The sequence below is a fragment of the Triturus cristatus genome, chromosome 3_2 (assembly GCF_964204655.1).
Source record: "Triturus cristatus chromosome 3_2, aTriCri1.1, whole genome shotgun sequence".
NCBI classification, from domain to species: domain Eukaryota; kingdom Metazoa; phylum Chordata; class Amphibia; order Caudata; family Salamandridae; genus Triturus; species Triturus cristatus.
This window is the reverse complement of record NC_140584.1, coordinates 481,468,688-481,540,776: the sequence shown is the minus strand read 5'-3', so window position 1 is coordinate 481,540,776 and position 72,089 is coordinate 481,468,688.

The following is a 72,089-nucleotide window of genomic DNA, read 5'->3' as shown; positions in this document are numbered from 1 at the left end:
ATTATACTCTTATACTGAGTGAATGTGGCCAGTTATCCAATTAAGTACCATTCATTCCAGAACAAAGCCCTAATACAAACATTAGAGAAAAACATGTAGGTGCTCTGCTTAACAAACCAAGGACACATTACAAAAGAATTTCACTGACCACTTACAGTTTAAATAAAAATGAAAAAATAAAAAAACTAGAATGAAACTAAAGTAAAATGGATGGGCAGTTCAGGAGCTATAGCATTCCATGACATAACTCTTATACCATTCAAAGATGGATTCCTAAATTGCAAAGTCAATTTTAATAGTCGAGGATTGTGACAAAATCCCTTTTGCTGCTACAATATTACATCTGTTTAATTTGTTGGTACATCAACTCCTTCCCCAGTCCCTTTCCACTCTCCAACAGTCAAGTTCCCAGAAGGGACAACTCTCTATCCCCCATCAATTCAAGCAGAACCTCCATTCCCAAAGTGGAGCACTCCCGAGCCATCATATAGGGAAAAAAATAATCTGACAGATGGTGGTTGAGAGAAGGCTAGTCATCCTAGTACTGGGATGACAAAATGGTGAAAGTGAGCAAGCAGCAAATGCTGGTGTGCAGGAAATGGATTGGTGGGGAAAAGCCAACAGAGGAGTTGAGGAGATTTAGCCCCAACTGTTGCTCTTCATGTTTGAATTGTGAACAGCTAGGCCATTGGTAACTGGATAGCCACAACTTTTCCCCGAGCCCCAGTCACTAACCCAAACAAACTGAATTGATACAGATTCTCAAAATCAATACCACACCTTCAATGCAAACTTAAAAGGTGCTGATTGTGCTGTAAAAGCTCTTGGGTCTAGTCACAAATTGCAATTTGCAGAACTTTTAATATTACTCGTAACAATCCCTTTAGTGCATCTATGTACACAAACAGGCACGGATTCCGTTAAATATACGGTGCAGAGTTATTTCTTTATTGATTGAAACGTGTTGCACATGACATGTTTCGGCCACGTCCAGTAGACTTGATCACATGATCGCGCTTTAATATTACTACTACCTGTGTGTGGAAGTCAACATTTCTTCTTCTCCTATCTATTGTGTGCAGAGACCTCTACCCCAACTGCAGAGATCTCTGCACACATAAGTATATGTTTAGTAGGAAAAGGGGGTGGGAAAAAAGGGAGTGACTGGAAAACGGGGAATACTATTGACTAAAGGGGGGCTAAGAGAGGAGTAAGGAGGGCTTTCAGAGGTTTTAGGGAGAGGTTTGTAGAGGGACATGCACCATCTAAAAACAGTAAGCCCGTTTCTATTCACAAACTACCCTTCTATATAAACTACAACTGAAATAGCCCCAACACAGCCATAAATGCACTTCAGTTCACAGCTGGACTAACTCCAGATCACACATAGTCAATCACTGTGCTGAAATATCATCCCATAGGAAATATTGGAGGTAGGTAAAACAACATAAAACTGGTGTTAAAATAAATTAAATAATTTAAACGTTTAAAAATATAAATATATTTCACTTAATGTTAACAAAATGGTCTTTAAATCAAACAAAATATTATTTGATTTAAAAATATTTTATTAACCTTTTTAAAGTTAATAAGTAATGTAACACTATTATTTAGTAAACATGAATACATCACTTTAAATTTATTTTATATATTACTTTCAACAATATTTAATACATACTAAACAAATGTTTTGCTTTAGGTGAGATTATTATAGCCTTATAGCCCGCCGTAGCGGGCTATACCGGCTATTAAAGGCCCGCTGCAGCGTTAAAGGCCCGAGCCGAAGGCGAGGGACTTTAACTACTGCAGCGGGACTTTAATAGCGGTATAGCCCTGCTACGAAGGGCTATAAGGCTATTAGTACATTCTGCCACTAGAGGGCAGAATGTTCTTACAAAACGAAGCCTTCAGGGAGCGCGAGGGGATTGAAATCCCCTCAGGCTCCCTGAAGCCTTTGTTCACAGCCAGAGCTGTGAACAAAGACACATTTGAATGTTGGAGCTCCGGGCTTACACCAGCCATTAGAAGCCCGGAGCACTCCATTGTTTTCAATGGAGCTCCCAACATTCCAATGTTCTAATTTAACTTAATCTTAAAAATAATTGTATTTTCATTTCATATATTCAAAGTAATTATATTTCTAAGTCAAGATTAAGTTATTAAAGCAGTAGCATTTTATGTATAGTTTTGAATTATAAAAATATATCTAAAATTAATAAACAATGACATTTGATATAGAAATATTTTTTCTACTTTCCTAAATTGTTACTGGTACTTTTCCACAGGGAGATCTCAGTCCTGATTACGGAGGTCTCCGTCAAGTGTGCGGCACATCTAAAAAGGTGGCAAAGTTACTCTTAGTGTACACTTTACAGTCATATTTGATATTTTTACTGACAAATCCCTATATTTTAGGGGGTGGGGACATGTAAGTCTATAATTTTGAGTCACTTTACCCATGTAAATGGTGAATAGCGAAAAGTAGTAAAGTTACTCAAAAGCGTAAGAGTAGATTTACTTGTACTAAATCTCCAAATGTAGATATACCCTTGTCAAAGGCCTTCTGGTTCCATTAAATCAAAATAGGTCATATGTGCAATGTGTTTGTCAGTGGAAATCTCATCTTCTGCCTTATTGACACACTTGGTAGCCAGTCTGCTTGAAAGAACTTTACATTCTTGTCCTTACCTCTCTTGGGCATGTCCATTGATGCAGCTGCAGTTTGTAATAACAACATCCCACTTCACATCACTGCCCTTGACTCCATAACCCAAGTTCCTATTACTAATCGACCTTCTTTCTGTTCAGCCATTTCTCACCAGAAAACCACTTAGTGAGAGACCTTCTGTGTGAACTGAAGTGCACGTTCCACATTTAAATACTATGAATACTGTCATGTGGGCTACAAGGACTAGATAGGGCTGACTTACTAATATGTAAGTGGAAAGTCCTTACAAGGGATATTATGGCAAGCCGCACTGCAGGTTTTACTCTGCAGCAGTCAGGCTAAGCAGGGTAGCCCTGAAGTCATGTTTGGACTACCACTAGGGTGGATGGCACATTAAGTCCTGCAGTACACAAGTGGTATTTAACTTCCAAGCCCTGGGTACGATTTCTGATTTCTATGCCATACACTTGGGATTTACAGGCAAGTTAAATGTGCTAATTTACCATGTTTAAAGGGGGAGTCCAAATCTGACTCGTCATGAATTGGACAGGGAGGGTCCACTAAGTGATGAGAGTTGCAGGGGGACTGAGTAATTCCAGCTCTGATTCTTCCAGTCATTGTTTATTTTCACTGGACTGTCACACTGCAATTTCTGCTAATTTTAGAAGCTGAAATCTCTTTGTTAAAAGCTGATGTTACCACCTCCCTTAAGAGGCCACTGCAAATGATGGCCTCAATGTTGAAGGAGTCTTTTTCAACCATTACACAGAACACCGATGATGTATTAAGGGATGCAGCTGTCCGGAAGACTCTGCAAACATTCAATGATTGCAACCCTGGAACCTCATAGATATTATCTACGTTGCAGAGTACAACAAATACAATCGTAATTTCCCTCAGTGTTTCTGGTGTTGAGCTCTAGTCTGTGTCCCTGTTCCTAATTCATTCCATAAAAGAGTTGAATGGATGTCATTCCATTTAAATGTTTATGCAGTACCTCACGACGCATTGCCCAATAACCCTATATGCCCTATGGTTTTTTCAGTGAATATATATATATATATATATATATTACCTACTGGCGGTCGCCAGTAGGTAGTTATAGTTAGGACCCTGTTTCCATAGGAAAACCGCAACATTCTATTTGGAATAACTTTGGCGCCAGTCGACGAATCCTCGCAAAATTTTTAAAACTAATGGGGCGCTACGGTCCGCTCCTACCCTGAAAGTCTCGGGGGGATTCGTCAACCGGGGGCCGAGATAAAAGGGGGGTCCCAAAACACGTTTTTCCCATGCATTTTTCCATAGGACCTTTAGACACAGCTACAGCCCGAACGGCTGAACAGAGTTCCTTGAAATTTGGCAGAGAGGTAGTCTACAGGTCAAGGAAGTGCCTTTTGTAGGTTTGTTGTAAATCTGTTCCGTAGATTCTGAGAAAATAGCCTTTAAATCAATATATATATCTGAGCCAGCTTACGGTGCGCTTACGGTGCGCTTACCGTACGCGTACGGTGACGTGTGCGAGCGCGATTCTGATTGGCTGTTAGATCTTAGTAAACATTCGAATCGGTCGAAACCAGGAAGCGGCGGCCGCCATTTTGTGTGTTTCACTGAGAAAATAAAGGGTGATAACTTGAAAAGGGGGCAAAGAAGAGAGTTACAGACCCCCTAACATTTGAAAGGGGGTCAAAGAAGGACAGAAAAGTACCAAAAAAACATTTATTAATTTTAAAAAAAATCGCGGGGTACGCGTACGGTAAGCTCACCGTACGCGTACGGTAAAAAAAAAAAAAAATGAAATGAAATGCAGATTTAAGTGTTTAGATATTAGGGGGCTCTAAAAAGAGCCGTTGTGTTTATTAAGTGATTTTTTAGTGGTACCTACAAGTAAGTACCGATGCAGAGTCTAAGGTTCAAGAGGAAGACTCTGTTCCCTTCATCAGTGAAGTGTACACCATCTCCTCTATAAATGTCTTGCAAGTCGTAACGCAAGTTGTTGTGGTAAATGGAACCCATACCATAGTCACGGAGGAAAGCAGAAACAGATTTGTTGACGTGCTTTCTTGCTTTGTCAATCTGTGGACAAAAATGATTGGACCAGTTCCATTTTTGCCTTTGGCATATGTTAGAAAACACAAAGGCAGTTTTAGGAAAAAGTGAAAACAGTTGTGCAAAGGTCTCCTTCATAAGCATTTCCAGACCTACCCCAGTCAAAGTGCCTAGGTCATTGCCACCACAGTGCACTATTATGAGGTCAGGGTGTTGGATTTGCATGAAGGATTTCACCAATGGCATCAATTGGTGCCACTTTAACCCTCTCTGACCAATCCATTTAATGTCTACATTTGGCAAAGCAAGGTCTCTCACCATACCTGTTTTCTCTGCATACTTTTCACTCCAGAAGACATAGCTGTGCCCAACAATCCACACTGTGAACATCTTCCAAGGAGATCTGGATGCACTCAGGAGGTGTAATTCAGTAGAATGGTAAAAAGAAATGAAAGACAGTTTGGAAATGGAGGCATACATATTTTTTTTAAATAAAAAGAACTGATTGGCTGTTTCATACCATTCTACACTAAAAACTAGGCTGTGTGTGTCAATTTATAGAAGCATGATTTGTATTGGTAAAAAAAAATGTGTTACCAAAGAACAGTACTATGGATTTGCTGTTAGGTTTGAAAAGTCAAGCACTCTTGCACTTTGAAAATGAAACATTGTCTGCTGAACTTCTGACCTGAATCCACACAGCAGTGTTCCATGAGCTGTTGCTATGGTAGCAGGCAGAAGTCAAGTTGGGGGAAGGGTACTAGGCAGAAGTCAAGTTGGGGGAAGGGAACTTTTTGAAAAGGGTTGGTTTTCAACCAATAGAAATGTGTGATTACATTTGAAAAAAAGGGGGAAGCACTGAGATTTGAAACTAACATGTATATGTGTGGAAAAAGAGAGGGAAACATTGCCATTATCTGGTTCTGCTGAGAGGAGAGAGGTGTACAGAACAGAGATCCTGGCTCTGATAATCTGCTGTTTGAGTGCCACATTTCTTTCACAACTAACTAATTTTAAAGGTGAGTTAAGAGTTTGAGAGGGGATGTATATGGTAAATTAAGAAATGAATAATAGCATTGGAATTCCTTTTGTTGAAGTTGTGTTTATCATTTTGTGTTTTGGGAGAAATTTAAATGTGAGGAACATGTAAAATAATATGGACTATGTTTTCACCATAAATTAAGGTGTACTGGTATAAATAAGGAATACTTTTAGGGTTTGAGGTTCCAGTCAGTAATGGAAATACGTTCAGCATCACTAAGGCTGGTTGCCCTTGCTGGAGTGTAGTCAGTCACCCAGGTTACAGATGTTGCTGGTCTCAGAAAGCTGTTTGGTATTGCTCTGGTGATTTTACATTTGCATTAGATGGAAAGGGGGAGCTATTTTTTTATGCAGAAGCAGACTCTTAGCACACAGCCAGCTGCTTATCCTGTGGAATCATGCACAGGATTCACAACCGAGTGGGGTTTGAGGTTGCAGTCAGTAATGCAAATACATTCAGCATCACTAAGGCTGGTTGCCCTTGCTGAAGTGTAGTCAGTCACCCAGGTTACACATGTTGCTGGTCTCAAAAAGCTGTTTGGACATGTGCTTTTTTGAGAATATGAAAAGTGGATTCAAAATGTGTCAGACTGTAAAAGTACTTATCACTTGCCAAAAAAAAGAGTAGTAAGTGTGCTTTCAAAATGGCAAAGAAATTTCGTTTTCTGACTAATATGAAAACATGACTCTGTGTGCAAAGAGGAATTACAGGCAGAGATTTATTGCGTATTGCTCTGGTAATTTTACAGTTGCATTAGATGGAAAGGGGGAGCTATTTTTTTTGTGCAGAAGCAGACTCTTAGCACACAGCCAGCTGCTTATCCTGTGGAATCATGCACAGTATTCACAACTGAGTGGGGTTTGAGGTTGCAGTCAGTAACGCAAATACATTCAGCATTAGTAAGGCTGGTTGCCCTTGCTGGAGTGTAGTCAGTCACCCAGGTTACACATGTTGCTGGTCTCAGAAAGCTGTTTGGTATTGCTCTGGTAATTTTACAGTTGCATTAGATGGAAAGGGGGAGCTATTTTTTTTGTGCAGAAGCAGACTCTTAGCACACAGCCAGCTGCTTATCCTGTGGAATCATGCGCAGTATTCACCCAGGTTACACATGTTGCTGGTCTCAAAAGGCTGTTTGGACATGTGCTTTTTTGAGAATATGAAAAGTGGATTCAAAATGTGTCAGACTGTAAAAGTACTTATCACTTGCCAAAAAAAGAGTAGTAAGTGTGCTTTCAAAATGGCAAAGAAATTTCGTTTTCTGACTAATATGAAAACATGACTCTGTGTGCAAAGAGGAATTACAGGCAGAGATTTATTGCGTATTGCTCTGGTAATTTTACAGTTGCATTAGTAGGAAAGGGGGAACTATTTTTTTTGTGCAGAAGCAGACTCTTAGCACACAGCCAGCTGCTTATCCTGTGGAATCATGCACAGTATTCACAACCGAGTGGGGTTTGAGGTTGCAGTCAGTAATGCAAATACATTCAGCATTAGTAAGGCTGGTTGCCCTTGCTGGAGTGTAGTCAGTCACCCAGGTTACACATGTTGCTGGTCTCAGAAAGCTGTTTGGTATTGCTCTGGTAATTTTACAGTTGCATTAGATGGAAAGGGAGAGCTATTTTTTTATGCAGAAGCAGACTCTTAGCACACAGCCAGCTGCTTATCCTGTGGAATCATGCACAGTATTCACAACCGAGTGGGGTTTGAGGTTGCAGTCAGTAATGCAAATACATTCAGCATCAGTAAGGCTGGTTGCCCTTGCTGGAATGTAGTCAGTCACCCAGGTTACACATGTTGCTGGTCTCAAAAAGCTGTTTGGACATGTGCTTTTTTGAGAATATGAAAAGTGGATTCAAAATGTGTCAGACTGTAAAAGTACTTATCACTTGCCAAAAAAAAGAGTAGTAAGTGTGCTTTCAAAATGGCAAAGAAATTTCATTTTCTGACTAATATGAAAACATGACTCTGTGTGCAAAGAGGAATTACAGGCAGAGATTTATTGCGTATTGCTCTGGTAATTTTACAGTTGCATTAGATGGAAAGGGGGAGCTATTTTTTTTTGTGCAGAAGCAGACTCTTAGCACACAGCCAGCTGCTTATCCTGTGGAATCATGCACAGTATTCACAACTGAGTGGGGTTTGAGGTTGCAGTCAGTATTGCTCTGGTAATTTTACAGTTGCATTAGATGGAAAGGGGGGCTATTTTTTTTGTGCAGAAGCAGACTCTTAGCACACAGCCAGCTGCTTATCCTGTGGAATCATGCACAGTATTCACAACTGAGTGGGGTTTGAGGTTGCAGTCAGTAATGCAAATACATTCAGCATCAGTAAGGCTGGTTGCCCTTGCTGGAGTGTAGTCAGTCACCCAGGCTGCACATGTTGCTGGTCTCAAAAAGCTGTTTGGACATGTGCTTTTTTGAGAATCAGAAAAGTGGATTAGAAATGTGTCAGATTGTAAAAGTACTTATCACTTGCCAAAACAAAGAGTAGTAAGTGTGCTTTCAAAATGGCAAAGAAATTTCGTTTTCTAACTAATATGAAAACATGACTCTGTGTGCAAAGAGGAATTACAGGCAGAGATTTATTGCGTATTGCTCTGGTAATTTTACAGTTGCATTAGTAGGAAAGGGGGAACTATTTTTTTTGTGCAGAAGCAGACTCTTAGCACACAGCCAGCTGCTTATCCTGTGGAATCATGCACAGTATTCACAACCGAGTGGGGTTTGAGATTGCAGTCATTAATGCAAATACATTCAGCATCAGTAAGGCTGGTTGCCCTTGCTGGAGTGTAGTCAGTCACCCAGGTTACAGATTTTTCTGGTCTGAAAAAGCTGTTTGGACATGTGCTTTTTTAAGAATATGAAAAGTGGATTCAAAATGTGTCAGACTGTAAAAGTACTTATCACTTGCCAAAAAAAAGAGTAGTAAGTGTGCTTTCAAATTGGCAAAGAAATTTCGTTTTCTGACTAATATGAAAACATGACTCTGTGTGCAAAGAGGAATTACAGGCAGAGATTTATTGCGTATTGCTCTGGTAATTTTACAGTTGCATTAGATGGAAAGGGGGAGCTATTTTTTTTGTGCAGAAGCAGACTCTTAGCACACAGCCAGCTGCTTATCCTGTGGAATCATGCACAGTATTCACAACTGAGTGGGGTTTGAGGTTGCAGTCAGTAACGCAAATACATTCAGCATTAGTAAGGCTGGTTGCCCTTGCTGGAGTGTAGTCAGTCACCCAGGTTACACATGTTGCTGGTCTCAGAAAGCTGTTTGGTATTGCTCTGGTAATTTTACAGTTGCATTAGATGGAAAGGGGGAGCTATTTTTTTTGTGCAGAAGCAGACTCTTAGCACACAGCCAGCTGCTTATCCTGTGGAATCATGCGCAGTATTCACCCAGGTTACACATGTTGCTGGTCTCAAAAAGCTGTTTGGACATGTGCTTTTTTGAGAATATGAAAAGTGGATTCAAAATGTGTCAGACTGTAAAAGTACTTATCACTTGCCAAAAAAAAGAGTAGTAAGTGTGCTTTCAAAATGGCAAAGAAATTTTGTTTTCTGACTAATATGAAAACATGACTCTGTGTGCAAAGAGGAATTACAGGCAGAGATTTATTGCGTATTGCTCTGGTAATTTTACAGTTGCATTAGTAGGAAAGGGGGAACTATTTTTTTTGTGCAGAAGCAGACTCTTAGCACACAGCCAGCTGCTTATCCTGTGGAATCATGCACAGTATTCACAACCGAGTGGGGTTTGAGGTTGCAGTCAGTAATGCAAATACATTCAGCATTAGTAAGGCTGGTTGCCCTTGCTGGAGTGTAGTCAGTCACCCAGGTTACACATGTTGCTGGTCTCAGAAAGCTGTTTGGTATTGCTCTGGTAATTTTACAGTTGCATTAGATGGAAAGGGAGAGCTATTTTTTTATGCAGAAGCAGACTCTTAGCACACAGCCAGCTGCTTATCCTGTGGAATCATGCACAGTATTCACAACCGAGTGGGGTTTGAGGTTGCAGTCAGTAATGCAAATACATTCAGCATCAGTAAGGCTGGTTGCCCTTGCTGGAATGTAGTCAGTCACCCAGGTTACACATGTTGCTGGTCTCAAAAAGCTGTTTGGACATGTGCTTTTTTGAGAATATGAAAAGTGGATTCAAAATGTGTCAGACTGTAAAAGTACTTATCACTTGCCAAAAAAAAGAGTAGTAAGTGTGCTTTCAAAATGGCAAAGAAATTTCATTTTCTGACTAATATGAAAACATGACTCTGTGTGCAAAGAGGAATTACAGGCAGAGATTTATTGCGTATTGCTCTGGTAATTTTACAGTTGCATTAGATGGAAAGGGGGAGCTATTTTTTTTTGTGCAGAAGCAGACTCTTAGCACACAGCCAGCTGCTTATCCTGTGGAATCATGCACAGTATTCACAACTGAGTGGGGTTTGAGGTTGCAGTCAGTATTGCTCTGGTAATTTTACAGTTGCATTAGATGGAAAGGGGGGCTATTTTTTTGTGCAGAAGCAGACTCTTAGCACACAGCCAGCTGCTTATCCTGTGGAATCATGCACAGTATTCACAACTGAGTGGGGTTTGAGGTTGCAGTCAGTAATGCAAATACATTCAGCATCAGTAAGGCTGGTTGCCCTTGCTGGAGTGTAGTCAGTCACCCAGGCTGCACATGTTGCTGGTCTCAAAAAGCTGTTTGGACATGTGCTTTTTTGAGAATCAGAAAAGTGGATTAGAAATGTGTCAGATTGTAAAAGTACTTATCACTTGCCAAAAAAAAGAGTAGTAAGTGTGCTTTCAAAATGGCAAAGAAATTTCGTTTTCTAACTAATATGAAAACATGACTCTGTGTGCAAAGAGGAATTACAGGCAGAGATTTATTGCGTATTGCTCTGGTAATTTTACAGTTGCATTAGTAGGAAAGGGGGAACTATTTTTTTTGTGCAGAAGCAGACTCTTAGCACACAGCCAGCTGCTTATCCTGTGGAATCATGCACAGTATTCACAACCGAGTGGGGTTTGAGATTGCAGTCATTAATGCAAATACATTCAGCATCAGTAAGGCTGGTTGCCCTTGCTGGAGTGTAGTCAGTCACCCAGGTTACAGATTTTTCTGGTCTGAAAAAGCTGTTTGGACATGTGCTTTTTTAAGAATATGAAAAGTGGATTCAAAATGTGTCAGACTGTAAAAGTACTTATCACTTGCCAAAAAAAAGAGTAGTAAGTGTGCTTTCAAATTGGCAAAGAAATTTCGTTTTCTGACTAATATGAAAACATGACTCTGTGTGCAAAGAGGAATTACAGGCAGAGATTTATTGCGTATTGCTCTGGTAATTTTACAGTTGCATTAGATGGAAAGGGGGAGCTATTTTTTTTGTGCAGAAGCAGACTCTTAGCACACAGCCAGCTGCTTATCCTGTGGAATCATGCACAGTATTCACAACCGAGTGGGGTTTGAGGTTGCAGTCAGTAATGCAAATACATTCAGCATTAGTAAGGCTGGTTGCCCTTGCTGGAGTGTAGTCAGTCACCCAGGTTACACATGTTGCTGGTCTCAGAAAGCTGTTTGGACATGTGCTTTTTTGAGAATATGAAAAGTGGATTCAAAATGTGTCAGACTGTAAAAGTACTTATCACTTGCCAAAAAAAAGAGTAGTAAGTGTGCTTTCAAATTGGCAAAGAAATTTCGTTTTCTGACTAATATGAAAACATGACTCTGTGTGCAAAGAGGAATTACAGGCAGAGATTTATTGCGTATTGCTCTGGTAATTTTACAGTTGCATTAGATGGAAATGGGGAGCTATTTTTTTTGTGCAGAAGCAGACTCTTAGCTCACAGCCAGCTGCTTATCCTGTGGAATCATGCACAGTATTCACAACCGAGTGGGGTTTGAGGTTGCAGTCAGTAATGCAAATACATTCAGCATTAGTAAGGCTGGTTGCCCTTGCTGGAGTGTAGTCAGTCACCCAGGTTACACATGTTGCTGGTCTCAGAAAGCTGTTTGGACATGTGCTTTTTTGAGAATATGAAAAGTGGATTCAAAATGTGTCAGACTGTAAAAGTACTTATCACTTGCCAAAAAAAAGAGTAGTAAGTGTGCTTTCAAATTGGCAAAGAAATTTCGTTTTCTGACTAATATGAAAACATGACTCTGTGTGCAAAGAGGAATTACAGGCAGAGATTTATTGCGTATTGCTCTGGTAATTTTACAGTTGCATTAGATGGAAATGGGGAGCTATTTTTTTTGTGCAGAAGCAGACTCTTAGCTCACAGCCAGCTGCTTATCCTGTGGAATCATGCACAGTATTCACAACTGAGTGGGGTTTGAGGTTGCAGTCAGTATTGCTCTGGTAATTTTACAGTTGCATTAGATGGAAAGGGGGGGCTATTTTTTTTGTGCAGAAGCAGACTCTTAGCACACAGCCAGCTGCTTATCCTGTGGAATCATGCACAGTATTCACAACTGAGTGGGGTTTCAGGTTGCAGTCAGTAATGCAAATACATTCCGCATCAGTAAGGCTGGTTGCCCTTGCTGGAGTGTAGTCAGTCACCCAGGTTACACATGTTGCTGGTCTCAAAAAGCTGTTTGGACATGTGCTTTTTTGAGAATCAGAAAAGTGGATTAGAAATGTGTCAGATTGTAAAAGTACTTATCACTTGCCAAAAAAAAGAGTAGTAAGTGTGCTTTCAAAATGGCAAAGAAATTTCGTTTTCTGACTAATATGAAAACATGACTCTGTGTGCAAAGAGGAATTACAGGCAGAGATTTATTGCGTATTGCTCTGGTAATTTTACAGTTGCATTAGTAGGAAAGGGGGAACTATTATTTTTGTGCAGAAGCAGACTCTTAGCACACAGCCAGCTGCTTATCCTGTGGAATCATGCACAGTATTCACAACTGAGTGGGGTTTGAGGTTGCAGTCAGTAATGCAAATACATTCAGCATCAGTAAGGCTGGTTGCCCTTGCTGAAGTGTAGTCAGTCACCCAGGTTACAGATTTTTCTGGTCTGAAAAAGCTGTTTGGACATGTGCTTTTTTAAGAATATGAAAAGTGGATTCAAAATGTGTCAGACTGTAAAAGTACTTATCACTTGCCAAAAAAAAGAGTAGTAAGTGTGCTTTCAAATTGGCAAAGAAATTTCTTTTTTTGACTAATATGAAAACATGACTCTGTGTGCAAAGAGGAATTACAGGCAGAGATTTATTGCGTATTGCTCTGGTAATTTTACAGTTGCATTAGCAGGAAAGGGGGAGCTATTTACTTTGTGCAGAAGCAGACTCTTAGCACACAGCCAGCTGCTTATCCTGTGGAATCATGCACAGTATTCACAACCGAGTGGGGTTTGAGGTTGCAGTCAGTAATGCAAATACATTCAGCATTACTAAGGCTGGTTGCCCTTGCTGGAGTGTAGTCAGTCACTCAGGTTACACATGTTGCTGGTCTCAAAAAGCTGTTTGGACATGTGCTTTTTTGAGAATATGAAAAGTGGATTCAAAATGTGTCAGACTGTAAAAGTACTTATCACTTGCCAAAAAAAAGAGTAGTAAGTGTGCTTTCAAATTGGCAAAGAAATTTCGTTTTCTGACTAATATGAAAACATGACTCTGCGTGCAAAGAGGGATTACAGGCAGAGATTTTTTGCGTATTGCTCTGGTAATTTTACAGTTGCATTAGATGGAAAGGGGGAGCTATTTTTTTTGTGCAGAAGCAGACTCTTAGCACACAGCCAGCTGCTTATCCTGTGGAATCATGCACAGTATTCACAACTGAGTGGAGTTTGAGGTTGCAGTCAGTAATGCAAATACATTCAGCATCACTAAGGCTGGTTGCCCTTGCTGGAGTGTAGTCAGTCACCCAGGTTACACATGTTGCTGGTCTCAAAAAGCTGTTTGGACATGTGCTTTTTTGAGAATATGAAAAGTGGATTAGAAATGTGTCAGATTGTAAAAGTACTTATCACTTGCCCAAAAAAAGAGTAGTAAGTGTGCTTTCAAAATGGCAAAGAAATTTCGTTTTCTGCCTAATTTCAAACCATGACTCTGTGTGCACACAGGAATAGTTTTTAGATATTTAATTTGTGAAGGTATTATTGTGATTTTCACTTGTAGGAAAGGGGTACATAGTATTTTAAGATTTGAAAAGATCATAAAAAATGTAGTAATATATTTAAATAAAATAAAGGAATTTTTTTTTTGTTTTTTTCAGGTATTGCTGAAGAGCAGTGAACAAAATTTAAGATGCCTACAAAATCCAGACAAAGGAAAAACCACAAAACAAATCTATATTTGAAGACAACTGGAGGACCTAAGTTAGCTGAAGATGCTCATGTTGGGAAAAAGAGAAAGTCTTCTGGTAAGCAGACAAAAGATTTTTTAAAGAACATCTTCAAAAAAAGGAAAAATGTACAAAATGTCTGTACTGGAAAGAATGTTTTAAATAGAAAAGAACAGGAAAAAATTGAGCATTTAGTTAATGCAAATATACCTTCAGAAACAATAAAGATTAATTTAAACAGAAAAACAGCGTTTAAAGAGATACGTAGAAAAATGTTTCAGAGAAGAGTTATGTCCAATTTGATAAAGGATGTGAAGAAATATAAGCAAAAGGCTAAATTTTATAAGAGAAAAAAAGAAATTGATGCCATTGCAGCTAAGGCATTAGAATTAAAAAGGAAACTATTCATTTTAATTTTGAATAGGATGCGTACATTAGATAAAATGGTTAAAATCACAAACCAAAAGGAAAAGAGAAGTGAAAAGAACAAACTTTTGCAAAGTGTTTTTAGGAGAATGGATGCATAGTTCAAGTAGTGAACCTTTTTTTAATGAAGAGAGTTATTTTCAAAGTAATACTTTGCTGCATGCAGTTGACACCAGAGGTCGTGCTTACGAAGTGAAAAATGGTTGTATAATGGAGAAGGAGAAAATGGTTCCAAGAGATGAGGTACAAGTGATGGCGGATGAGGCTATGGGGAGACGTCCTAAAGCCCCAGTGTACACTTGGAATTGTAGTAGTATTTGCACTGTGCGTCAGGAATCTATTGATAAATTTCGTGAGTTTCTAAGAGAATATAGTAAAAAAAGTGTAAAACAGAAGATTAAGGTGCTTCAAAGTCTAGATCCATGCAGAGTGAGAGAGAATACTGGTTTGCAGGGTCATTCTCTGGCTTGTCTATCTAGAAAAGTGTGTAAAAGTGTTTTTCATCATTTTAGGATGCTGGCTGTTCATCATACTGAAATGAGAAAGTTTGTGAGACGGTTGTATTTTGCTAAAAGTCCAGCAATAAAGTTAGATGAATTGAATAGGGCTCTGTTCCGTGGACCGGTATCAGATGTAGAGAAGGTTATTGATGAAATTCAGTTTTGTTACTTTGGTCCAGAACAAGAAAGTGCAGAAAAGGACACAGTAAATGAGGAATAAGTGGAAGAGAATGTAGAACCCTCTGTAAGTAAGACATTTAATGATCACATAACAAAATTTGCAATAATCTCTAATGAAAGACCAAATATTACTTGTATTTGTTGCCGCAGAACTCATTATAGAAAACAAACCAGGAATGTTGATCTCTACAGAAAAAGTGAAAATGAAGATAATTATAAGTGGAAGGATTTTGCCACATATATATTTCTTGAAAATTGTTTTCAATTGGGTGAAGATCAGCGTATTTGTAAATACTGTTACAACAAGTTAGAAGAAAATAGAATGCCGACCAGAGCTGTACATAATAATTTAGAATTGGATGTTATTCCTGCCGAACTTTCTGAATTAAATACATATGAGTCTATACTTATTCAATGTGTTCATCCGTTCCAGACCATAGTACGTATGGAGCCCAAAACTGGTAAATTACCTCCTTCTGATTTACTGAGAGGTTTAAAAGGTAGAGTGGTGTATTTGCCCTTGGATTTGAAAAAAAATATGGAAACTATTGATGCAGATACTTTGGAAACTGAACCATTAGTTATTCTGGTTAATGGTGTACCTACAAAGAATAAAAAGATTTGGTAGGAGCTGGTAGATGTACGGAAAGTTCAAAGAGCAAATTTGTATTTGAAAAGGAATAACAAATGGTATGAATCAATTTATATAGAAGAAGAAGAAGAAGAAGATTTACAAGAAGACACAGAAACACCAACTGGACAAATTGAAAAAGTGGACAAGTCAAAGGAAGAAGAAATTTATGAACATTTTAGCATACATCCTCTTCATTCAAAAGAAGTTATGGGAGACAATATTGATCTGTTTCAGATGAGGAAAGCAAAAGGAACTCCCGTGAGTGTATGGGAGGAGAGCTTGGAAGCTCAAAGTTTTCCCCAGCTGTTTCCTACAGGAAAAGGAGGACGATACGATGAACGTCCAGAACAGATTCCAGCTTCTGAGTATCGGACTACAAGACTATATGCAGAAGATCCAAGATTTCGACAAAGTATTCCTTATTTTTTCCATCTTTTATTTGAAAGCGACTTGTCTGCATTATCATATGCAGTAAATCACGTTTTAAAAAGTGGAGTACATTTACAAAATGTGTCTGCTAAGGATTTTATGGAGAAAGTGCAGCACCGAGATGATCATTTGGAAACACAACTCATCAATCTGATGGCTTGTCAGCGTGGGACAAATGAATATTGTTACCGACGCCATGGTGAATTAAAATGCATGTTACGAAATTTAGGAACACCAACATGGTTCCTTACCCTAAGCTGTGCTGAGTACGCTTGGGATGATTTACTGGATTTTCTACGAGAGGCAAATTCAAACATTAAAAACATCGAATACAAGACAGCAGGAGAACTGTGCTCATTGGATCCGGTTAATGTTTGCAGATATTTCAATCATAGATTTGAGGCTATGATGTCCTTCATCTGCACTAAAAAAAATCCACCTCTTGGAGAAGTAGAGGATTTCTTTTGGAGAAAAGAGTACCAGGCAAGAGGTGCTCCTCATATTCATATGCTGTTGTGGATCAAGGATGCCCCAAAGTTTGGAACAGATACTGATGAAGCAGTGTTATATTTCATTGAAGAATATGCAACATGTGCTATACCAAAAAGCACAGAAGAGAAAAAGCTAAAGGAGCAAGTTTTACGTTTCCAAAGTCATCGGTGTGGAAAATACTGTCGACGGAAATACAAGAGCAAAGATAAATACTACACTAAATGTCGATTTGGATTTCCTAGACCTGTTCTTTCAAATGGAAGAGTAAACAGTTTTATGTCATCTGTGAGACATACTATCACAAGAAAATCACCTAAGAATACCTACAACCTTAAAAGAAAAGAAGAATCAAAAAATATAAATGACTACAACCCAGTCATTTTATCCATGTGGAATGCTAACATGGATATACAGTATGTAGCTGACAATTCCATTGCTGTTGCTCGATATGTAACGTCTTACATTACTAAATCAGAAAAAACTGAATTGAAGGAAATGTGGGAAGAGATTTCTCACGAGAAGACTGTCAGTAAGAAGCTGTACAGTTTCAGTTTAAAGATGTTATCGCATCGAGAAATTGGATCCTACGAATGTTCAGATAGGTTATCTTCTGCAAGTCTCTACTCGAAATCAAGAAGAAGAATTTGGGCAAGTTTAGGCCTTGCAGCAATGAGAAATCGGGTACTGAAATCTGTTGGAGAAATTGAATATTTGGCCGAGAATGACCCAGAAAGTACAGATATTTTGAAATCAAACATGTTGGACACATATTATCCCAAGAGAAGTCATCATCTGGAGAACATGTGTCTCTATGAAGTGCTGCAGAACTACATTTATTCACGGAAAGCTGCAGAAGACATCAACAATGGAAAATATAAAGTCATTGGTGAGGAAGGATGTTTGGTGAAGCAAACAAAAGGAAGTTTGATAAATCACAGGAAGCTGAGTTGTGACACTACTGACAAAAAGGAATTTTACTACTTGGCTCTTTTACAGCTATTTAAACCATGGCGTACAGAGGATGAACTACTGGGAGAATTTCAAAGCTATGAAGATTCATTTAATGCTTGCAAAGACAGCATACAATGCAGTACATTCACAACTTATGTGCAAATGTTAAATGAAGAAATTGAACAGGAAACTACAATTGCAGCTGAAGTAGCTAGAGACAGTTCTCAAGACAGCCAAAGTTCAGGAACACTCAGTCAAGATCCCCTAGGACAACCAATCGTTGAAAATGAAGCTGCAATAGCCATGAATGAAGTGGAAACGGCTATGAATCAAGCTCAAGAAGAATTTATAGACTTACCAAATTTGGAAAGACAACTGAATGAAGAGCAGCAACAAATTTATGAAGAAATCAGAAACAAAATTGATCACGGATTACTACATGAAAAAAAAGAGTGCTCATGCACATCATTTCATCCAATCAGGATGTATGTAAGCGGACAAGCTGGAACTGGAAAAAGTTTCCTAATAAAAGTCATCAGAAGCTACCTACAGCAAAAAACGGATTCTACTTTGTCTTGTGTGGTTACTGCTCCAACTGGGTTAGCAGCATATAACATAAAAGGAATCACCTTACATCGTTTGCTAATGTTACCAGTGGAGCATGAGAACAAAATACAATACCACAAGCTAACTGGAGAAGCATGCTTGGAAGTTTCAAGAGTATTGAAGAAGATGCAAGTTCTCATTATTGATGAGGTGAGCATGGTATCAAACTTAATGCTTGCCTTTGTGCATTTAAGAATGCAGCAAACTCTAAGGACAGACTATGACGTGTTATTTGGTGGAAAACATGTCATAGTTTTTGGGGATCTTCTACAGCTTACTCCAGTTAAAGGACAACCAGTGTTTAATACTGTGACACATGAAGATACAAAGAAGTCATTGGGAAGCATCGGTAATGCAAATATTTGGTCCTTCTTTGAGTACAAGGAACTTACTACTAATATGAGACAAGCAAACGATGAAGAATATGGAAGTATTCTGAAAGATATCAGAATTGGACTACTCACTGAAGCTGGCACAAAAGCATTACAGAGTCGGTTGCTACATAATTTATTTCCAATGGAAGAAATAGTTGCAGAGAAGATATACAAGAACATTGCAGAAAAGAAAAGTGTCATCTGCTTAATGCCAACTCTACGTGAATGCTCAATATTCAATGAGGAGCTTTTGAAATTGGAAAAGGAAGATATCAGGAAATTGGAAGCAGTGGACAAAATTCAGGATGGAAGAATTACTATCACATTAACAGGTAAACTGAAAAATACATTGGATTCACTAGAGAAGAACATTTCCAAAACTGCTGGATTAGAAAAAAATCTATATGTTTGCATGAACTGTAGAGTATTTTTAAGGAGAAATTTGGATGTTGAAAAAGGTTTAGTTAATGGAGCTATGGGAAGAGTTGTGGGATTTATTAATTATCAGAAAAAAGATGGAATTGAATGTTTAAAAATAAAATTTGATCAGATAGAAGAAGTTATAGACATTTGTCGTTGTGCAGTTCGTTTTATGCTTGTGAAAGACTTATATGTACAAAGGAAACAGTTTCCGTTTTCTCTAGCATATGCTGTAACTATTCACAAGTCTCAAGGATTGACTGTAGATTGTGCATTTGTAAACATTGGTTCATCTGTGTTCAAAGAAGGTATGGCTTATGTAGCTTTGTCACGAGTGAAAACATTATCTGGTTTATTCATGATAGACTTTGATGATTCAAAAGTTAGTGCTGATGCAAATTGTGTAAAGGAGTACAATAGATTAAGAAGAACCTATGCTCCTCATTTAGGTCAGTATCCTGTGTTAGAGAAACGTGTAGTTTCTCGTAAAAGGAGAAATGAGAATATCGGTAATGAGGATGTAGAGAGGAGGAAAAAAAAGAGGAGTGATGTAATTGCAAGCAAAAAGAAAAAGGAAAATGAAGAAGAGGTTGTAGGATGTCATTTTGAAAATAGCTCTGGTGTCAACTGCTACGCTAATGTAGTGCTGAATGTTGCATTTTATCTGGAAAGTTTGCAAGAGCAGATAATAGTAAATCAGAGAAAAAGATTCTGTTCTGAGTTGAGTCTCCTTTTTCAAAAGCTGAGTAATGATAAAACTCAAATAGAAAGTGCTACTGAAATTAGAAAACTTTTAGATGTATGTTCAGGATGTACACAGTTTTCTCAAAATGTACATCAAGACGCACAGGAATTCTTGTTGTATTTTCTTCAGGTACTGGAAGAAGAAGGTGTACACATTGAAAATTTGTTTGGTCTGTCTTATAAATGGGAACATAGTTGTGAAAACTGTTTCAATACATGTGGCTCTAATGTTGATTCTGAAAGGTTTATTTATTTAACATTGCCAGAGAGTAAAACAGTCACTTTTGCTAAATTAGTTAAAGATGATAATCATAGCATGCAATGCGGTGAGTGTAAATCTGACATGTTTTCAACGTTAATTTTAAAGGAATACGGACAGTATGTAATTTTAATGATGCAACGATGTAGAGCTGATGGTTCAAAATTGGATACTTTAATAAAGAAGTTTACAGGACAGCAATTATCAATTTCAGGAATAACTTTTGTAACAGTTGCAATATTTTCCATGAAGGACCTACTGTTACTTCTGGACATTACACAGTTTATCTTAAATGTGAAAAAGGCTGGACACTGTGTAATGATTCAAAATTGATTTTCAAGCAACGTTTGCCTTTTGATTTAGCAAATTCCTATCTAATCTTTCTGAAACCTAAATTTTAGAGAGACTTGGCAAGATCTGTACAAAACAATTTTACCATTTTTTTGGATTACCATTGGAATTTTCAAATTTAAAGATTTTTAAAATTATCATTTGGCCTAAAGGAAAGGTAACCAATTGTATTGTGGACTTATATAATTCTTAATTAATGTTTCAGAAAACAACATTTTACAGAGAATCGGTAACATCTGTACAATTTAAATTTTTGTATTTTATTGGATTATCGTTGGAAATTTAATCAAAAAATAATTTAAAAAATTAACATTTGGCCTAAAAGTAAGGAAACTAGATGTATTGTGGATTTATTTGAGATATATTTTTTTTAGATTATGCTTCTGTAAGAAAATTGTCAGACGGTATTTTTTAGAAATAGTTTTTGTTATTAGATGATATTTTTAATGAATAATATTTTGCATTTCGATAATGTTATGTTTAACTGAGAAGAGATTCTGGTCTTTTTTTAAACAATCTTTGAGATTGTCATTTTTTTTTTGCCCGCTGTTAAGTGATGAATGCAATTGCTTTCACGATTTATAGTGAAATGCAATATATTCTGAAAACAGCAAAAAAAAGGCAAAAAATTGTTTTTTGAAAATATGTAAATATGTGTACTGTATTATAAAATGTTTTATTAAATATTAATACTTTTTTCGTTTTTTTCAGATTGAGAAAGAAAATTTTCGAAAACTTTAACCATTTTTATAGCAATTTAAATTAATTTTTAAGTAATGAATAATTTTTTGAGTGGGTATGGTAAGTCAGAAATTTCATGGTCCCTTTTTTCCACTTCTCCACAATCACATTTTCAGTTTTTCATTGTAATGTCTCAAGGACCTTGTAATGTGATAATTGATTTTCAGTGTTTTTAAAAAAAAAAAAAAAAATTACGCGTGCCACTCTATCACATGGATGACGTCATCAGTGATGTCATCAGTGATGCCATTTGAGATGTCATCAGTGATGTCATCAGTGATGTCATTTGAGATGTCATCAGTGATGTCATGAGTGATGTCACTGACCATGTCATGAGTGATGTAATATGTGACGTCATCAGCAGTGCATTGCGGGCGCGCGAGTTATAGTTAGCTGAACTAACTATAACGGGGGAATTTCATTGGTTTTTTACGAGTGAAATGTCCAGCTAACTATAACATGTGTGAAACCTTTGGTTTTTTCATTGAATATATACATACATACATACATACATACATACATCTATATATATATATACATATATATCAATATTTAAATTAGAAATAATTTTGATTTGTTTGTATATTCTTTTTATTTTTAAATGTATGTGTAGATTCATAAGTAAAACTTTTTATTATATTATCACACATTTTAAAATTTTCGGTAAATTCTATATAATGCTATTTATGTATATGCATATTTCTAGATGCTTACCTTTTTTTTGCGATATTCTGGCTCTCAATATTTTTGACTTACAATTTATTTAAACTGGATTTTTTTTGTATATAACAATTTCGACACAATATTACTGCTTCAATATTTTTGTAGATGATATGTGTCATACAACCAAATTGTTTATGTTATTGAGAGAGAGTTGATTTCTTGTAAGTGAGCTTTCGTGCTGTGAAGCTTTTGAAGGAGTGTTAGGATTGTGTTAATCATTTCGATTAACTGTGATCCGTAGCTGTAGTGTGGTCGATGGTAAAGGTTATGGTATTATTTTAAAATAACCACTCAAGTGGTGATTCATTTGTCATACGATCTTTCTCTATGCTGCATATCCTGGGTTCAATATTATCTTCAGATAGAAATGTTGCCGTGCTACATTTTCATTTAATGGCAAAAACACTCTCAATGTCTACTCTCCTCACAAGCCGAAATGATGGAATTGAGACCTCCTTGGGTACACCATTCCTCTTTTTAGATTATGGGAGCAATCATGCAAAGCAACAAAAAGGATGTGTGTAATCACTAAAGCTGTCTTCAGTAATATCCCAAAGCATTGTAATACATTAGTTCCTTTCAGTTTTTAGTTATTTTTTCAATCTTCGCTTAGCAGTTACACATTGGCACCTTTTAAGTGACATAGTCTAATTGTATTCAAACCATTGGCATAGTCTAATTTGTACTAACTTAATCTCATGGCATTATGACGTTTCACTTTGATTACTCCTGTGAATATCAATGCTGCACATTTCTTGAAGCTTTTGATTCCTCTTGGGAGCACCGTAAGTGACCCCAGTGTGGCACTTGACGTGCAATCTCACACATTACATCGCAAGTCTGGCCAGTTTGAATCTTGTTGTGCTTTATTGCCAAAGTACAAAATCAAGCTACCTATCATGCAAATTGTTGTGGTGGAACACCTACATCCTTCTTTTATGTACTGGATCTGGTAGGTGATGATGAGTCTGTCTAGGTTTTGACTACTGACAGTAACTCTTGTACTGACAGGCTTGGCCTCTGTTTTGTGACTCTTGTTTGTTTGCTGAGCTGCATAAAAGTGTCAACATTGTCAAGAAGCAAAAGCATTCTTAACCAGCTGGCTGAAGAATTGTTTAAGGCTTTCCAAAATAAGATGTATTAGAATTTGCTTCATACTTTTTTTATGACCCTCTCGTTTGATTTATCTCTTCTTTCTTTTCAGTGCTGCTCATAACCTTGTGTCTGAGTATTTAATCAATATTTAATCAGTTTACTCAATGTTGCTTGAAACACTGGCAAAGACTTGATGATGCACATGTGAATATAGGGTATGTACCAAGAACAATCAACAGATTTGTGTTGGATGTTTTCTGCTATAGCAAACAGGTTTTAAGAAAACTGCCACACAGATTCCCCTATCTTATAGTTAGGTACAGAACATCTACCCATGTCCATGGTTTTCTTGTCATTTTTTTCAGGCCTAATCAAAGACCTTCTGCATTAAATCATTCCTTGCCGGTACTGCTGGTGGTGCTAAAACAATCCTAATTATTCTAGGGAATATTCTGAGAAGGCGACTATTTGTGATAAAGAAATCAGTGATTCCTGAAGAAAGATGCATGCACTGTGACTTGGGTCTATCCTAAATCAATAATGTTGTTATTATACTCTTATACTGAGTGAATGTGGCCAGTTATCCAATTAAGTACCATTCATTCCAGAACAAAGCCCTAATACAAACATTAGAGAAAAACATGTAGGTGCTCTGCTTAACAAACCAAGGACACATTACAAAAGAATTTCACTGACCACTTACAGTTTAAATAAAAATGAAAAAATAAAAAAACTAGAATGAAACTAAAGTAAAATGGATGGGCAGTTCAGGAGCTATAGCATTCCATGACATAACTCTTATACCATTCAAAGATGGATTCCTAAATTGCAAAGTCAATTTTAATAGTCGAGGATTGTGACAAAATCCCTTTTGCTGCTACAATATTACATCTGTTTAATTTGTTGGTACATCAAATCCTTCCCCAGTCCCTTTCCACTCTCCAACAGTCAAGTTCCCAGAAGGGACAACTCTCTATCCCCCATCAATTCAAGCAGAACCTCCATTCCCAAAGGGGAGCACTCCCGAGCCATCATATAGGGAAAAAAATAATCTGACAGATTGTGGTTGAGAGAAGGCTAGTCATCCTAGTACTGGGATGACAAAATGCTGAAAGTGAGCAAGCAGCAAATGCTGGTGTGCGGGAAATGGATTGGTGGGGAAAAGCCAACAGAGGAGTTGAGGAGATTTAGCCCCAACTGTTGCTCTTCATGTTTGAATTGTGAACAGCTAGGCCATTGGTAACTGGATAGCCACAACTTTTCCCCGAGCCCCAGTCACCAACCCAAACAAACTGAATTGATACAGATTCTCAAAATCAATACCACACCTTCAAGGCAAACTTAAAAGGTGCTGATTGTGCTGTAAAAGCTCTTGGGTCTAGTCACAAATTGCAATTTGCAGAACTTTTAATATTACTCGTAACAATCCCTTTAGTGCATCTATGTACACAAACAGGCACGGATTCCGTTAAATATGCGGTGCAGAGTTATTTCTTTATTGATTGAAACGTGTTGCACATGACATGTTTCGGCCACGTCCAGTAGACTTGATCACATGATCGCGCTTTAATATTACTACTACCTGTGTGTGGAAGTCAACATTTCTTCTTCTCCTATCTTTTGTGTGCGGAGACCTCTACCCCAACTGCAGAGATCTCTGCACACATAAGTATATGTTTAGTGGGAAAAGGGGGTGGGAAAAAAGGGAGTGACTGGAAAACGGGGAATACTATTGACTAAAGGGGGGCTAAGAGAGGAGTAAGGAGGGCTTTCAGAGGTTTTAGGGAGAGGTTTGTAGAGGGACATGCACCATCTAAAAACAGTAAGCCCGTTTCTATTCACAAACTACCCTTCTAAATAAACTACAACTGAAATAGACCCAACACAGCCATAAATGCACTTCAGTTCACAGCTGGACTAAGTCCAGATCACACATAGTCAATCACTGTGCTGAAATATCATCCCATAGGAAATATTGGAGGTAGGTAAAACAACATAAAACTGGTGTTAAAATAAATTAAATAATTTAAACGTTTAAAAATATAAATATATTTCACTTAATGTTAACAAAATGGTCTTTAAATCAAACAAAATATTATTTGATTTAAAAATATTTTATTAACCTTTTTAAAGTTAATAAGTAATGTAACACTATTATTTATTAAACATGAATACATCACTTTAAATTTATTTTATATATTACTTTCAACAATATTTAATACATACTAAACAAATGTTTTGCTTTAGGTGAGATTATTATAGCCTTATAGCCCGCCGTAGCGGGCTATACCGGCTATTAAAGGCACGCTGCAGCGTTAAAGGCCCGAGCCGAAGGCGTGGGACTTTAACTAACGCAGCGGGACTTTAATAGCGGTATAGCCCTGCTACGAAGGGCTATAAGGCTATTAGAACATTCTGCCACTAGAGGGCAGACTGTTCTTACAAAACGAAGCCTTCAGGGAGCGCGAGGGGATTGAAATCTCCTCAGGCTCCCTGAAGTCTTTGTTCACAGCCAGAGCTGTGAACAAAGACACATTGGAATGTTGGAGCTCCGGGCTTACACCAGCCATTAGAAGCCCGGAGCACTCCATTGTTTTCAATGGAGCTCCCAACATTCCAATGTTCTAATTTAACTTAATCTTAAAAATAATTGTATTTTCATTTCATATATTCAAAGTAATTATATTTCTAAGTCAAGATTAAGTTATTAAAGCAGTAGCATTTTATGTATAGTTTTGAATTATAAAAATATATCTAAAATTAATAAACAATGACATTTGATATAGAAATATTTTTTCTACTTTCCTAAATTGTTACTGGTACTTTTCCACAGGGAGATCTCAGTCCTGATTACGGAGGTCTCCGTCAAGTGTGCGGCACATCTAAAAAGGTGGTAAAGTTACTCTTAGTGTACACTTTACAGTCATATTTGATATTTTTACTGACAAATCCCTATATTTTAGGGGGTGGGGACATGTAAGTCTATAATTTTGAGTCACTTTACCCATGTAAATGGTGAATAGCGAAAAGTAGTAAAGTTACTCAAAAGCGTAAGAGTAGATTTACTTGTACTAAATCTCCAAATGTAGATATACCCTTGTCAAAGGCCTTCTGGTTCCATTAAATCAAAATAGGTCATATGTGCAATGTGTTTGTCAGTGGAAATCTCATCTTCTGCCTTATTGACACACTTGGTAGCCAGTCTGCTTGAAAGAACTTTACATTCTTGTCCTTACCTCTCTTGGGCATGTCCATTGATGCAGCTGCAGTTTGTAATAACAACATCCCACTTCACATCACTGCCCTTGACTCCATAACCCAAGTTCCTTTTACTAATCGACCTTCTTTCTGTTCAGCCATTTCTCACCAGAAAACCACTTAGTGAGAGAACTTCTGTGTGAACTGAAGTGCACGTTCCACATTTAAATACTATGAATACTGTCACGTGGGCTACAAGGACTAGATAGGGCTGACTTACTAATATGTAAGTGGAAAGTCCTTACAAGGGATATTATGGCAAGCCGCACTGCAGGTTTTACTCTGCAGCAGTCAGGCTAAGCAGGGTAGCCCTGAAGTCATGTTTGGACTACCACTAGGGTGGATGGCACATTAAGTCCTGCAGTACACAAGTGGTATTTAACTTCCAAGCCCTGGGTACGATTTCTGATTTCTATGCCATACACTTGGGATTTACAGGCAAGTTAAATGTGCCAATCCGATATAAGCTAATTTACCATGTTTAAAGGGGGAGTCCAAATCTGACTCGTCATGAATTGGACAGGGAGGGTCCACTAAGTGATGAGAGTTGCAGGGGGACTGAGTAATTCCAGCTCTGATTCTTCCAGTCATTGTTTATTTTCACTGGACTGTCACACTGCAATTTCTGCTAATTTTAGAAGCTGAAATCTCTTTGTTAAAAGCTGATGCTACCACCTCCCTTAAGAGGCCACTGCAAATGAGGGCCTCAATGTTGAAGGAGTCTTTTTCAACCATTACACAGAACACCGATGATGCATTAAGGGATGCAGCTGTCCGGAAGACTCTGCAAACATTCAATGACTGCAACCCTGGAACCTCAAAAGCTATTATCTGCGTTGCAGAGTACAACAAATACAATCGTAATTTCCCTCAGTGTTTCTGGTGTTGAGCTCTAGTCTGTGTCCCTGTTCCTAATTCATTCCATAAAAGAGTTGAATGGATGTCATTCCATTTAAATGTTTATGCAGTACCTCACGACGCATTGCCCAATAACCACAATTTACTCATGCAGCGATACATCATAATATGGGCACAATCATTTTTAAATTAACTGATGTCACCGCCGGAGCTAATTTGGTCTCTGCAATGTGGCACTTACTGTAGAAACTAATTGAGCTGCACCGAGCAGATGGTGGAATCACAGAGGTACGTAATTTGTAGGAGCTACCGCGGCACAATGATAAACAGGGAAAGAAAATATTTACACATTCGAAGGTACTTTAAACAGTTTGTACATCTTAAGAAAGAACAGTGCACGGATCTCATAAGGCTAATTAGGAATATGCGGGAAACGCTAATTATGCACAGTAATACAGTCACAATTTGCATCGTGCAATTAACACACAATATATTTAGCCTTGATTTTCTCTCATCAGTATTGGTAATGTGCTGAGCCCGGAGCAAGTACTGCTTGGCATAAGATGGAATTTTACTGTTACTGCTGCAATCTCATTATCGCTCGGATTCCGACCGCGTTGTACCTGAATACCAGCAGGGAAATGTGGTTGGCGATGCTGTTCAACATTTTTGTTTGTTTTTTATACTTAAACAGGTAGAAAACACACTGTACGGATCCAGGTCAATTGTGACCCTACTCAAATTCAAAATCAGATGCTGGTTACTTATTAGAGGTGGATGAAAACAAATCTCAGCAGGTTTCTATTGTCTTTTCCTTATTTCTTTCTATTATTGAATCTCGTTATAATGAAAACCTAGAAGTGTGCAAATCCGCATATTTTATACAGCCTGTATTTTACAACTGCTATCTTTCTTCTCCTTTTGGCTTGAAGACTACAACGCTAATTTATCATTATATGTGCAGTTTTCTAATTGGAAAATACCCTTAAGATATCATTATAGGGTGTGTAAGGAAAGGAAGGCTCATGGTAGCTGAAAGGGTAACACCATGTTACCCTTTCAGCTACCCTGAGCCTATCATCTCATTTTTGATACTGAATCGAATTAAAACTTAAAAGAAGATGCTATTATGCGAATCTGAGAAGTCACTTGAGTTAAACATTCCTGTTTATTTGAAATTGCAGCAATAAAATGGTAATAGAAAGTTCAGCTGGAGAAACTGGGATAAAAGATTTGCCTGAAGAGTAGACCAAGTTATGGATTGTTAAATAATTACATCCATAAACATGCTTAACGAAGCAAAAAGAGTACAAAGATGTTAGAACGTTATGATTTACTGGATTCTAATTAGGTTCTTGTGACACTGTTATTCTTAAAGTCTCCAGATTTCCTTGGGCGACTCTACCATGTGAAATACTCCACAACGCCACTGCCAGGTTCTGAAGCACTCATGAGCGCAAACCTGTGCTATCAGTCATGGGGGTTCCTCCAGGGAACCCCTATTTAGCCCAGAGTCAATGAATAGCTGTGAGATATGCGAGTCACAGGGGCCCTTCCTTACATTCTGCGGGGAGGGCTTTTTTTTTGCGTTACACCACTAATGTCAGTCCCATTTACCAACTGAACCCTATGACTTTGAACTGCCTACAGACATCTCAACACCAGAAGTAGACCCCAGGGTGCAGGGAAAACGGGGCAAGGAAGAGAGAGAAAGAGGGAGTGAGAGAGTTGTAAGAGAGTACAATCTGCTTCTTATAGTTACCCCACATTTTTTGCTGATGTTTCACTGTTTTTCGACTTTAGTCTGGCTGGGGCCCTGCTAACCAGGACCCCAGCCTAGCTGCTTTCTCTCTAAATTGATTACCAGTACTTTAGGTAAACTCCAGATTGGATTCTGGGGTACCCTTATAAGTCCCTAGTGTATTGTATACTGTGTACCCAGGACATAGGCACCTCAGAGGCCTACCAGGGGCTTCAGCATGTATTGTGCCACCCCTGGGAAGCCTTCCAAAATGACACCACAGGTCTGCTACTGCAGCCTGGGTAAGGTGGTTTATGCACCCCTTACTGAGATATAGGTTACCTATATCTCTCCATATCACTGCACATGTTAACCTATCAGTGACCCCTATTGCAGGCATTAACAATCCTAAAGGAAGGTGCTGGATTTCATGTGAGAGGGTGCCCATGCATGAGCAGAGCCCCTCTGCAGCTTTTGGAACCTTTATTCCGGGGATGTTTGTGATGCAGCCAGACCATATACTCTTAAGTGCATTATAACCTTGCAGTAAATGCTAACTTTGGAATGGCTGCATGGAAACATGTCGTGTTTGGTGTCAAACACTTTGGAATCATACCCCCACACCAGTAACTGGTGTGGGAGAATGATCCCACCCTTCTAGAGGGAGAAACATGACATCACCGGTATACCTGGTACCAGCTTAACAGACCCTGGCATCACATAATGGATGCTGCCAGCAACAGACCCAAGTCTGCCCTCCTGCTGCTGGACAAAACTCCGGCAGCAGAGGCCTGGACAATAGGTTTCCTGTCACAGGGAGATGTAAACACCTCCCAGACAGTCTTTAGTGTATTGGGGCTGGGTGGGTGCACTCCAAGAGTGCTTTGATGTCTGCACTGGGGGCACATTTGGTGTCCCTGTGCATAGTCCAGCTCAAACCGGTTGCAGGGGCTACCAGCCTCTGCTCTGGCATGAAACTGGACAAAGGAAATGGGTGTATCCACCCCTCTTTCCTGACCCTGCTATAGGTGGGTCCCTAGAGTTTCCCCCCCCCCTTCCTTGGGCATAAGATAGGAACCCCTGGCTACAGGACTTTAGATTTACCTGGACAAAATTCTGATACATAATCCTGGAACTTCGACGATCTACAAGGCGCTAGATGACTGAAGAATCTCCCTTGGAGTAAAGGAGTTACTCTCCTGCAAGGCAGGCACCTAAGACGCATCTGACTGGTTTGCATCTCCGGACTCCGAAGACTTTGCAACACAGGAGGTGGGTTCCCAGACTTCCCAGAGGCCAACCCATTCTCCCTGCAAAGCTGAAACCCGTAGCCCTCGTGGGGACCGTGGAACCAAAACCCCTGGACATCGTGCACATTTGCAATTGCATATGCTTCTCGTCAATCCTTGAGGCTGTGCTTTGGGCTACTTATAGTCCACACCCTGAGCAGTGTCTCCACTGAAGATTACTGGCCTACACTCACCGAGTGTCCCGTGGGCTGGTATTGTGTGATTCCTCTCGAGGTCCCTTCGCGATCCCTGGTCCGTCGACTGGTGGGTCCGTGTGAAGGTAACTCTAACTTTAATTGGGCTTACCTAGTTGCTCCAGACGTGCCCTGACTCTCCGTTGCTTGGGGAGTCCCCAGGACCTTGCTGGTCAGCACCGAAGCATCTTTTCTCTTCCTGCGTTGGTTGCTGTTGCCAAGGCTTGTTGGGTTCAATCCAAGCACCGACACTGCAGCACTCGACATCCTTTGTGGGACAGCTTGAATCCAGCTCCTGGTTGTCGTCGACGCCTCCTGGTTCTCGTGAGTCAAGCCTCACCTCTTCGCACCTGAAACCCCCGACATCGGTGGGCATTCGTGTGTCGTGCCCCTGGTCACTGGCAAGTGACCCAGACTCTGTCCCCTCTGCTTTCAGGTTCTTCTGATCTTTTATCCAGGCTTGGATCACACCAGACACTTTTCTTCTTCCCGGCAGCAGCACTTTGCAGCAGGTCGCCATTGAAATCAACGACGATTCCCAACACCATTTGACACCTATGCACCCGGCTTCCCTGGGTGAGGTAACTCGAGTACTCTGGTGCTCCCGTGGGTGTTGGCCCTAGAACACCCTAAGTCTAAAGGGGTTTGCTCAAAGTCCTCTTCTAAGTGTCCTTAACTTCTAAAATTCCAACCGCAACTTTCCCATAGAATAGTATGGGGCTCGCGCCTGTGTTCTGACACTGCACGCTTCCCCCGTGGGTCTCCTGTGCAGCTACCTTGGGTGGTTCCTTAGGGTCCCAGCGATTCTACGTGTTCTAGGCACTGTGTTTAGTCAAGTCGTGGTTCTTATACCACTTTCATAGTATGTGGTTTGGTCCCCCCCTGGGGCCCATTGTATATTGTGCTACTTATTGCTATTTTAGAACTGTATTATTGTCTATCTTGGACTCTAATCTCATAAAGAGATTAGTAGTGAGTGTTTAGAAATAAATACATATATTTTATATATACCTTGTGTGGTTCTCCTTACAGTTAGTGATTCAAGAGGGTATAATTTGGTAAACCAAGCTGCTTTACAGTCCTTCAAGACTTAGTCTGAAGGTTGCTCTCCATAGCTACCACTAGGATAGCTTTCAATAAAGGTTGTCTTTAAACCCTGTTCATCAATAAGGGTTATTTGGACTGGTACAAGGTGCCCACTATAACTAGTGTACAGCATATACGAGGCCAACTTCTCACAAGAGTGTTGCATAGAGACCTTGGGAGCCAGGCGGAGATAAGTACAGCATTTATTTTGTGAAGTACAAGGAAATAAATAGGGAGCCCACAAGCAGCTTTCCTCATGTATCAGATGCCCAACAAAGACTGAGCAAGCAGTGGTGGCCTGTGCAGGTAAGCGTGTTGGGGCGGGGCTGAGGGGATAGAAGTGACAAACTACGGAATAGGGGAAATAAAATAAATAAATAAAACCACTTACCTTACGCTCCCCACATCGCCGACTCGGCGATGCTGCGAGAGACCAAGAGGCAAAGGCAATGTTGTTTTCTTTGTCATGACATAACTGTGAACCACAGTCCCCAATCCAACTTGACTGGCATCAACAGTTATGATACAATTTCTGCCTGCTACAAATGGAGATAAAGCAGGGGCTGAAATAATGAGATTCTGCACTTTCTGAAAAGCTTTTTGCACGTCATCAGACCAGAGATACTTCACTTCTTTCTTGGGTAAATTCCTCAAGGGCTGCACAATAAAATCATTACCTTGCACAAACCTTGACTAGTATTCACTTAGCCCGAGAAGGGAGTAAAGTGTATCTTAGTCATTGGGTTTATGTGCATCTTCAAAAGCTTTAATCAATGAAAAATTTGGAGAAATACCATTGGGAGGGATAGAGTGTCCTAGGTAGTTAAAGTGTTTTGCTAAATATTTACATTTATCTGTGCACAGAGTGATACCAAACTCTGAAAATTTAGTGAAAACTGTTTCAAGAGTGTGATTATGGTCAGGTAAAGATTTTGCAAAAATCAGCACATCATCTTGAAATGCTTGTACTACACTCACACCCTCCAATAAATTATCCATGAGGTGTTGAAAAACACTAGCTGCTGAAGCCAATCCAAAAGGGAGTCTGCAAATATTAAATGTTCCAAAAGGAGTTGGAAAGGTGGTTAACTCTCGGGACCTTTCATCTAATGGGATCTGGTGGTAAAGTGATTTGAGATCCAAAAGTGTGAAAAATGTAGAGTCTCCAATGTGTTCAAGTAAATCTTAAACCTTGGGCATAGGATGGCAATCAAGCTCAATGTTCCTGTTGAGACTGCACAGATCAGTGCACAAGCAAATCTCATCATCCTTTTTGCGCACAATTACAATGAGACTTACCCATTCAGAAGAGTCAGTGGGTTAGATAATGCCATCTTCAACTAACGTCGCTAATAGATTTTTCAAATCAGCTAAAACGTAAGGGGACAGATATGGCTTTGTGTGTGACAAGTATAGCATGCTTCTTTAACTTAATTTTGTGCACCTATTTCTTAATGGGCTCAATCTTACCATAAAAAAAATCAGGAAATCTTTTAACAATACCTTCAGTGGGATCAAAATCATCTGTAGTGAATAAAGATGCATTTGCTATCCTGACTGGTGGATCAGCGCTAGGCAAAGAATAACACCAGGTTTTGCAAGGTCCTGCCAGCCAACCATAGTTCTACCCTTGACTGTGACGTAGATTTTAGTTGACATTGACTTGCCAAGACAAGACACAGTGCCTATGAAGAACCCAACCATATCGAAATACTGATCACCATAAGCTTGTATGCCTGGTGTGCTTGGGATAACATTAGATCCCCACTGTTGGTACAGATATGACAGTAATAGGTGCACCTGAGTCACACACCATGTTAAGATGGATTTTTGAACCTAGAGTTAGCTGACAGGAGTTCCTTTACATTTCTGGTAGACAGTCATGCTTCAGATTCAGGACCCTATTTAATAGATACACAGGACAGTCCGCTTTATTTAAGTCAACACTTTGTACTGTAACTTGGTGTTTTCCACGTCTGCAGACACTGCAAAGTGATCAAATTTCTTGCACTTATTGAATAATTTTTCTACGGCTTGACATTGCATATAGTTGCTTAAATGGGATTTATATCCACACCTAAAAAAAGTGTTCATAATATGTTGAATATTCTTAAATACTTTGCCCTTGATTTGTACAGCATCAACATGTTCAGAATACCCCACAGCATTAACAATTGAAGAAGATGTCTGAGTGGATTCCTGAGCCATCATGTGACTGGAGATTATCGAAAGTTCAATGTTTTTGGCCAGATCAACAACTTCTGACTAACCCTGGGCATAAAACTCAGTTCGCGGAGTTTTCAGAATTTTGGCAACTCCTCATTCTGCGTAGAACGTGGAGTTGCCGAAAACTCCACGCTCCGCACCGGAGCGGAGTTTCTTTTGGTGTTCGAGTGCCCAAACTGCATTTTCGCATGCGCAGGAGCGACTTACCGGGTGCCTGCGATCTCCAACAAAATTTCCCATCCATTCGCGAGTGCCACAAGATTTGCTAGGTGGCCGCATGGTCACCCAAGAGTTTGCGATAGCCAACATGTCATTCGGGCACGCCAGAAGGCTTCCGGCGCAAGTTTTGTAAAGATTGCAATTCCAAATACACAGAATTTGCAATCTGGAGAAGAATCTCTCGAGCAGCATTAAAACCTTCTCGAAAATATGAGGAGGATTAAAAAAAAAAGATTGACAGTTGGCTGTACTTTTCTGTGCAAGGAGTCCTTTTTCTTTTTTTAGTTTTTTTTTAAGAGGAAGGAAGTGCCCCTGAGTCTCCACCTTCCTGTTCCTGTCCAGAAGGCTCCTCCCAGTGCTTTGTGCATATCCTGTTCACTTTTCATTTGGATTTGTAGCTGGAATGATCCCTCTTTGTGTCATTGAATTTGAGGACTTGTGAATTTGATATTTCACAAGTAAGTTTGAAAATTGGTGTTGTTTGTTTGATTGGGGCATTGCACCTACAATTTTTGTACTTTTCATTGTTTTTTACAATGTTATTGTGGTGAGTGGCCTGTAGTTTCTCTAGGGGCCTAGTTGTTTGTTTGTAAGTATTTTTACTTCTTTTATGAAGGAAACATGTTGCACAGTTCACTACATTTTTCCCAACTTTTGAAATCAATTTCCAGTATTTCTTTAATTCACTAGCCGGCCAGTAGTATGCCAATAGGCCTTTCAGCCAGTAGGCCCAAAGCTATTCATGAGTGAATAAAAACAACTGTTTCTGTGGTGTCTGTAGAATTTAAACATCATTTAGGGCATGGATGGAATTGGATTGAAATGCAAAATGTTTTTTTGGAGCATTTCACTTTTTTCATGTGTGTTAAATAAATGCCTTTTTTGGATGTGTGTGGTTGTTGTGTAATTTGCAAACCTTTTTTAGCCCAGTGGATTTTCATTTTTGGCATTGTTGTATTAAAGCTGTTTTGTTTAGCATGCCTCCTTTGTCTGGCCAGTGTGTGGGTGTGTTTGTAATAGTGGGCCAGCATTTGCCTTGGCTGAGCCTCCCCGTGTGGCCAGGGTCCATTTTGTAAAGTCTTTGTCTACATAGGCCTGCTTGAGTTTATTGTTTTAGAGGCCTCCTGCTTGTTGTTGTGAGTGACTGACTATGTGGCTGGTATCCATTTTGTGGTGGTGGTAGTGCTTTTGCCATAGATCTGCATGTGTTCTTTCCTTTGTTCCTCTTTGCCTATTGCTTCTTGTTGTGGCCTGCCTTGTGATGTGGCTGATGGCCATTTTGTGAAGGCAGCCAGTGTGTTTTTGCCATCGGCCTGCATTGTCCGTTTTCCCTTTCTTGTTGTTGTGGACAGGCCATTTGGCTGGTGGCCATTTTGTTGAGGCAGCCTGTGTCCTTTTGCCATAGGTCTGCATTTTCTGTTTTCCCTCTCTGGTTGTTCTTTTGCATGACATTTTTTCTTCTTTTATCCAGCAAACAATGTAGCTCCGTTAACTACATTTTCTAATAAATTTGCAATATTATTAATTTGACTTGATTCACTATGTGGCTTAGTCTGGCAATGGGTTTTCAAACTAATAGGCCCAGAGCTACTTATGGGTGCATGAAACAACTGTTTTTGTGGTGTCTTTTGAATCTAAACCTCATTTAGGGCATGGAGGCATTAGATTGAAATGCAAAATGTGTTTTTTGGGGCATTTCACTTTTTTCATGTGTGTTAAATAAATGCCTTTATTGGATGTGTGTGGTTGCTGTGTAACTTGCAAACTTTTTTAGCCCTATGGATTTTTGTTTTTGGCATTGTTGTATTAAAGCTGTGTTGTTTAGCAAGCCCCCTTTGTCTAGCCAGTGTGTGAGTGTGTTTGTAATAGTAGGCCATCATTTGCCTTGGCTGAGCCTCCCCGTGTGGCCAGGGGCCATTTGTAGAGTCTGTGTCCATATAGGCTTGCTTGAGTTCATTGTTTTCCAGGCCTCCTGCTTGATGTTGTTGTGAGTGACTGACCATGTGGCTGGTGGCCATTTTGTGAAGGCAGCCAGTGTGCTTTTGCCATGGGCCTGCATTATCTGTCTTCCCTTTCTTGTAGTGTGGCCTGGCTATGTGGCTGGCGGCCATATTGAGAAGGCAGCCAGTGTGCTTCTGCATTAGGCCTGCATGTTTTTCCTTTGTTACTCTAGGCTTATTGGTTCTATCCATCGTCAGCTGCAGCTCCCTAAATGCTGAATCCCACGTGATGCACAATGCCAAACCAGGTCTGTTACATTTGTATTTTATGTTGTTGTTCTTCTTCTTTCCTATCCTTCCTGAGTGTACAGTACACTAGTACATCAACCATGAAAGCCCTTGTTTTTGTCAAAGTCTCACAAATGTCTGCACTGTAGTGTTATGTTTTTTTACTAACTGAGGTAATAAATGTAATAATTTTAATTACAATAACAAGTGTGACTACACACTAAGTTATATATTATATTTGTTTGTGCTAGTAGTAATTGAATCACAATAATGAATGCCTCATTTCACAGATGTTCTACTTGCTTCTTTGCTTTTAGGTGCACAAAAGAGGAGAAGACTCCATCACCCATTGTACTGCCAGACAGAATTCCTGCTGCGCACGACGTCACGTGACATGTGACCACAGACATCTCTTCAACTTGTGCCACTGCATGCTGCTGATATCTTCAAGATGGCCCCAAAGAAAGGTACCAGGTCCAGTACCAAGAAAGTTGCCAGTGAGAAGAAGGCACTGCCACTTACCAAGCCCGCTATGTCGCCCAAGACCTTATTGGGGAAACTAAAAATTGCACCTGCAGCAGCGGTGTCTGGGGAGTAAGCTGGGAGCAGCACCCCCGCATCAGTGGACCCACCCCACCAACATAGGCCCAAGCCCATGTCTGTTGCAGAGTCAGCCAGTCTAATCACGAGTCCAACGCCAACGAGCAGTGGTGTTGAAATTGACTTATCGTTATCAAAAAGTAGTACCCAATCAATGCAGGGAATTCAGATAAGTGGGCAACAACAGCCGCAACCACCCTCAACAGTAATTGTTCCTCCCGAAATAGGGGCAGTTCAGGAGATCGAGCTTCCTGCAGAGGAAGAAGAAGAGCAAGCCACTCTTTAGGAAGATCCATTGTCTTCCAGATCCTGAGCATGGAAAAGGAGGGTTAGTCCAGCAACTTCTTCTCTAAACACCACTCCTGATAATCTAGACACCACTTGGATCCTGCTTCCGTCTGACTTGAGAAAGCCTTAGAGTTATGGAGGTAGATGTAGAAGAGGAGGATGATGATGAGCCAGTCATCGTGGACATTATTCCTGCCCCAGTGGAGACCGACATTACCTGATCCCAAATTGCTGTGAGGGATGTGGCAAGGATACCACCAACACAAATTATACCACAAACACCACCTCCAGCTTCCATATTTCGCCGTCTGCGACCTACATCCACCACAACCACCTCAGTAGAAGTAGGTACTGCAGAGAGTCAAATTTCATGCTCACCCACCAGTTCATCCGGCATTGCAAGTGGCACCAGCAGCGCCAGAAAGTTGACCTCCCCAGTTTGGGACTTCTTTTTGGTTGGCAGGAAGGAGGTGACCATTGCTACATGCTCCTTTTGTGGACAAGGTGTTAGTCGGGTAAGCTTGGTACAAACTATGGTACCGGAGACCAAACAACCCATCTGAAAACACACCGCTTGATCCAGTGGGAGGCGCATCTTAGGGGCCAATCAACTGCATCCATTGCTGTTGGTGGGGATGAAGAAGTAGAAGATCTGATCACGGTGGATGGTGAACAAGAGGGAGACATTTTCCCTGGTACACAAAGTAGCCCTGTCCCCAGCAGTGCAGTGGTACTGCCCACACCCTCATCAGCAACATCGCAGTGGCTCAAGAGTCAGGCTGAGACACCAAGGGGTCCCAGGCAAGAGAGTACCACAACGAAAAAATGTGCATTTAGTCTAACAACATCTGGTGTTAAGAAGTTACCTGAATCAGTGGCAACAGAAAAAAAAAATATCCAGGCTACCATTATCAGCATGTTAAGGTCAGAGGGGCAGTACGAACGCCTCCCCTTTTGTTTTGTGAAGGGGTTGATTTTCTTGAATGTGTGACAGCCATCGGCCCAAAATGGAAGATTCCCAGCCGGTTCTATTTTGCCAGAGTTTGCTGTTCCAGCACTCCATCACGACTTGCTGGAATTGCTTGGACAAGCTCTGCAGCACAGTGCTGTTCACACTATCCACCTGACAACAGACATGTTGAACAGTTGCCAAGCTACTGATTACATGTGCATCACTGCACACTGGATCACATTTGTGGGGGTTAGAGAAAAGATATCTGCAGCAGGTGTTGTGGAAACATGCAACTGCAGCCATGTTCACAATGGAGAAATCTCATACTGCTGCAAACATTTTGGAAGACTTTGACAGCAAGGTCTTTGAATGTCTGTGACCAAGAGGGCTTACCATTGGTTTTGTTGCCACAGATAATGGCAGTTATATAGTTAAGGCTATCTCAAGGTCCTATGTTTGGTGCACTGCATTAATATCATTGTTCAAGACTTTCTGAAAAAAGAAGACCGAGTCAGCAACTAACTGACCACCTGCAGAAGAATCTGCACACATTTGAGCTATTTTTTTTAAAGCTTTGGAGTAGCTGAGGATCATTCAATGTGATAATAGAATGCCAGTTAAGGCACTTATCCAGGAGGTGCCAACACGTTGGAACTCAACTTATTACATGCTTGAACGTCTGTTTGAGCAGTACAGACCAATCAATGAATATGTCATGCAAAGAGGGGATGCTACTGTGAAAGGCATGATCATTGAGATAGGCCAATGGGGCCTAGTTAAATGCCTGAGAGAGATGCTACTTCCTTTCGAGCTCTTCACACGTGAAGTCAGCAAGGAGGACTGTACTATGGGCCAAGCTATCCCATTGTTGCACATGGTATAGGAACAGTGGAAGGGGGTGTCTGCAATGTGCGCAGATATGGAGGAAAAAAGAAGCATATGAGTTGGTGGAGAGCAAACCCTTCGCTTATCTGAAAATACAAGGGTGGAAAGAGGCATTGTGTCATCCAACCTTTACACTTGTGCCACAATTCTAGATCCACGGCACAAACCATTACTGCACACTTTCATTCCTTTTTCAGAAGGGAATGTTTCCAACTACAAAACTTGGAAAGCTGTGGAAGCCAGTCACTTAGACAAAGAATGGCTGGGAATTAGAGGCCCCCTACTCCAGGGCACAACAAGTACTGCAGGGCTGCCGGCTTCAAGTTCAACTTCAGAGCCTGAGGGCAGTGTGGTTGGCTCATAGCAGCCAATACCACTAACAACACCAAGAACAACATCAACAAGAACAGGAGCATTAGCCTCAAAATTGGAACAGGAATGGTTTCTACAGCTAGGGCTTGTTAGGTCCAGTGCTGATGCAAAAGCAAAAGAGGCCGAGCAAAGCAGAGCACCCCTGAGCATTGAGTGGATGGTCCAGGCCTTTCTGGATGACCCAACAGTGGTCTACATTGATCAAAACCCATTGCTGTATTAGTATAAAAAAAGGCGCCAATGGCCAGTGCTCAGCAGGCTGGCAATATGCTATGTGGCTTGCCCTGTCGCAAGTGTCTCTTCTGAGCGTGTTTTCAGTGCTGCTGGTGCTATTCTGGCAGTGAGAAGGACCAGTCTCTTGCCCCAAAACGTGGAGAGGTTAACCATGATCAAAATGAATCAGCACTTATACCACCGGATTACACCATACCTGCAGTAGCACAGCAGGAAGATGATGAGGGCAACTCAGGTGATGAAAGTAGTGTGTTAAGTGACCTACCAGAGTTTGAGGATGAGCTCTACTTCCCTGACAACTAGGCTCTTTCAATTTCCAGTTACTTTCTTTCTTTCTTTTACACCACCCCCAAAAAAGACATAGCTAAGGAACCTTATTTACTTTATTATTTATTTGTGTGTGTAACTGTCTTTCTGGTTCACAAATACATCCCAACCATCTTATTCTTTTTATTGCTGAATCAGAGTTACAACTGTGTGCAGTCAATGAAGAAGTAAATTCCACTTCTGACTCACCCAAAAGCCATTTCTCTCAAGCCAGACATTGGATAGAGAATTCAAACAAATGTGTGCCTACCTGCAACCCTGGGCCCTGACTATCTATCTATCCTTTCCTAACCTACAGGTACTGCCCCGGGAAAAACAGGTAAATGATGGCATGCATTGCACGATGAGTGTTTGTTGTTTGTTGTGAATGTCTATTCTTCAAAGTGACACAAGTTAATCTTTCCCTTGTTGTTCAAAGCAAAATTGTACTACTACAGGCTAATCTATTGCATTTTTTGAGTCGGGAGTGGACGAGTCTGGAGGACTCACTCGGGAGTCGGACCGTGTTGGTACGAACTTGGAGTTCGACGCCATGACCACCATACACGCAGTCAGAGTCAGGTCAGGAGGATCAAAGAGGATTGATGGAATAACTCAGGGAGTTCTACCAGAAGAAGATGGATTTTTTTCACATTCACTGAAACCAACTGGTTTGGATGATTGATGAGGACTTTGAAGTGGTCTAAAGGTAAACAACAACAGAGACCAGACCTGCATGTCTGTGTAATGGTGGTGGGAGGTGAGTGTGGTGTGACTGACAGCGGTGCATTGATTTTTTACTTCATTTTTAAAATGCTATGTTGCTGTGTGTTTACTATGTATGTGTGCTCGGTGCTACCTGGCTCAACTCGTGTTGTTGGAGGTAACTGCTGTAAACAAAGTCTGATTTAGCCATGCTGCCTCTGAAAGTTTTCTTGTTGCACACCTCCTTATGCAGTCAAACTTTTTGTTTTCTCCTTGATTTTTAAATATCCTTTTTGTTTTTCCATCTACAGAGCCTTTACTCTGTGCCATACTGGAAAAACAACTCACACTTACCATACCAAACAGCATCCGCCAGGCACATATGATTTACGGGCAGACAGTCCAATAGGAATGCAGAGATGCAACTCCAAATTTATACAGTAACTTTTTTTATCTCTTCAATCATTAGGACTGTGTGTGTTGTGTTTCTGTTTGCTTGTTACTCCTACAGATCATTTAATTGTATTTGCTATCTTTCTAAACCAGGTACAACAGAACATACATATAATGTATGTAACTAGGGTCTCTCCGGGGGCAGACAGACAATTGCATAATTAATATACTTCCCTGAACTTGTCTGGTACCACTCATCATCATGCCTGCATTTCCTTTCCCACCCATAACAGATATATGATGGTCAGCTGCCAAAATGAGTGTTGTCCATGTGTAGTATTTGTCTTTGTCAAACCTTTCCCTCAATCCCCCTTCCCAATCATTCATTAAACTGCTAACCCACTTCCCCCGGCTGTGTGATGTATTGAGGTGTGACTTAACAATTTTTACACCATTTTGTGATCACACACTGGTGAGGCAGATGTGGTGAAAGCAACACAACAACTCAGTGCAGGGTGAGGAGGATCTTATTCCTAACTAAGCTCACATAGCCCAAACTGGCAGTATATATTATACAACATCTAACCTAGCCAGCACAGTGTATGATATTTTTTTCCAGAGGAACATCTCATTGCCAGCATCATCATTCAGAAACTGTATTAATTTGTGTCTAAGCCGGTTAAGCTTGTCCACGTCATACAGTTCGTAGTAGCTCAACATTGTTCTGATTAATTCAATTTTCCATTGCTTGGGTTATAATACTCTCTTCCGAGTCTGTTCTAGTGGTCTAGTCTCTGGTGACTGTCCTCAAGCTTGCATATAATAATGATGGCATTAACCTAGTTTTTTTAATTTCAGTTTGTTAACTTCCCGTTCGATGAGTAGTCCCCACTCTCTGAGTCCTTATCCTACAGTTCTAGTTCGCCTAGGAGGGAGTGGAACCTTGCTTCAGTTCTGATGAGTTTGCCTTCAGTATCAAAAGAAATACTAGCAATGCATGCTGTTACTACTACCACCCCCTTGGGAAACCATGGAGCCCTTGCTTCATCTCTCGAGGTAAGAGAAGTGAACTGTGGTTGATTGATCATTGTTGAATGGCAATCATTCTATACAATGGTAATTCACCCCCCACCCTTAGGGGTTAATAATATTATATAGTAGTAGAGACTAGGAGAAGAGAGTACCACATCACAATTTTGTTTACACTATCAGCAGACGTTTAAAACTGGCTGTGGCAAAGGCAGCACTAAGAAGTAAAACAAACAATCAATAACCCCATCACTTTAAAAAAAATAATTCCTGCCTGGCTTCAATATCTGCCAGCCTTAGCATGATGCAGTGCTCAGAATGGCGGAAATAAGGTGGAGCAGCAGTGCTGGTGAATGGTGGCGGTGCCGGTGGGCATCCATGGGACTGCCGCAACAGTGTGGTGGTGGGGTAGTTGTTGGGGCCTGGCTGGGTCCCGGGGCATCTGCAGCAGCTTCTGCCTCATCCTCCTTGGCCAGCAGCCGCTGGTACTGGGCCCTGATGGCCTCCAACTTCCGCTGTCAGGTCCAGTCTGCAATTTCCTGCCTGGTTGCTGGAGCAGCAGGAGTAGCTACATATCAAGAAAGAAAAAAGTTGAATTGTAAACAATACTCCTAGCAAAACACATGGAAAATGATGCCATGGTTATAGAGGAAGGTGATTGATGATGGGTGGGTAGGAAGGATACATAATGTTGTGCTTGAAAACTACTGTGAGTCCAGGGAGAAGTCTGAAATACCACCTCTTTAATCATTTGAATTTAAAAAAACTCGAAAAAAACATTCCAGGCAAGTAAAGGTGAGACGAACACCGCTACAGAGGAGCACCATAGATCCTTATTCTCCTTTCCAAGGATTTTTACATTCATCATTGCATTGTTCTTCGAGTAATTTATTTGTTATTCTTCACCCTTGCCTTTGCTACTCACCACCATTTAAGTTTTTTTACAGTCTCTCAATCCACTCTTAGTTTTCACCATTGATACTACCCATTCATCCAAAGTTCCGAACATGGCTCTCTGTCTCACTCTAGTCACATGATCTCAAGTACAAACCTTTCAGCGACATACATTTGTCATTTGACATTTACTCACCAATGTGTCTTTAAGTTTATTTTAATCAAATGAAACCACAGGATTCTAATCACTCACCCAGGCACTTTCAGCCACCCAGGCAAGCTTCGTTCCTACCCATATACCAACCTTTCATCCATCCTTCACCCACCCATGCATCCTAGCTATCAGCCACCTATAGTACTAGTACTATTTATGCATCCAGCGCTGTCTTTCACCCACTCATACTTCAACCAACCTTTACCCCTCCATCCTTCACTTTTCCAACAATCCATAGTTCAAGATCTTGTTCATGAAACGTTTTCTGATGAGTATAAGATAGGAGTGGCCATTAGTTACTCAGCTCAACGCCTGCTGTGTTCACCTGTTGTTCACAAGTCAACAAGACTGCACCTTTACAGTGAGCTTATAATAATAATAAGCAAGCAGTATGACTTACCACCGCTTACCACTGCCTCTGGCTCACCCCCTTCTGCTGCCACATCTGCAGACTGGCTGGCGCCATCTATGCTGGCCACGGCCCTGGTGGACAGTTAGGCTAGAAAAAAAAGATTACACATTTCTCAGATGCCAGATACACCTCCCCCATTAATTGTTGTATAGCAAAATAAAAAAACACCACACACATCATTCACTACAATTTGGATACATTACAGACAGTGTCTTCTATACAAATATCAGGATGGGAATTTTGTTGTTAGAAAGTTTTTAAAAAGCCTGAAGTCAAGGTATGAGACAACTGTTAAGGAGTGGCTGGAGCTATTGTTTGATGAATCTGATGTTTTGAGAAAAGAAAAGCATATGGCCCTGGTTGGCTAATGCTGCAATGGGGCTGTCCTTCTCACACTTCCTCCCACACATGGTGCCCGGGTCATCAGTTCACCAACTGCTGCTAATAATACTAGGCCTAGCTAATAAGAAGACACAACTTTGGGGTGTCCAACGTGACCATTGCCACTCTCTTGTTTTAGTAATTAGAAGCCTTCTCATCTATTACATGTGTAGAATACCTTACTACGGCAATGGGAATGCAATCTGCACGGCAGAGGAGTAGTAGTACTATGTGACCAATGGGTTTGCTGAGTCTTAGAGTACCACCACTAGGCAGGCCACAAAAGGGTAGCGGGAAAGCTGACTAAAAAAGCATAAGAAAGGAAGTTACAGACAGACTAGTAACTAGAGACAGCTTGAGGTAAAGTAGAGAAACTTGAAATATAGAAAATAAGCAAATAGGATAATGCAAGGATAACAAGAATTTAGAAATGGATACATCTAAGAGAATTTGGAGAAAAAAAACATAAACGGGGAAATGTCACATTATTCAAAAAGGAGCAGAAAAATGAGGGGAATAAATATATTAATGCTAACACCAGGAGGACTTACTGGGGCCAGCAGACCCATCAGCCGAGGAACTCTGGGCGGCACCTCCAGCTCCAGCTCCCGGACCCTCACCCGCCTCACCCCTCTTCTTGCCCCTAGATGCTCATGTAAAACATAAAGACAAAAAAGATTAGTGGTATAATAAATAATATCTCCTCAAAATATAAATGACAGGCACAGGCAATCGCAATTACATTGAACTTTTCTAAATCAGATCAACTATTATTAGTATATCGCAGACCGTCCTATTGTATTAAAAATTTACAAAACCTGCATTTTGGAACTACTAATAATAAATTCCGACAAATCATGATGTTTGCTTCTTCTCAAATCTCATTAGCAATTGCTCAGTCTCGAGTCAACACCCTTTGACGGGCCAATGCACTAATCACTAAGGGCCTTATTATAATGATTACAATGATGTCGGTGGACGCCATTGTGGTTCTGGAACCTCCCGGCCTTAGGCTGGCGCAACGGTCAGGACAACCGCACTAGTCTACTACGAATCGATGTGATCGCCCATAGGCCATGGGGCGGTCACAAACCTCCATTTGTCAATGGAAGCTTGTGTGGTAGGCAAAAAAGAAAGGCCTGCAGCACAAGCTTCCAATGAAAAATGGATGTTGTTGTTCACAAACATCCCTGCACCGTCCATGTCGCATTGGCATGCACCATGCGGTTACGACATTACAGATATCTAATTACAGAAAGTCTTACATAATCATCACTAATCACATCAGGCCAAGCGACTGGCAAAAAGTACGATTCAATAACTAGGTTAGGTGGGTAGCGCCAAGTAAGCAAAGCACCTTTCTAGCGTATCAGATTATTACATAATATTTGAAAACATAACTTCCCTGCATGTAAGCAGCATGCTTGTCATTATTTGGGAAATAAATATTAGCTCTAGAATAGAACACAGGTAAGAATAAACTTTTATAATTTTAATAATTACTCACCTAGCCACCAAACCTCAACCTCAACCAGGATGTCGGACCAGCAGTGCATCAACTGCTGATGGGTGTGCCGGAACCCAGAACAGTGGTAAACAGCCCGGTGCACACTTGCCCAGCGTTGCTGACGCTACCGCATCCTGTAACCGGACCCAGGACTGCCGCCTCCTGCCAGGGTCGAGGGGAGGTGGCGCAGGCTAAAAAAAAACAGCGCTGCCACCTCCACCTTGGAAAACAGGGCAATGGGACTGCACCCCTGCCTGGCGCCACCTTCCGCAAGGAAGGTGGCTATGCCTTGGTCTGCCCTTATCTGCCATGGGGCTGGGGTGAATGAGAGAAATAAAAGAAACAGGGAAAAAGGAGGAAGGACTGGGAAATAATAAGGAAATAGGAAAGCTAAAAAATAAAGTACAAAACTCACCAAAAACACACAGTTAAGTAGAAAAAACTGCAAATACACACTTAGAAAGACTAAGGGGCAGATTTACAAGCCCCTTGCGCCTCTTTTACAAGCCCCTTGCGCCTCTTTTACGAAAACCAGCACCATGCTGCGGAGTATTTACAACGTGACACATCTGGGAGATGCGTCACGTTGTAAAGCCCCGCGCCAGAAGTAGGCGTTCCTGTGAAGGGGGGGTGGCGTTCCGTCGCAGGAACGCCTCCTAAAAGTGGCTGTGTGAAATCTACAAGATTTCACTTAGTCACTTTTGAGCCCATGCTGCGTCAAAACCCTGCGCCTGCTTGAAGCAGCCATAAGGATTGACGCAGCATTGTAATGATAGGGCACCCCAGAGTCTTGCTGGAGCGGCGTCGCGCTTGCGACGCAACTCCAGTAATGCGCCGCCTTTACGGCACAGATGCGTCACGCATCTGTCCGTTTTTGCCCCATGGTGCGCCGCATTGTAAATGCGGCGCATCCATGGTTGCAGAGCCGTGGCGCACAGTAACTGGCGCATCCCTGCTGATAAGCAGGGATGCGCGACAGTTATTGTAAATCTGTCCCATAGTGTAAGATAATAAATAAAAAAGATGGGAAAAAAGGTTTAAAAGCCAAGGATTATAGAGATTAAGGAAGGATGAAAAAGTACACCCTAGAACCACAAACAGAGTAAGAAACAAGATGGCCACACCTATGTGCGACAGCATGGTGCAGTTCGCGTGATATTTCCACCCAAACACGCAATTTGTGTTGATGAACGGCGTAACACGTTATGCAAACGGGCAGGACAAGCAATTCCCAGCACTCGCGGAACTCCGTGTAGCGCAACAGAGGGTTTTTGCAACTTCACGGGGTTCCGTGTAGCGCCGCTACGCGAACTCCACCCAGGCTTACTTCTGACAATGGAGGGCCTCTGCAGCTGAGTAACATTTCTTGCATCTTTTTTAAAAGCAGCTCTACACAAACTTATTTCGAATGGATATGTCAATCAACGCTCTAATTGCATGTAGCAGCTAATGCCCTTAATGCTGATATGAATTCTTCAACAGTTTCATCAGTTGTTTTTCTTCTCTCTCCGGTAGAATGCTAGATTGTTCTGAGAATTCAACTCTAAGACTTCAGAAATAAAATCATGTTCCACAAGGGTGAAAAAACAGAATGAATGCTATATCAGAAATACAGTGCATACAGGTGGCATGCTAAAGGGATAAAAGCCAACATACTGAAACTAAACTTTGTAAAATGAGGGTTCTCTTTCTTAGTGGCCCTTCTATTGTGTGGGCTTTGCCCCTGTGGCTTCTAGAATAGAGCCCCACACTTTCTGCTGAGGCTCCTGTACACATATCAAGCTCCACTTTTGATTCTAAGTAGTCAGTGGTGCCCCATATATGCAAGACAGCTTTTCTTTTCTTCATTCCATAGGCGTACATCCCTTAAGAATATAATTATCTTACCAAACCACAGTTTGGGCCTCATAACTAGTGCCCTGAAGCAGAAGTGTTCTTTCTACACCCCCAGAGTTATCAATACCTGGAGTCCTGGTAAGGCCAGGGAGATGTAATTAATGTATATCTCAGGCTGAACACTGAGAATGCTACTCACTACACGAGAAGGACTTGAAAGTAGGGATAATAACTCAAGAATTACTTTTTTATATATTACCCTCTTAGACATGGGCCAGCCAGACCCATCCTTGTTCAAAAAATAGAGAAGACATTTTTTACCTTTAAAAGTGAGGAAAAACCAAATTCCCCAAGACATGTGAGAGAGGCAAAGAAAGATTTATGCAAGAGAAAATTAGACAGTAGAAAATTATAACCCAATTTGGGAATCCCATAGGGATGTGAATACTGCCCTCACCCACTCAACAAGTGGCATGGTTCATCATATGGCCGCTATGTCTCCCTGGTGCAGACCAACATCCAGAGAGGAGTGCTAGAAAAAAGGATATAGAAAAGAAAGAAATCTTAGATTAGGGATCCCTCACGCAGAGAAAAATTGTAAGACTGTCTAAGTGGGTATCCGCTGTCTTTATCATGGATCCCACCTGGCAGGATTGAAAAAGGTTCAAATGAAGGATATATGGGAAAGTAATGATCGCATTACCCTATCTGCCATATCTAAATGTTTCTGCCGTAAGTAGCTGCCCGTCAGGGTCGATGGCATTCGTCTGGATACGGATCACTACAAAAGGTTCAAGATACGTACCCTCCTAGTCTTGTCGCTATGCGGAAGGGCACTCAATTGTGGCTATTCATTGCCCTTTTTGTAGACACACACCATCTGTATTCCTATAAAGGAATAGCAAATACCAAAATTAAAATCCCATATTGTTAGCTCTTAACCCTACTTAGGTCAAACCCTCATTCCACCCGATGCCTGTTCTTAAAATAATGTGTTCCCATTTCATAAAAGGAATATCGAAATATATATTATATTACTTTTTATTGATGTAATTATATTCACATATATATCTCCCAAGTTAAAAAACGCTAGTCATATTATCCATTAGCAGTGATCTAATATCCACCTCTGCTCAGAGACTCCCAGTGAAAGGCTACTTACCTGAGTCTCATCAATGATGATCCTAACACGGGGACTGAATCGGAACCCCGTCCTGTAGTCACACTCTGAAATAAAGCATCATCTCTTTATATATTATTGCTGTATATCAAATACTTTTTCCAAAGTCTCATAAATCCATGCCTAGTCTGAATTCTATAGCCGGGACGCCCTATCTCGGTAAGTCCCCTGTTCTTATGTGTCGCAACTACTCTGTAAGCAACGAGCAAATCACGCAAACAGAGACAACTCTCAAATGAAAGATCACACAAACATTTATTCCATGTTTTGAAGGTCACTCAAGTCATCTCATCGAGCTCATTGTGTTGAAGTTCTGCTGGTCCTAGCCCAGTCCATTAGTGATAGCTTAGACTTGCAAGGTATAACCCAGGGGACCTAGTGACTGTGGGGAGATGCCCCATTAGTCTCTATTGGTATCGTTCCCCTGGTATGGCATGTATACTTCGTACTGTTTAGTTTTTCCAAGCAGTGACACAATTGTTTGGTAGTTGGTGGGAGAACAGGGCAAGGCTCAATATCTCTTTCCTTCATTTTGTGGATCTAGTGAACACTGAGAATGCCCAGAAAAAAAGCATTTGCCAGAGAAAACAGTAACTCAGGGTCAGGGTCCAATCAGCCTCATAATGCTGCATTTTGTTCCAGACTTTCAGCTGGAGATTTGACTGCATTTAGCAGCCAAAATCTTCAGGTTAGAAATAAACAGATCATTGCTGTATCTGTGCATCTCATAATTCCGATGAGGCTGGTAACTACTCTTTTTGACCCCATCACAATTAAGAATGGTCCCACAATTAGGACCTTAGAAATTTGCTGTCCAGGCAGTTATTTGCCCAAGTCTGATCTATGGCCCCTCATTATTCTTGAGTTGCCCTTAATTTCTTCTACTGAGCATGTACCCAGGTGATTTTAACTACTCTTGTTGGCGTATCCAAAAAGAGAGTTGTTTATAAGGCTATATTTGTGATCCATTAGCCATCGAAATCTCTCTTTTTCTGCAGACTAAATTCTCACACTTACTTCCGTCTTGTCCCTTACTTTACACCCATTATGCCTTGCTTGTCCCACCTAAAATATAATGTTCCAGAATTACCAAATTTGGCGCTCCCCCACCGCCAAACCCGTGTGAGCACCGCCCACCAGATTTTGTCTTTTTCCGTCAATGGTGGGAGGTCTTTGGCGGTCCCATGACGGTACCTATAAAAAAGGCAGCACAATGGGAACATCAAGGCAAGTTCCTGTAGGGCATGGACTGTCAAGTCCATACCCTGCAGTAATTGGGGGTGCATGCACACAGGGGAGCACAACATGTGCCCCCCTGCATGTATCCCCAGAGGTACAAGGTGGCCTTGTAGGGCTACTTTTGTTTTCTCACTGCCACACTCTTCATGGTGGGCTCTCCGCCATCAAAAGTGAGGCAGGGAGGAAACTCGTAATATGCTTGGTGGGGCCGCAACAGCCCACCAAGCATATTGTGGCCTCAAGACCACTACAAGACCGCCAGGGATCATGGATGCCTAGCAGCAGCAGCGATCCAATGGCAGTCTGACTGCCCTACTTGTAATAGAGTGGCCGGACGTGCAGTGGTTGGTGTACTGCCACAGTGAGTTTGGCAGTTCATTGGACCGCTAAACTCATAATAAGGCCCTTGGGCAACATTTTAATCCTTAGTGGTTAGACGTTCATTTCCAATCCTGTCCTGTTAGATTATTTTTTTATGTTGGCTACTGTTTTTGAGGCTAGCACCAGAATATACTTTCAGAAAACATTTCAATATCCCAATGTAACGTATCATAGCATAACAATCTGAAAGAGCTTTAAAGGGACAATGAAGGATAGTGAACAATTGCTCACATATTTTAAGCCCAGAAAACGTAGGTACTGCACTAACTGACAGTGACATAAAATATTTGGGTGGGCGAGACATTCATTTCAAGATACATATTAATAGGAAAACTAACTTGTACTAACAGGAAACCTACATGGTCCAATTAATCAGGATTTGCTTTTGAGAAAATTAGTACATTTCTGGAGTATATGGTAAAATTGGCTTAAACCTGATTGGTATGTTTCAAATGTTTTTATTTATTTGAGCACAGGGGCCGGAGGGGCACACAACGAGGGAAGAACAAAAGAAGAATGCACATGCACATTACACATATACATGCATACCCAACAGTGCAAGTCCTGATCCTAAAGTTGATATGCTCGATGTACTATGCTCGATACAACATATGACCCATCACCTTCCACCCTGGATCGCTGCATAGAGAGGCTTTGTTAGAATCCTGGTTCTCTGGTTGGCACAGGTGGGTACTTGTGACAAGCAGGGAACCTTTCCTCTAGTCAGGGTAAGGGGTTACACTCCTAAAATAACCCCTGCTCACCCTCTAGGTAGCTTGGCGCGAGCAGACAAGGCTTATCTCAAAGCATTATAGGTTAAGCATTTGTGAACACATACAGTAACCAAGTGACAACACTACAAATGGACACCACACAGGTTTTATATTAAAAATATGGATTCTTTATATAGAGTTACCACAAGACCATTAAACGACAAAAATACACAATACTGTTACATTAGATGGTAGAATTTGGCTTAGTTCTCTTAAGTTCTTAAATGCGACCCTTTAAGTCAATGTGCCTTTTAGATGCGACACGCAGGGCAACGAAAGTGTTGCAACGATGTTGAGTTTTTGGTGCAAAGAAATAAAGACGTGAAGATCTTCCAGATGCGTTACGCTTCTCCGATGTTGCGAGAAGACTCGACTCGATGCGTCAGCTACAGCGGCGTCACCCTTTACGTGATGCGACGACAGCGGTCTTGGCAGCGGCACTCTTCTCTGACATTTACGAGACGCTTCCGCTCAATGCGATGTTGCAGCGGCGACACCCCTTTTAGCGATGCGACAACAGCAGCTCCGACGGCGGCATGCTTCTACGTGGATGCGAGGTGCTTTTCTTGATGCGGTGCAATGCGACAGCTACGATGGCTGTGATGTCGACACACTTCTTCCTCGATGCGAGACTCTTCTCTTGATGCGGTGCGATGCGTCAGCTACGATGGATGCGATGGCGACACGCTTCTTCGGCGTTGCGAGACACTTCCTGGATGATGCGAGACGCTTCCGCTCGATGCGATGCTGCAGCGGCGACACCCTTTACGTTATGCGACGACAGCAGTTCCGACGGCGGCACGTTTCTCCTTCTTGAGTCGCGCTACCAGCTCCTTGCGACACGCAGTCCCTCAGAAGGCCCAACAACAGCAGCAGGCACTTCAAAAGAACTCTGGGGAGCTGGGGGGTGAAGTCTGTTGTTCCTGAGACTTCAGCAGGAGGCAAGCTCTATTTCAAGCCCTTGGAGATCTTTTTAAGCACAAGTTGAAATAAAGTCTTTGTAGTCTTTCTCCTCTCTTTCAGCAGCAAGGCAACCACTGCAGGCCAATCCCCCAGGTCAGGGACAGTATTGCTCCTTACAGCTTTCCCAGTTCCTTCTCCTCAGGCAGAGGTTCTTCTTGTCAAGCAGGATCTAATTTCTTGGGAGCAGGGTCCCAATACTTATACCCCTAATTCCTTTGTTCCTCTTGGGTAGAGGGGCCTTTGCCCAGTCCAAACCAGTTCCTGAGCACTTTTTTGACATGACTCAGACTTTCTATTCAGGGTGCAGGGCAGAGACATCAGCCGCTACACAGGAGGTGGAGCCAGCATTGTGGTGGCAGAGCACAGCCCTATTCAGAGTCCAGGTGCACTCCTCCCACCCATCTGGATGTCAATCTCTATTTTCACCACCAGGCTACCTAGCCCTGCCCCTCTGGGTTTCCCCAGCCCTGTCACTCACACAAACCAGACAGGCAGATACACATCAAAGCAGAGGCGGGCTGAAATGGTCAGGCAAGCAAATACCAACTTTCTAAAAGTGGTATTTGCAAACACAGAATATTAAAATAAACTTTACTAAAAGATGTATTTTATTATTCTAAACTCGAATTTCTACCATGTTCCCTGGGTCTGTTAGGATCATAGGATGTAACAATTCTAACAGCCCATTCTGGCCTATGGAGAACAGGTAGCCTTACAATAGTGAAAAACGAAAATGGCTGTAATTCACTATTAGGACATGCCACACACATCAGGGTTTGTCCTACCTTATGCTTACAATGAACCCTGCCCTTGGGCCTACCATAGGGGTGACTAATATGAAGTTAAGGGAAGGTTTAGGGACTGGCAAGTGGGCGCACTTGCCCAGTCAGCATGACAGTACCAGACTGCACGCAGGTTCTGAAATGCAGACCTTAGACACATTTTACTAGGCCGCTTCTGTGGGTGGCACAACCAGTGCTGCAAGCCCACCAGCAGCATTTGTATTTACAAGCCCTGGGCACTCCTGGTGCACCTTACTGGGGTCTGACAGTAAACCAAATAAGCCAACCATGGAATCCAACCAACATATACATTTTAAATAGGGAGCACTTGCACTGTGGCACTGGTTGGCAGTGGCACAGTGCTCTGAGCAGCTAACACCAGCAAAACACATGAGGCACAGCGACAAAAAGTGGAAGGGAGACTCACGCCAAGGTGCCAGGTCTAACAGGCTTCCTAAATCGAATCATTTGAAAATGGTCAAGAGTGCTCATCTGTTACCTGCTTGCTTGGATTGGAGAATGCGTCAGTTGAGCAAGGGTCTCTGGTCCCTCTGGTTCTTGCCCCGCTTCAGAACGCAGAGTTTGGAAAGTTATCAGCAGGCCACAGATATTCCTGGGTCAGGAACGTGTCAGCATTAGTTCCCAATTGGCCACGAGTTGCTCCTGGCAGTATATCACATCTTGCAGCTGATTTTGGGGAGGACCACCTGCCCGAGTGCATGACCACCCTAAGTTTAGTGAAGAGAAGCAACATTGCAGTCAATTGTCTAGCCTCTGGGAGAACCTCTTTCATATTTCCTAGCAGGGCAGTCAGGGGTGTCTGCTGAGGACAGTGACCCATGATCGAAGCAGTAGTGGTAAATACTTCAGTCCATAACGCAGCTACCACAGGGCAGAGCCTGGCGAGGTGAAGAAAAGTGGCAGAGGGTTTTGCGCATCTCAGACACCTCACATCCTCCACAAGGCACATCTCATGTAGCTGCATAGATGTGTGGTATGTTCTGTGGAGGAAGTTGAAGTGAATTATTCTAGGTCTGTAATTGGGCGATAGGGCTCCAGCATGTGCACAGCAATAGTACCATTGTACCTCCGAGACAGATGGGGTCTTGTCTCTCATCCAAGCATCTCGGGCTGTAGGTACGACCACTGGGGCCTTCTCTTATATTTCAACGTAGAGCTGGGTGATGAGTTTGCATGTGGACGGGTTTGTGAGCATATTATTGAGTGCTTGTTATGTTGGGGGAGGTTTCAGGAAAGTACAGTGTAGAGCATGGAGGCCAACATGGAGTTGGTAGTAAGGTAGGACACCCAGGACTGTGTGCGAAGGGTTGTCCTTAATGCAACATTAGTGGATAAACTGCTCTTCAGGGTGAAGGTTCACAAACATGCCAAGAACCAGTTGGTGGGCCATACACAAGGTACTCTCATTACTCATCACTGGGAGATTGGGATTGGGATGGGCACAAAGAGATAGTGGGCTTGCACATGTCATCGCAGGCCATTCCATGTCCTTAACATACACGCCACCATGTACTTCTCAGCACTAAGGCACCAAACCAGCAGTTATAATGGTGAGGGCAGTAGGCAAGGGGTTACGTGATCAGCCTTCACGGTGTTGTGTGGCTCAAACAGTAAGGGGTCTATCCAGAAATGGCTGAAATGGATCTGGGTACAATAGGAATATATTTCTATGTCTGGGGCACTCAGACCACCCTGATAGAAGGGAAGGGTAAGCGTTTCCCACACAACTCATGACTGTTTGCAGGCCCATGACAGGGCCACCAAATTGAGTGGGCTGTGAAAGAAATTTGAGAGGGAGATAGGAATTTTGATAAGCAAATAGAGAAACTTGTGAAAGACGAACAATTTTGTTGATGACAATCCTTCCTGCCAATAAGAGGGGTATTCTGGGCCAGGCTGGTATTCGCTCCTCCAGCCAGACCATGGCCCTGCCATATTTTATCCTCCGAAGTTAAGTTCATCCATGTCACGGATGAGTCATATGCACATCTATCTAACTGGTTCTGTTGCCCATTGGAATGGATACTCAGATTCAAATAGGTTGGTTGCTTGGGTGAGTGGAAACAGAAAGGATTTTGACCAGTTTATGAGAATCCCAGCATGTCCGTCGAAGCGGATCACCCTCTTGTATTATCATTGTAATATTAATCTGAGTGTCTCAGTTATAAAGTGTGACATCATCTGCATACATGGAGAAGAGTATCCCATTGGATGTGAAAGCTAGTCCTCTGTGGGAGAAATGTGGCCGCAATCTGGCCGCCAGGGGCTCCATGGCAATCACAAAGACGAGTGGCAGCAGGGGACATCCATGTTTCATGCCCCTATACATGGGAAAAAGGCCAACATGTTGCCATTGCCTTGGTGTGGGGGAGGTGCAGAGTAGTTCTTTCAGACCCACAAATTAGGGACTAATACCTATGTGGGCAAGCAGCTGGAAGAGATATGTCCATTCTAAAGTCAAGTGCCTTGGTGGCATCAAGTAATGCAGCAGCTAGTGGTCTATGGAAAGCATGAGCGCAAACATGGTGCAAAGATTGTATGCAGTGGAGAGGCAAGGAAAAAACCAGAGTAGTTGGGGTGAACAATGTGAGGTAAGAGAGGGGCTAATCGAGGGGCGATTACTTTCATCAATGTTTTGTTATCAACATTGATCATTGATAGCGGGTGGTAGGAGTCGCAGCTATGCGCCGGCTTGCCAGGCTTCAGAAGGGTGACAATAAACACTTTGCAAAGGGAAGGTGGTGATATGCCCAGTGATAAGGATTTCTCATGCATCACTTTTATGTGAGGGGTTAGGATCAAGGTGTATACTTTGTAGAAGGCCGTAATGAGCCCATCTAATCAGGGCTCCTTGACGGCAGGCATATTTTAGACAATCTGGATAATATTGTTGACTGCGAAGGGATCATCGAGGTACGGATGATAGGCATCGTTCAGCCAGAGGAGTTGAATCGAATCAAACAGTGCATTCAGGGCATTCATATTTGGCTCAATGTTGTATGGTACAGGTCTGTGTAGAAGTCTGTTATGACACGAAGGATCTTGTCCTGACTTGTGTGAGTGACTTGCTGGTAATCTGTAAGTCTGATAACATAGTCACTTGCCCAGGGCTTCCCGAGTAGCCCCGCCAATGTCTTGCCCAATTGATCTCCCTCCCTGTAGCCACTGCCTCTATGCCCAGATAGTGGGATTCTTCAACCGCTGCTTTGTTGTACTGTAACAGTTTCTCTCTAAAGCAGCTTATGTCCTGGAGTTCCCAGTAACAAAGTATGTGAGTTCAAGCTCATGGGTGTTGGTCACCAGCTGGGTCAGTTGCCTTAGCAGTGCTGTGAGTACACCTAACTGTTTAGCAATGGAGGCCCCCTGGATAGCAATATTAAAGGTTTCCTAAAGTGTGGACCGAGAGTCCACTGTGAATTATAAGTGAATTATTTGAGTATTGCTGTGCATATTGTATCATGGAATACAGGGTCTTGGAGTACAAAAGGGGCAAGCCTCCACGCAAAGGTCCTTGTCTTGGTGCTGGGGAGGGAGAGTTCTGGCAGAACCGGTGCTTGGTCTGAAAGGGTCCACGGGATATGGGCGACACTGGAGGTCCAGATGAGCGCATCCAACTTGGGTAACTAGCCAGTAATCCTGAAGCAGGTGCTATATGAAATGGTGAAGCAGGCGCCCTCTGTGCAGTGTATGTGAGTCAAACATTCGGTCCCGGGAGGCACTCGACGGTAGGTGAGACTGAGGGCGGCCAGGCAACGTGGTCACTGAACCATTACCTGACGCCCCCTCCCTGAGGCTCCAGGGGGCAGTAGTTTGTGCATTAATATATTGCATGAAAAAGATCCTTAATTCAACTACTCCGTGAGTATACGGGGTGGTACATTTTTGGATGAGAGAAGGGTGCACCTTAGTGCGTGCATACCCCTCTTTCCAACAATTTAGGTCCTGACGAAAGCCCAGCATTGCTACAGATGGCAGAAACATGTTGACCTGAAAGACCTTGTCTAACATCACTAGTATAACACTAGTAACACAAGATACCAAAGGCCATTATACCTTTAGAGGTATCATCACTATTGTTTTTAATCTTACCTCTTGACTCCATATTAAATCACTTAGGGGGTCTTGAGGTATTTTTAAACCTCACTTATATCACTAACTGACGTGCACTATCACGGAACATCTTAACCCGCTCCGCTGTAATCAGGCGTTGAAGCACACCCGGATGGTATTAGACCATTTGGGTGGGCCCCGATGATGAAGCATATCACCAACTAGGTTGGTGAGTGAGGGGTTTCTTAAAAAGAAAAACCTTTTTCTTAAAAAGAAGAAAACCTTTTTCTCTCCTGTATCTTTACTATACTTTTTCTACATATACTTGTTCTACATCCTTGTGAACTTAAGGATAACTCCCTCGATTTGTTTCTGGATGTGAGTCAAACACCATACTTCGTGGAGATCATTATCGTGCATGAATGTGTGCAAATGGGCTGCACCACTTGGGTGTCGGTATCTGGTATCACTGGAGATTATTGCTCCCAGGCCTATGCTAGTAATCACAAAGTAGTTAGGGCAATCCGTGTTGAGGCTAGAATATTTGGGAAGTCGTGTAGCGTGCCTTGAACAATCACAAATCTGTCCACCCTATCACAGTGTGGTCAGTGTGTGCACTGCTGTAGCCTCCTTCGTAGAAGGATGGCAGTGCTGTGGGCATTGTTTTGAGGGCAGGGAGGCGTGAGATTCAGTGACCCACCAAGCTCGCAACCGCACGTGTGTCTTGTCGCAGTGAGGTGCAATTCCTGGCAGAAGCATATGTCTCTGCAATGTCTAGTGAGGTAGACGTGAACCAGGCGTGCTATGTGGCCATCATTAAGATGGATTCAGATGAGTCGTTGAGGACGAATGTCTGGGTGAATTTTGTGGCCGCTCTGGGGTCCAAAAAGTTGCATTGCTTTTTGTTAAAGTTGATGCGAAGGTTCGCCCGATACAGCAGGAAGTAAGAAAGGGTCCACTTAACTGGAATGAACGCTCGGCGTGTGGTCTGACTGCAAGAGTGAAATTGGGATGTAAGGAGATGGTGTTGCCTTGATATTGGCAGGGCACTAGGGCAGCATTCGTGGGCCCAGCACGCAGTGTGCCGGCTCCACTTCGAAGACCGGAGGCAGGGCATTACCAAAGAGGCAGCGTAACACGGTTGACTTATGTCACCCTCTTTTTTATGGTAGTCGACTCATAGGGCCCAAGTATTCTGAGATTAATCCGCCTGGAGCAGGCTTCCAGATCTTCATTTTGTTTCTGATGATTCCCAGGACTTTTCCATTTGGAGTAGGTGTTCGCCAGCCGAAACATGGGTGTCTTTGATGTCTGTGGTGCAGTTTTCTAACAGGTTGATGTGGTCTTCATGTTTGCAAACACTCTCTTTAATGTGGTTGATTCTGACCTCACTTCTCGGCCTCTCCTCTGGCTTGCACAGCCGGGCCCTCTTGTTGACTGGGCTGCTCTGTATGGGGCCTCAGGCATCACAGAGGCAGCCTTCTCAGACAGGTTCCAGTCCATTCGCATTTCAAGCTGCCTGCATTGAGGGTGAGCAACAGGATTCCCCAGAAGGCGAGGTGCTAATTAAGCATCACGCCTACACTCCCAGCCACATAGGCCACGGCACCAGTCCACTTGGCCTCTGTTGCTCCATGTGGCCCTCCCTCGCATAAGAGCAAGGGAGTGCCAGGGATGCCTAATTCAACTCCTCAGTGACTGCAGGATGTGCCTGTAGGAAGGTGAAATCTGACTGCATGGTTGCCCCCACTTTTTTCTGGTGTTTTGATGGTTTTTGACTTAGTTTGGCTGGAAACCTTCTATTTCTCTTATAAATTGATTCCATATACTTTAGGTACAGTTCAGGTTGGAACTGAGGTGCCCTTGTAAGCCCCTAGTATATGGTATACTATGTACCCAGGGAATAGGTACCCCAGAGGCCTATCAGGGGCTGAAGCATGTATTATGCCACCCCTGGAAAGCCACCCAAAATGACATCACAGGTCTGCTACTGCAGTGTGGGTAAGAGTGCATGGACCCCTTACTGAGATATGGGCTGACTATATCTCACCATACACCCACATATAAACCTATAAGTCACTCCTATAGCAGACCTTGTCAATCCTGAAGGCAGAGTGCTTGGTTCCTATGTGAGAGGGTGCCCTGAAGAACCAGAACCTTTTGGACCTGGCGGCGCAGGGTACGCCCTATGTCTTCGGAGTTCACCTGCTTCGCTACACAGAGACACGGGACACTCTGTCGGCGGTAGAAGTTCAGATTAATTTAGCTGCAGCTAGTACAGTTATCCTAGAAGTACACAAAGAAGGTTCTCAGGAGACTGCCACTTCACTCTGTGGCGCATCAGGTTAAATACTAGACAATGATACAATTATTAACAAGATACACTCCCAAAGCATATAAGAAAGAGCCAATAAGGAAAGTTGGAAAATAAGGAGGAACCAATAGGAAAGGTTTGAAAACAGAAATATCAGATGACTCGAAGAGACCTCTCCTCTAACTGTGTTTGTCATCCCACCCTCAAGCTGATGCATTAACAGATTCATAACTAACTTGCAGGTGGTGAGATACGTTTGTGTGTATTGGAGGACAGTCGTGAAACAAGAGAATGCTAGCAGGAGACAGTGAAGGCCAGTCGATAAGATAAAGTCAGGAAAGAATAGTGTGAGCTAACAGATAGTTGAAACAGGGATTAGAAAAGCCAGACAGGGATTAGTGTACTCGGCTAGTTCTAACACCAGCTTCGCAAATAGAGGCCGAGGACGTATTTCGACACCGGGCCACAGAAAAAGCAGAATAGACTTTGTTCGCCGTGCTGCCTGAGTGATGGCAACACAAAATGGCAGCGGGTCGATACGATCGTGATCGAAAATTAAAGTTCCTCAGACCCTCCTTTTGCCAGAACACAGGCAAGACAGACTCATATTAATCTGAGTCCACGTCAATGGCCATGAGGTCATCGAGCTGTTGCTGTAACATCATTCTTATGTTTTCTGTTACTTGTGGCTTGGGTTTTGGGATGCACATAGTAGCACAAAGATCACAGATAGTGGGACCACAGTGCATACAGAGGCAACAGGAAAATATAATAGTCAGGATTATACCGAGGAACGTTAACGCTTTCCAACCCCATTTGGACAGTAGTCCCCAAAACCATTCCGTTAAAGACCAATCTCCTTCGTCCTGATGAATAGACTCGGAGATTATGTGCAACTTGGAGATAGCTTGGTATACTGTCGGAGCGTCATTAGGAATGAAAATACAGCAACTTGACCCGATCAATTTGCACACTCCACCACGATCGGCGAGAACAAAGTCTAAGGGAACTCGATTTTGTAAGGTCATAGGACGATCCGCTTGTAGTTCTGCCGTGATGTTACTTAAGGCTCCTACAGTGATGTCTATTGTAGTCTCTACGACACGGACCAATTGCCTTATATTTCTGCTGTTAGCCATTGGACCCCAGAAGGGAAGAAAACCTTTAAGGAAATCTCCTCCTTCTTGTCCTGTTGTGTCCTTTGAATCAATAAACCCTCTGCCATATCTGGTTCGGTGATGATTTGCGGGAGCAGTGTAAGTAGGGGGAAGAAGAAAGGCTATATAACAAATACCAGAGAAACCTGTTGGTAACCAAGTATAAGCTCTATCATAGCAGATGAAATAGGTGCCTTGAGTTCTGAGAGGAATAAACGTACGTGTAGGAGCAGTTATTATTTTGTGTAGTGTCAGAAGAGCGATCGTTTATATGTAAGCAGAAGTTGCCCTGATGTGGTATAGTCCAAATCAGTGAGGACTTTCCTTTTCCAACCTTAGTACTGAGACTAGACATGTACTGGGTGACGTTCCAATTAGTGTACGCTTTTCTTTCATCAATGGAGATTTTGCTGTTTTCCATGATTTTAGCCATAACTACCATGCCCTTAAGCAGAGAACTATGACTAAAATCTGGATAACTAATTTGTGTACTAACAGATCGTCGGAATTTGCTTTGATAAGCATTGGAGAAAATGACGAAGTAAGCCCAAGCAGAACCTTCATAAGAAAAAGGAAGAACTAGATATGGCATTCCTTTTTCTGTGGTATGTGGCATAAGACCACACACCCAACAATCAGTCGTATTAACCACTAATTGATGCTGATGTAATAGTTGGATGAAGGAATTGTTATAATACTCAGTTCTTCTGACGAGTTCATGTGAAGGGAGAATATGAAAGAGGTGTGGAGAGATAGTAGAAGAAGGCAAAGAGGGAGAAAGGGAGGCATCTTTTGGCTGTAAAGCATAAATTATCCAACTAATGATCGTCAAAATAATACATAATGATATAATAACACATGAAGTTATACTAAAACGACTGTACATTATTTTACAGGATGCTTTCTTCATTTCATCTCTTCTTTCTTTATTACTTAGTGTAGTTTCCATTTTACTAGTGGATGCTCACGGCAGTCTTCCTCAATCACTGAAGTCACGATGCTCGACCGTCCTATGACACTGAAGATCCTGCAGACCTATTGTCTCTATTCAGGTCGTGACCTAGACTCCTACCGTGACCCTGCAACCGGAACAGAATACTACACAACGGAGAAGAAAAAGTCTTAAATGTTCTTTGGTCTGGGCCTCAAGTTGTAGTGTTCTCTGCCCGGAACACTCTGATTTTGGAACAATGTTTGTGGTTCAGTCGTATCCAAGCGACGATGCGATGGAATTGCTTCCTGTAAAATGTCGTCGTCCTCTTTTTCAGACAGTGTCCCACTCAGGTGTGCATCGCTGAAGGGTACAAATCGTGGAACTCTTTCGCCTTCACAGTCACCAACACCTCTGCGTACCCATTGATCAAAAGGCAAAGGCACTTTCTTACAATGCACACCGTGAATCCAATTTTTCTTTCCTTCGACTTTAACTGCTGTCCTTGTCGCAAGGAGAACCATTCAAGGCTCCCGCCATCTGGGTTGCAAATTGCAGGACCTCTGAAAATTCTTCACGCAGACCCAGGCACCTGGTCGGATGGAATGACCTGGGTCTGTGGAGGCCTCCGGCAGAGCACTCTGAACCTGTTGATGAAGAACACGCAATTTAGTCGTAAGGTCATGCAGATAATCAATCAACATTGGATATGGCAAGTCTGATAATTTTTAAGGGCGAGGTATTCCCCATACGTTGGCCGGACGGCCAAATACCACTTCGTAAGGGCTAAGTCCCAAACAAGAGTGTACTGCAGTTCTGGTGGATAGTAGAGCCAACGGCAAAGCATCGGGCCAATTGAGTCCTGTACTTGCTTGAACCTTTGCTAATTTTGATTTCAAGGTTCCATTGTAACACTCTACTAAACCCGCTGATTGTGGGCGATTTGCCGCGTGGAACTTTTGCTTGATACCAAGACCCGCACAAACTTTCTACATGACTTGGCCAACAAATTCGCTCCCATTGTCACTCCAGACAATGCGCGGCAAACCAAACCTGGGGAAGAACTCTTTTAGAAGGATTTTAGCTGTGGATAAAGCTGTGTTGTCTTTTAGAGGATATGCTTCTATCCATCTCGAAAAGGCACATACTACCACCAAAACATATTTGAGGTTGTTGCATCGCTCCATATGAATGTAATCGATTTGCAACACCTCAAATGGATATGTTGGAGGAGCAAAGTGACCTGCTGGAGTTGGGGTTCCCTTTCCCGGGTTGTACATTAAGCAAACAATACAGTGTTTTACTACATTGTCTGCACATTTTGGGATATTTTCATTCTGCCACACTAGAGCCAGAAGTTTACAAATGCCTTTTGCACTTAAGTGGGCTGGACCATGAGCCATAGTAACCACTGGGAGAACATAGGCATCCGGTAACAGCCAACGTTGATGTTCAGATAATTCCACCCAACAACCCATCTCATCTAACATTCCCGTACTTTCTTTCCACTTGCTTATCTCGCTTTCTGGAGCCTCTTTCTGAATCGCTTTTACACTTTTCACTGTATTCTCATACATTCCTCTCTCTCTAACCCAATTCACAGGACCTGCCACATACATCCGACTCGTTGAATCTCTTGCTGTCTTCTTTGCTATTTCGTCTGCAAACGCATTTCCTCGACCAACATCATCCGTAATCTTCTTGTGTGCGCTACATTTTACAATCGCTATTTGGGTGGGTAAGGCAAGTGACTCAAGTAGATCAGTCACTAACTGACCATGTTGTATTTTGGTGCCATGTGAAGTGAGGGAACCCCTCTCCTTCCAGAGACGCCCAAAATTGAATGCTACACCAAAGGCGTATTGGCTGTCAGTGTATACGTTCACTCTTTTCCCTTTTGATAGTATACAAGCTCTCGTCAATGCTATCAATTCTGCTGCTTGTGCTGAATTGTGTCTAATGCGTGCAGTTTCCACAATAGTATGCAAAGTAGTTACAGCATAAGCTGAAACTGTATCTCCATTAGGCAATTTAAAACAAGAACCATCGACCCATAGGGTCCCATCCGGACTCTCTAACGGTGTATCTCTCAGGTCAATTCTCCCTTTTGTCTCTTCCTCGGTACGGAAGAAACAATCATGCTGATCAACAACACTCTCCTCATTTGGAAGGGGCAACAAAGTAGCTGGATTTAGGGTAGTACATCGCTTGATGTGTATGTGACTAGCCAACAGCGTCAGCTCGTATCCAGTTAAACGAGCACTCATTAGATGCTGTGTTTTCGTTCTGTTTAGCAAAGTATCCACTGCATGCGGCACCATAACAATGAGAGTGTTATCCAACACTATTCCAGCAGACTGTTGAATTGAAATTGCTGCTGCTGCTGTCGCTTTGAGACAACTGGGCAATGCTTTAGCTACAGGATCCAACGTAGCCGAAAAATAAGCACATGACCGCTGTTTGTCTCCAAATTGTTGCGCTAAAACTGATAATGCACAACCTTCTCTCTCATGCACATAAAGCAAAAAAAGACTTAGTGTAATCTGGGGTGCCTAGTACAGGAGCAGAACACAGAGCGGTACGCAAGTCAGTGAAACTCTTTTGGCACTCATCAGTCCAGGGAAGGGGTTGAGGCGTATCTTTTAAAGTGAGTGCCAACAAAGGTTTGGCTATTAGAGAGAAGTTAGGGATCCACTGTCTACAATAGGAAGTAATTCCCAGAAAGGCACGTACTTCCCTTTGTGTGGTTGGTACAGACATTCGTGAAATCGCTTGAATTCGTTCTGGTGTCAATCGCCGTCCCTCCTTTGATAGGAGATGACCCAAGTAGGTAACCTCTCGACAAACATATTGCAGTTTGGAAGGTAAACCTTGTGATTCAGTTTAAACAAGTGGCGTAACAATGCAACAGTGACATCTTTGCAGATATCTTCTGAATCAGCGGCGCCTAATAAGTCATCCGCATGGGACGAATCCTGGTGGCCCCCGGCCCTAGGCACCGCACCCAAGCCAACGGACCACGCACGCAACTTGGGCGTCATCCTGGACAACTCCCTATCGATGACCAGACAAGTCAACGCCGTCTCTTCATCTTGCTTCCACACCCTCCGCATGCTCCGCAAGATCTTCCGATGGATCCCGACCGAGACCAGGAAGACGGTCACCCAGGCCCTCGTCACCAGCAGGCTAGACTACGTAAACACCCTCTACGCCGGTACAACAGCCAAGCTTCAGAAGAGACTTCAGCGTATCCAGAACGCCTCCGCCCGACTCATCATGGACGTCCCACGACGCAGCCACATCTCAAGCCACCTGAGAGGCCTGCACTGGCTCCCGGTCAACAAGAGGATCACGTTCAGACTCCTCACCCATGCACACAAATCCCTCCACGACCTGGGCCCAAGGTACCTCAACGACCGCCTGACCTTCTACACGCCCACCCGCCAGCTACGATCCGCGAATCTCGCCCTCGCCGTCGTCCCTCGCGTCCAGAGAGCCACCGCCGGAGGAAGATCCTTCTCCTACCTGGCGGCCAAGACATGGAACTCCCTGCCCGTCCACCTGCGGCTGACCCAGGACCACCTCGCCTTCAGGAAACAGCTCAAGACCTGGCTGTTCGAGCAGTAGCAGACCCCCTCCCCCAAGCGCCTTGAGACCCTTCCGGGTGAGTAGTGCGCGATATAAATTCCACGATTGATTGATTGATTGATCCATATACTGGATAAGAGCAGCACCGGACGGCAAATGAAAAGTATCAAGATGACATTTTAAAGCTTGGCTGTAAATAGAGGGACTTTCACAATAGCCCTGAGGTGCGCGATTAAACCGGAAGCTTCGGCCTCCAAGAGAGAAGCCAAAAATGTCCCTACTCTCTTCTGCAATGGGAATACTAAAGAAGGCATTCTTTAGATCGATAACAGAGAACCAAGTTGCTGTGGAAGGTATCATTGTCAACAAAGCAGTGATATCTGGAACAACAGGAAATTGTGGAATCACAATTTTGTTTACTTCCCGCAGATCAATTACAAAACGGTACACAGGAGGCTGAGAAGGATCAGTGCGTTTAAGAACAGGAAGAATAGGACTATTGCATGTATTACCTCTTGTTTCTTCAACCACACCCTTTCGAATTAAGTCATGAATGATCCTCAAAAGCGCTTTCTCACCTTCTGCAGAAATTTTATATTGTGGGATGCGTGGTAATTCAACATTAGGCTTGAGAGTGACAACATAAGGCGGAATCTCAAGACAACCCACATCGTTCGGACCCGTGGCCCAAAGTGCTGTTGGAAGAGAAAGTAATTCAGGTGGAAACTGATTTTTGGACAAATACATTGGGGAGACCAATTTCTGTCCTAAAGTAAGATGTACGCCAGAAGGAGAACAATATATTGTAGCATGCATTATTTTCAATAGGTCTAGACCCAACAGATTTTCACCGCAACCATTCGTCAACAGAAGTGGAGCTTCCAAATCATACGGACCAACTGAAATAGGCAAAGGGCAAGAAACCGGATTGCAAACAGGGGCACCAGAAAATCCTACGGAAACATTCATTAAGCCAGACAAAGGTGCCCTAGGGAGTTTAGAATGAATGATAGAACTTCTCATTGCTCCAGTATCCAGAAGAAATGGCTCTGAAACACCCATTGTAGTGATGTTAACATAAGGACCATTTTGATCTACTGGGATTGGCACAACTCCCTTGCTTTGTCCATGGCTGTCCTAGTTAGCATGAAGACTCTCATTCTCGCCTTCAACATAATGGTCTTCATTGTAATACTGAGTAGACCTCACAGTTTGCTGATCAAAGTAGTTCATGGAATTGGGAGAAGGAAGGACACGCTGTTCTTGAGTCAACACACCTCGACCTCTACCTCTGTTTGCTGACTGGAGGCCAGAACGACCTCGTGGAGCAGGTAACGCTCCATTGCGCTGCAATAAAACCGGACAACTATTCTTAAAATGACCTTCTTCTCTACAATAGGCACATTGATTAGGACCCAACAAGGGTCGCGGATTGTATGGCTCAGGTTTTTGATACAACCTCTGAAACTGCGGAGGCTGCTGAATTTGAGGCTGAGCATAACGTGGAGGATAGGCTTGTTGCAAGAGAACCTTTGTCTTTAAATCTTTCGTCTTTTTCTCTTGCTTCTCTTTTTCTTCCTTATCTCTATTCTCGTAATATTGTGCAGTAGCCAATATCTGGGCAGAAGAAGAAACAGCCCATGAACTTTCTGAATCTTTTAATTTGTGTGACAGCTCGGGAAGCAAATTGAATACGAATTTGTCCACAAATAATCGCTGTCCACCCACGGTAGCCATATCCTGACCACTGTGATCGATAAATGTCTCCTCGAAACGAGTAAAGAAGTCAGAGACACTTTCATCTTTCTTTTGCTTGCATGCTGCTAATTTATCTCAATTAACTCTCAGTGCAGGCATCATAGTTTTCATTAACGTGATGATTCTACCAGGGAGTTTCGAGATCAGAGCATCAGGCTTTGCGCCACCCACTTGGTCTCTATCTGTATTAGTTATAACATCCCAAGTAGCACCTAGTTCTTGTGCATGATCCTCTCTACGAATCTTAGCCCATATTGTCTGTGGGACTACATTACCCATTATCATATCAATATCTGCCAGGTTCATAATACAAGCATCAACTGTCTGCGATAATTCTTTCTAATAACCTGCAGGGTTCTTACGAGGATCTGGTAGAGTCTGCTTAAGAGCCAAAACTTCAGATCTCTTCCAAGGGACATGTACCCATATACGTTGGAAATGAGCAGGAATAGCCGCAACTGCCTCCTTCCATACCGGAGGAACCTCTCTCATAGGGTAATTTTTCAACGTCAGTTTAGCCGACGGATCGGAATCCAGAAAAATCTGAGAAAACAATAAGGATCTATAAGAGATAAGTGTCCTTACAGCTTCCTCAACTTTGGAACCTACAATAAGTCCTTTTTCAAAATCAGTCTGAAAATTTAACAGATCTTGTGAGACCGGACTCGAACTCACATCTTCCCATTCTTTAATGAGAATGTCGCACATTACATTAAATACATATCTTTGCGTAGGCGCATTCCATTGCAAAAAGGTAGGTATAATATCAAGCACACTGTATTGTGGACCCTTCTTGATCCATCTTCGTGCAAGAGAGTCTAGCTTCTCTCGTTCCTCAAAATCTGGGAACTGACTACGAGATTGTCTTCGAGCAAAAGCCGGAGACGCATTAAAAGCTCCAAAGAAAGGAGATAGAATACTAGTGACAGAGTCTGTGAGACGCTTACGCACAGACGGAGAATTAGACATTAGAATTGGAGACAGAGTATTAGGAGAACTGGCAGGAGAAGAACTGGTAGTTGCAGGAGGAGCAGAAGGCAAAGGAGAACTAAGATCAGGAGATGAAGGCAAAGGAGTTGAGACTATCGGTAAAACCGGCAAGGGCGGTAATACTGGAGGTGGCAAAAGCTGAAGAGCCGGAACCGGCGGAGGTACCACTGGCAGCTGAGCAGGCTGTAACGGCTGAGGTACATTGGCATTTTGCGCATAAGGCGGAGGCAACCTTAATAAATGGGACATTAGGGGATCTTCTTCTATATCTTTCTTATTATCAGAAGAAGAAACAGGCAACACCGGATAGCATTTATCTATCGCCATACGATGTTGTCTTTCTGAAATTTCAGTCGTATTATCAATTTCATCGTCTTTGAACTTTTGGGCAGCCTGTATAATTGTCATACCCTGTGCTTTCCTATCTCGTTTTGCTTGTTTAATTTCTTTCTGTTTGGCTTCCTTACGCCAAAGGCGGAAAGAGTCAAACATTGCCGGCCGGGCTTTTCTTTTAAATAAAACTGATTCCAAATTATCTAGCACATCTGGATCAAAACTACCGTTTTCTGGCCATTTGAGAACACCATCTTTCTTCGTGTATCGAGTCCATGTCTCGTTAACGGCAATGGGGCCGATACCATGTTTCGAATAGAGCTCATATATGGGAGTTCCAACCGAAGGAATCGGACAAGAGTCCTCAAGTCGGGAGTCCCTATTACAACCAAGACAACAAATTCTTCCAAACTTAGTCAGACCAGGCATCTCGAGATGTCTCCGGACTGTTCACAAACTCCAAGGGAGTAAAACTCAGTTTACGCAGCACAAATGCACTTACCCTCGGCTTTATCTTTTGCAAAGGATAAATCTAAGAAACCTAAGGAAATCAAACAAAGAACAAAATTCTGGCGCGACCCACGAAGATACTTAACTAAGGCCGTCTTCTTCCACCAACAGAGGCCCGTCTATCGTCTCGCCTTACCATACATCATCAAAGGAAGGGCCAAAGCAGGGCGGCAGTCAGGGCAGCGGTCGTCAGTAGCCGTCAGGAAGGAGTAACCACGCTGCAAAAGACCTTCGGACCACTTTCGACATACAGGGGTTGCTTAATGTGGCTCGTGAATCCTCCGGAATTTTCTTGCGGGGTTCCTCACGACCTTCGAGCAGAACCGGTACCACTGAAGCCCCCCCACGTGGGCGCCAGTTGAAGAACCAGAACCTTTTGGACCTGGCGGCGCAGGGTACGCCCTATGTCTTCGGAGTTCACCTGCTTCGCTACACAGAGACACAGGACACTCTGTCGTCGGTAGAAGTTCAGATTTATTTAGCTGCAGCTAGTACAGTTATCCTAGAAGTACACAAAGTAGGTTCTCAGGAGACTGCCACTTCACTCTGTGGCGCATCAGGTTAAATACTAGACAATGATACAATTATTAACAAGATACACTCCCAAAGCATATAAGAAAGAGCCAATAAGGAAAGTTGGAAAACAAGGAGGAACCAATAGGAAAGGTTTGAAAACGGAAATATCAGATGACTCGAAGAGACCTCTCCTCTAACCGTGTTTGTCATCCCACCCTCAAGCTGATGCATTAACAGATTCATAACTAACTTGCAGGTGGTGAGATACATTTGTGTGTATTGGACAACAGTCGTGAAACAAGAGAATGCTAGCAGGAGACAGTGAAGGCCAGTCGATAAGATAAAGTCAGGAAAGAATAGTGTGAGCTAACAGATAGTTGAAACAGGGATTAGAAAAGCCAGACAGGGATTAGTGTACTCGGCTAGCTCTAACACCAGCTTCGCAAATAGAGGCCGAGGGCGTATTTCGACACCGGGCTACAGAAAAAGCAGAATAGACTTTGTTCGCCGTGCTGCCTGAGTGATGGCAACACAAAATGGCGGCGGGCCACAAAATGGCGGGTCGATACGATCGTGATCGAAAATTAAAGTTCCTCAGCCCCTGCATGAGCAGAGCCCCTCTGCAGTGTTCGGAGACACTTCTCTGATGCTGTTGGTAGTGCAGCCTGACCATATACACTTAAGTGCATTATAACCAAACGGTAAATGCTAACTTTGGACTGACTGCACAGAAACATGTCGTGTTTGGTGTCACACGACATGTTGTAGCCACCCCTCTTTCCAAACCCTCCCATAGGTGGGTCCCCAGAGTATGTCCAACCCCCTACCTTAGTTTAAGTATGGGACCCCTGCCCTTAGGATTTTAGATTACCCTGGACGAAACTCTGACACTGAATCCTGGACCTTTGGCGCTCTGCTCAAGACCAGAGGACTGAAGAAATCTCCCTTGGGGTCAAGGAGTGACTCCCCTGCTTGACAGGCACCAACAAAGCAATTTGCCGGTCTGCATCCTCGATGCTCTTGCCGGACTCTGAAGTATTTGCAGCCCAGGAAGAGGATTTCCAGACATCTCAGAGGCCGATCTGAGTCCCCAACAAAGCTGAGACCCGCAGCCCTCGTGAGTAGCGTGAAACTGGAACTTCTGGTCACCGTGCATTTCTGCAAGTGCATTGACTTCTTGACATCTCTTGAAGTCGTGCTTAGGCTGACTTGTAGCCCCTACCTCGAGCACTGAATCCACTGAAGATTGTCAGCCTGGTCATTCCGAGTGACCCGTGGGCTGCCATTTTGTGTTTCATCTTGAGGTCCCTTTGCAATCCCTGGTCCATTGACTGGTGGGTCCCTGAGGGGATAACTTTGTATTTCCTTGGGCTTCCCTGGTTGCTCCTGACGTGCCCTGACTCCCATCCAAGTGGTGAGTCCCACAAACCTTGCTGATCTGCACCGAAGCATCTTTCTTGTTTCTGCGTGGGTTGCTGTTGCCAAGGCTTGTTGTGTCCAATCCGGACACCGACACTGCAGCACTCAACATCCTTTGTAGGACAACTCAAATCCAGCTCCTGGTTATCCTCGATGCCTCCTGGACCTCGTGGCTGGAGAGTCAAGCTTCACCTCCTTCACCTGAAATCACCCGACATCGGTGGGCACCTGCTCATCGCCTTCTTGGTCACTGACAAGTGACCCAGACTCTGTCCCCTCTGCTTTCAGGTTCTTCTCATCTTCGATCCAGGCTTGGATCTCTTCGGACACTTTGCATCTTTGCGGCAGCAGCACTTCTTCGCCAGCTCCCATTGAAATCGACGACGCGACCCGACATCTATGCACCCGGCTTCCCTGGGTGAGGTAACACGAGCACTCCCATGCTCCCGTGGGTGCTAGCCCGAGAACTTCCAAAGTCCAAAAGGGTTTGGTCCTGACTCATTTCTAAGTGTCCCTAATCTTTAAAAATCTAACCACGACTTTCCCCATAGAAGCTAACAGAAGCTCGCGGCTGTGTTCACACACTGCACACGGCCCCCTTGTGTCCCCTGTGTCACTACCTTGGGTGGTTCCTTGGGGTCCCAGCGATTCTACAGGCTCTACGTCTTGTGTCTAGTTTAGTCGTGGTTCTCATACCACTATTTTAGTATATGGTTTGGCTCGCCCCTGGGGCCTGACGTGTATTATGTAGTTATTTTACTGTGATTATTGAAGTGTAACTTATGTGTTTTGACCTCTAGTCTCATAAAGAGACTAGGAGGGTGTTTTTAGTAATAAATACATATATTTTGTATATATACCTGGTGTGGATAGCTTTCATTTAGTGACTCAAGAGATTATAGACTGGTAAAACAAGTTGCTTTACATTCCTTCAAGACTTAGCCTGAAGGCTGCTCTCCATAGCTACCACTAGGATAGCTTTCAATAAAGGTTGTCTTTAACCTATAACCAATAAGGGGTTGTTTGGACTGGTACAAGGTGCCCACTATAATTAGTGGACAGCATATATCAGGCCAACTTCTCACAGTGCCCATACATGGACATTATGGATGGATCAATTGCTCGGCTGGTGGAGCCTTGACGGTCATCTTGCCGATGTGAACTCTAAGCCCCCCCACCTGATTGGCATATTTAACTTACTTATAAGTTATGTATTAAATACCCAGGATGGGTGCATTCAATGCTAGTAGTGGGGCTGCAGCTCTTTGATTGTGCCATACTCTCACCCTGCCTACTCTTTGCCTACAGGGAGGTACCACAGAAGGTAGTTGGGCTCAGCCATTTTGTACTCCTCTGTGGACACCCTGTTGGGGGACTTCTCAGTCTGGTTAAGCAGGGGTGGGAGTAAGCTCCCAAGAAACCTTCTTAGGATGTTAGTTAGCTACATTCTGGCCTTCAGAAAGCAGAACTTCAGGAAAAAAAAGGCTTCTGAAAATTTAGAAGCCAGCCAAGATGTTGTGAAACGCTGGTATGACCACAAGGCTACTCTGGTGAGTTTCAGCCTAGTCAGAAATTGTGGGTGATGGAACCAGTCTTGGACCATTGGACAGGGCTCTATGAGGTGAAGAAAAGAAAAGGGGAGTCTACCTAATTGGTCCTCTAGACCCCTAGAAACTTCTTAAAGGTACTCTATGTGAATCACTTCAACCCCCACTCAGAGAAGTCTGAGATCACCATGCTGCTGGTGACAGATGATGGAGTGGAGGAGGAGAATGAACTTCTCCCTAACCTATCATCCAAAGAAAAGGATGGGTCAGTGAAAGGTGTCAGCCTCTCTCCTACCCTGACCTGACCATAGAACAGCAGATGAACTGTCACCAGTTATTGGGACAGTTTCCATCCTCCAAGATGTTGGAATTTGGAGTGATTGAGCACTCCAGCAGTCCCTGGTCCAGCCCACTGCTGCCAGTACTTAAAGCTGCTCCACCAGGTGCCGTCCCAGAACTCAGGTTCTGTGTGGACTACAAGGGTTTCAGCTCAGTCACCAAGACTAATGCACAGCTCATCCCCCGAGCTGATGAGCTCATAGACTTGTTGGAGACTGCCAAGTTCCTA